This window comes from Dermacentor variabilis, chromosome 6 (assembly GCF_050947875.1).
Source record: "Dermacentor variabilis isolate Ectoservices chromosome 6, ASM5094787v1, whole genome shotgun sequence".
Lineage (NCBI taxonomy): Eukaryota > Metazoa > Arthropoda > Arachnida > Ixodida > Ixodidae > Dermacentor > Dermacentor variabilis.
In genome coordinates, this window is record NC_134573.1 from 90,287,871 (window position 1) to 90,359,959 (window position 72,089).

A 72,089-nucleotide genomic window follows, 5' to 3' on the forward strand; every position below is an offset into this window, starting at 1 on the left:
TCCTGCAGTGGCGAATCACGTCAGACACGGAATCCAAGCTTTCCTTGCCGATCAAAAAATTGTAGACGTCTTCGGCTATTCCTTTCAACAAGTGTCCAACTTTGTCATCTTCAGACATTTGAGAGTTGACTATTTTACACAGTTTCAGCACTTCTTCGATATAAGTCGTACAGGTCTCGCCGGGAATCTGAGCTCTTTGCGAAAGCGTTTGTTCAGCGCGTTTCTTTTTTGTGCTAGAGTCTCCAAAACACGCTCTGAGCTCCTGGACGAAAAGCACCCATGAAGTGAGCGTGTCTTCGTGATTCTCATACCAGACGAGCGCTGTGTCGGTAAGGGAAAACACAACATTGGACAATTGTGCGGTCGAGTTCCAACCGTTAGACCGGCTCACCCTTCTGTAGTTCGTGAGCCACTCGTCGACATCTTCTCCGGCTTTTCCTCCGAAAGTGAGTGGCACCTGGTAGTATTGCCGTGGAACGCCAGGTGCTGGCCGTGAAGCCGCGTCAGATCCTTCGGGAATCTGGCAGGCGTATTCAGGCACGTCAGGTGAGGGTGGCGGAAGTCCGGCAAGTCGACGGCTTCGGCGAAGTTGTAGCAGCGTAGGCTCCGTGGTTACCAGGTGTACCAAGCACCGTCCACCAATTTGTTACAAGCACGGGGAAAAGGGGTTTATTTAGGCGTGCGAGAGCAGGAACGGCAGGCTACGAGCAACAGGAATGGGCGTTCTCCTCTTCCCTTCTCTTCTTGATCCCCGCGTCCCTTTTACGCGTTTGGACGTAACAATACATATAAATATGGATGTTTGAAAATCATTGCTTTAGGGGGATAATAATATTATAACTGTTGTCACCCTAGAAAGTATTCAATATTTATGTTTATGCTCCCGTCTGAGCGCATCAAACATCAGACCACCGTTTCTTCTTGAAACAGTGCAAGTTAAATCGAAAAGCAATTCATAGCCTTCAAATGCCTCGACTCGCAGCATTCCTAACTAAATATGAAAAAAAAAATGAAGGCCGAGGTCATTCGTGATTGCAGTTAGTTTCGATGACAACCTGTTTGGCGATGTTGACAGGGGATGATGGTGGATCGGAAACAATTTGACTACTATATTCAACAGCCCCAGCCATCAGCGCTGTCAGAGCGCGATGAAATTGACGTCTCTTGTTAGTCAGGGATCCCCACTGTCTTACTTGTCCGTTTTCTTTGTTTGGACATTCGGCATTGTTTTGATTACGTACGAGCCTTCCACCAAAATGAAAGGGAGCACGCAAATTGTTTCTAAGGGGACCAAGTCGAAAATAGCATACATGCCAATGTGTTCAAAGGGAAAGCTGCTTTCTGCATATCCGAGTATCAGGACACGGTTTCACACACAAAAAAAAGTTCTTATGATAGAATTGCTCGTGCGAGCAAATTCCCGCCCATTAGCGTATACCATTAGCGGAGGCGGCCAGCCAACGACAAAGATCACTTGCGAACGAGCAGCTTTGTGAAATCGGCCCCAGATTCGAATCGATGTACTACGAGATATAATGCCTGCCTAAGAGCAAATTTGGAGTTCCTCTGCTATTACGCACGAGTGTACTGGCTGCATAGAATCATTGTAGACTGGGTGTACATTTTAAAATGAAATAAATTGTGCGCACCGTGACCACTGAATTTTGTTCATATACTTTGCAAGATTGCTTTTGCCGAATAGCTTAACAACAACAATATGAAAACGAGCTACCGGCGCATCGGCTGGTAACAACAACGACTGAAAACATGCTGCTATAGCCCACCGTTCCTCACAAGGAAATGTTGTACTGCGCAAATTTGCCAGATCAACTACAAATAAGTGTCGAAAACTGCGAACGTACAAATGCGTAGGACAATTTTTGCGGTAGTGCCGCGATGTACCCTATGCTTATCCGAAAAATGAATATTCTCTGTGCCACAACTTCTTTTTTTGGTTATACGCATTACATGTAATTATGGTGTTGCTTAGACTCTATAAGTAACTGAAATCACGGCGATACCTTGAGCCACTTTTCATGTCATCTCGTACGCATAAATGCTATGAAAGCGTGTTCTTTCCAATAACATGCTTGTCTTCCAATCATGATATGCACGACAATTGACCTACCTTGATTAGGCATCGACAATGAGGCTGTAAACAAAATACAGGTGCATAGTTTATTGCCAGGTATAATCTACCACTGCACGCATCTGAACGAAGCACAAAGAGTGACAAAAGCATGATACACACAAAATCATACGGCAATCTCTATGGAAGATACTGTGCAACGTAGAAAACGCCTGCTCGAAAAACGATTATTCTGAGCATTATATATTTCTTTTGTGAAAACTATTCTTTGATGTGAGGTTGCTTACAAGTGCTTTAGGAAACTGAAATCGCAGTGATGTCTTAAGCCTCCTGTTGTAAGTTATATTGCCAATTCATAGACAGGATGTTTACGAAAGCCTGTAGCTCCGCAAGACGGGCTTGTCTTCAAATCATGCACGAGAATTGAACGAGAATTGGCTTATTTAGCTTATGCCTTGGCGGTGAGGCTGTAAACAAATTACGAACAGATCGCCTATTACAAGGCAATCTACCACTACTAATACCTGCTAAAATAATTGCAAAGACCAGCACAGTAACCGGGTGCATACAAAAGCGTAGGGTAATTTCTGCAGTAGATTGTGCGGGAAGGTGACAGACGCCTAATCGAAAGGTAATTGTCTGAGCAACATTTATTCTTTAATAAGATGTATTCTTCGTTGTGATGTTGATTATATCACGAAGCTGATATGAGGACGATGTCCTAACCATGCGTAAATTAAGTATATAGTGTACCCCCAGGCATGAAGCATATTGCTGCTCGAAGTAATGAACTTTTCATGTCATGATGGCCAAGAGAATCGCCTTACCTGGAGCAGGCATTCTCGATGATGCTGTAAACAGTACATCGCTCATTACAAGGTACTCTGCCACTGCATGTATCTCTTAAATGAAGCACAAAGAAGCGATGAAAACTGTGTGCATACAATAGTTTTGGGACATTTCTGCAGAAAGTTGTGTGGCAGGGTGACAGTTGCCTAATCAAAATAGGAACTTCCTCAGCACCACTATTTTATTTTGTTAGATACATATTTTGCTGGGGAGTTGCTTAAGCGCTTTTCGAAAAATTGAATTCACGGTGACGTCTGAGGTCTCCTTTTTTTAGTAATACAGCGTAGCAATAAGCGTTCAAGTAAATATAGCCGGTTGTTAAAAATACCGGTTTGCTTTGAAAACATGACGTCAGCGAGAATTGGCTTACATCGCTTATTCTTTGGCCTTGGGTCTGCAAACAAATTGCCAGTACTACAGATATATATAAATTAACTACACAGAAACGAAGAAAAATGTGCGCATGCAAAATTTTGGGGACATTTCTCTGGGAGATTGTGTGGCAAAGTGACAGATGCCTAACTGAAATGGGGATCTTCTGAGCAACACTACCTTATTTTGTCAGTATATTTTTGCTGTGGAGTCGCTTAAGCGCTTTTCGGAGAATTGAATTCACGATGACGTCTTTAAGTAATACAGCGTAACCACCAGCATTCAAGTTAAGATAGCATGTTCAAAATACTGGGTTTGCGTTGAAAACATGTGATCGAGAAGTGGCTTACATCGCTTAGTCTTTGGCCGTGGGTCTGTAAACAAATTGCCAGTACATTGTTAGAAGGCAGTGTAACACTACGCTTCTCTACTAAATGAACCACACAGAAACTAAGAAAAATGTATAGATACAAAATCGTAAGGCAATGTTTTACTGTAAATTATGTGGTAAGGTAACAAATCTCTACTGATACAGCGGATCCTCGCATCCTCACTACTCTTTTGTTAGATATATTCTTCATTGTGATGTTGCTTACGGACACAGAGAAGCTGAAATGACGGCAATGTCCTCAGCCCCCGCTGATAACTTCGTTGGCCTAGACAGAAGCATGACTGTTACGAAAGCCTCTTGCTCGAATTAGCATTCATGTCTTCAAATCGTGATGTGCACGAGAATTGACTTAGTCATTGGCGACAAGGCTGTAAACAAATTACGGGTACCATCCCTTCCTGCAAGGCAATATACCACTGCCACATATATACTTAATGAACCACAAAGAAGCAATGGAATTTGTAGGTACAAGCAAAATGGTCAGGCAATTTCTGCAGAGAATGCGGGACAAGGTTGCAGATGCCTGTACGAAAAGCGAATCTTCTGTTCATCTATTCTTTATTTTGTAAGATATGTCCTTCTTTGTAGTGTAGATTGCAAGCTCTTCGTGAAACCGTTAACACGGCGATGTTCTAAGATCCCGCCATTAAATACATGAAAGCCTGTTGTTACGAAACAAAAACGAAAAGTTACGAAATCCTGTTCCTCGATGTAATATGCTTCTCTTCAAATAATGATGTGCACATGAATTGGCTTACCTCTCCCAGGCAGTGGCAAGGAGACTGAAACCGTACATCGCTCATTACTAGTCAGTCAGCCGCTGCATGTATCTAATAAATGAACCACTAGAAAAAAACTGTTCACACAAAAATTATTGAAACATTTCTGCGGAAGGTTGGGGCAAGTTCATTGATGCCTACGCGAATAGGGAACCTTCTCTGGACAACTACCTTATTTCGTAAGATACATACTTTTGTTGTAATGTTGCCGTACAGGAGACACAGGTAGCAAACATCCTCCTTCCTCAACACTAGAATCGGAGGCAGCACTAACGTAGAAAAATCTGGGCAGCCATGTCTTCGGTCATGGTTATTCACATTTAGTGCCGTGAAACCCGGGACGGCGACTGCGGTTTGGACTGAAACCGAGACTGCTAGCCTATAAACGCATGCGGCGGCAGGCGTTGTCTGGAGAAGAATCTTGGAATATGCTAGTTGGTTCATGGTAGATGAAAATTTTCAGCGCGAATTAGACAAGGACAAAATAGAGGCACACTGAAACAGAACAAGCGCTCACTTTCAACTGAATGCAGCTCAACGTTAGCGCTGGTCCTGCTTTCATGCGCCTTTATTTCGTCCGTGTTTACTTTGCGCTGGAAATTTTCGTTGTATGGAAGTTGGCGAGGCGCGAGCACTTCCTGTTTGCTTTTATCCTGTAGTGCCTTGCCCTTCAGTGCGATGACCCGAGCTGCCCAAGGCCAGAATGTTCGTGGAGGACGCGAAGCAAACCTTGTCAGCCCAGCTTTCGAACCAGCCAATTGTTCTGGCTGCCCACTAAGTAAATTTTCACTTTGGTGGCAAGTTGTAGGTTCGCAAGGCCAGGACGACGAACTTATGCAGCGACACCCTTCCTGTACGCTTACTCCTCGAAGCGATCAGACCATCGAATGCGGACGCCTCTCGTCACTGCAATGACGAAGGCTTCGAGGTTCACAAGGCCGGGACACCAAGTTTTATCTGGAAGCCTGATCCTGCTGGCTTAGTCATCTAAGCCATTGGCTGTGTGCCTGTTGATCAGCTGCGCCTTCGTTACGATATCCACTCCGAGGTACACGAAGCTGGACTGTTGAAGTCGTTCAATGGGAGTTGTTCCGGCTGCCTTGCCCATGGCGCCGCCAACGGCGGGGAAGCATATCGCAAATGATGAGAACCACACGCATCGCCCATGTTGTCTAGCAAGGACTGTGTGGAAATCCGCGGATAGATCTTGGACAGGCTGATAGCTTTACAGAATACCTCATGCTTGAGAATTGAAGAGATCATGTAGAAAAGCGAACACCTCCTCTTGGATACGTCTGAAAGAGTTCGTAAGCTTAAAGAAATTAACTTGTTTCTAGAATGAAGAAAAAAGACCCTGAACGGCGTAAAAAGCACGTAGCCTCATACAGATGGACGAAATAATGAGAGGCATCCACGCATGTGAGGAATTAGGATTTGAAAACTGCCTTAGAAAGTCTTTAGGTCAGAATTGAAGATTTATAAAGAAGGCCAGGGAGCAAACCTGAAATTTTACCAGCCGACCTAACACAGCGTAGTCTCGACTCACACGGCAAGTAGAAGCCTGTATACAAGTACACAGCCAGTACTATCACTGTGAAGAACGCTACAACAAAACCGGAAATCCATTTAGTAGGTGGAAAAGCAAATTTGAATGCACACATGCCTGGCTCAATTCTTAAAGGTGCGCAAGCAACGCACTATTGAAATTGCTCTAAGACCGTGCGGAGGAAATCGTTGATTAATGTGAAGAAAGAGCTTGTGCTTGCGTTGAAATATTCCAAGATAGTTACCGTGATCCAGCGACTGTGACTACTAATAGGACTTACCCATGCATTCGGAATATTAAAAGAGGTCATCCTCAAAGTTCAACCTTGAAAAAAGCGACCATTGTGAATGAAGCACACATGTCTGACGCTGTGGAGTCGTCCGAATTCATCCATTCTGGTGATTTGACACCAGGTGGTTAGATAAGGAAACTTTCAAGCAATACGTGCTGAACGGCTGTCGGAGTGAAGCAACTTCGAAGGGAAAACAGAAGGCAGTGACAGGTCGCTTTGCCGAAGGACATGCCAAGATTATGAAAGAAGCGATTTTCCACCCTGCTGCGAAAAACACATGGCGACAAAGTTAACGCAGAACTATGCAGAATAAGAAGCCGAAGAGAACATTGAAGTACCAGGGTCGATGAAAAAAAGAGACATCGTATGGAAATTTCGGCTCTACTTTCACAGCTCAGACTGGTACCTAGGTGCACGAATTAATCAAGAAGCACAAGTCTTGCGCTGGAGTTCGAGTAATGGTCACTTCCCGGGAACCCACAAAATGTAAGAGTAAATCCCGTGCTCGTCCACGCATTCGCATGTTATGGCGTCAGCAAGAACTGTACTACCCGTGGTACAGGTTCGGGCAGCAGGGTGTTGTATTCAGACGGTTGAATCTCTCGTCTATCATCAACATTAAGATGGAGAATTCTACTCAAAAAAGGAAGATCTTGGCAGCCATTATGTCGGACTCGCTTATTTAAAGGTATAACCTAAAGACACTTCAAACAATTGAAATCACAGCGAGGTCCTGAGCATCCCTATAGCATTGTTGTAAGGCGCACCTATGGGCACGAAGGTTAGGAAATCCTGTTGCTTGAAATGCCGAACTTGTCTTCAAATCATTATGGGCACAAGAATCTGATTACCTGGCTGAGGCATGGGCGATGACGCTGTAAACAGTACATCGCACATTACTTGGAAATCTACCACTGCACTTATCTACTAAATAAATTACAAAAAGAGTTATGAAATCTAGGCACATAAAGAATCACAGGACAAATTCTGCAGTAGAATGTGTGGCAAGGTGACAGGTTCTTAATCGAAAAGCGAATCTTCTGAGTAGCAGTTCTTTATTTTGTAAGATATATTCTTAGTTGTGTTGTTGCTTGCGAGCTCTTTATGAAACTGAAATCACGTCGATGTATTAAACCTCCTTCCATTAAATACATAGCGTATCCATACGCATGAAAATTACGAAAGGCTGTTGCTCTAACTAACAGACTTGTCTTCAAATATTGAAGTGCACGAGTATTAGCTTACTTGGCTGAGTCATTGGCCACGAAGCTGTAAACAAATTATAAGTACAAACCTCATCACAAAGAAAATTGTCACGGCAAATATGTGCCAAGTGAGCTGCAAAACTCTGTACACACAAAACCGTATGAAAACCTATGTGGTAGCTTTTGTGGCAAGGTAACAAATGCCTCCTTGACAAGCGAGTTTTTCTAGCCCTACTACATATCTTTAAAGATGTAGTTTTTGTTGTGGTCTTGCTTACGAGTACAAAGAAACTGAAATAACGGCGATGTCGTCAGCCTCGTTCCAAAAGTTGTGTAGGGTATCCTTAGGCATGAATGCTACGTAAGGCTCTTGCTCTAAATAACGCGCTTGCGATCAAACTATGATGTGCACAAGAACTGGCTTACTTGGCTCAGTCATTGGCAGTGGGTCTCTAAGCAGATTGCAGGTACATTGCTAAGCAGATTGCAGGTACATACAAGGCCAATATACTGCTTGAAGGACCTACGAAGAAGCGTCAAGAACTGTGCACATTCGAAGCTCTTTAGTAGATTCTGGAGTGGGGTAATAATTGCTTACTAGAAAAGCGAACGTTCGCACCAGTACTACTCTTTTGTATATTGTATTTTACGTTACGATGTTGCTTATGGGTACAAAGAAACAAAAATGACGGCGATGTCATCGGCCTCATGTCCACAAGGTGTATAATCTATTCGTAGTCATGAAAGTTACGAAAGCGTTTTGCTCGAAATACCTAACTTATTTCTAGATCATGAAGTGCACAAATAATGACTTACTTTGTTCACTCATGGGCCCTGGGTCTGTAAACAAATTGCCGGCACATCGTTAATTACTAAGGAAAACGAGCACTGCGCACACCTACTAAATGAAAAATCTATAAGCGTCGAACACTGTGCACATATAACATCGAATGGCGGTTTCTGCAGTAGTTTGTGTGACAAGGCAGTAAATGTTTATTCGATAACAGCATATTCTTCTCCCTACTGCTTTCTTTGTAAGATGTATTTCTCGTTGTGGTATTGTATTCAGGCATTTAAAAGCAACAAATTACTGCAACGTTTCCAGTCTCTCCACAGGTTTTATAGGAATTTCTATAGGTATGAACATACCGAAAACCTGTTGGTCGAAATATTGGGCTTATCTTTAAATCGTGGCGCTCCACGATTGACTTACTTGGCTCAGGCATTGGCGGCGGTTCTGTAAACAAATTGAACGTACATTATTCACTACAAGCCAATCTTAGAATGTTCGTATCTACTAAATAAACTGAAAGGAAGCATCGAAAATCTTGTATATACAAAATCGTAAGATAACTACTGGGTAGTAGATTGTGCGTCGAGGTCACTGATGCTATTTCAAAGGAGATGTCCAGGGCACAGCCTGTTTCATACATAAAATGTGCTCTTCGTTGTGGTGTTGCTCGCAAGCCATTCATGAAAGTGAAATCACGGCGATGTCCCCAGCCTCCTTCCATTAAATGCATATGCAGCGTATCCCTAAACATGAAAGTTACGAAAAGCTGTTGCTGCAAATAATTGGATGGCATCAAGTAATGGTGTGCAAGAGAATTGGCTTACTTGGCACAGTCATTGGAAATGGGTCTGTAAACAAATTGCAGTACATCGTTAATAACAAAGCCAATGTAGTGCTTCAAGTATCTACATAGAAGCGCCAAAAGTGTGTACGTTCGAAGCTCATGGAGATTCTCCAGCAGGGTAACAAATGCCTACCAGAAAAGCGAATATTCTCAGGCGTACTATTTTTTTTTTGTGAAAGGTATTCTTCGTTGCGGTGTTGCTTACGGGCACAAAGTAACTGAACTCATGATGATGCCCTCATCCTCCCTTCATAAGATTGACAACGTATCGATAAGCCTGAAAGATACGAAGACATCTCGCCCAATAAAACGAGCTTGTTTTTAGATTAGGATGTGCACAAAAATGGCTTACCTGGCTCGCTCATGGGCCGTGGGTCTGTAAACACATTTCCGGTACATCGATTATTACAAGCCAGACTAGCACTAGACATATCTACTAGATGAACAACCTAGAAGCGTCGAAAACAGTGCGCAGATAAAATCGCATGATGGTTTCTGCAGGATATTATGTGACTAGCTAAAAAATGCGTGTTCGAAAAGAGAATCCTCCCTTCTTTACTGCTTTTCTTGCAAGGTAAATTCCTTGTTGTGGTCTTGTTTACAGACGCGCTAATTAAGCTAATTAGCGCAACGCCCCCAGTCTCTTTCCACAATTTGTGTAGCCATCACCGTAGGTATATGAACATACCGTAAACGTTTTTATCAAAATACCGGCCTTATCGACAATTGACTTACGTGGCTCGGGCATTGGCCAAGGTTCTGTAAACGAAATTATGGTATATTATTAACTACAAGGCAACCTAACACTGCTTGCTTCTAATAAATAAACTGAAACAAAGCATCGGAAATAGCGTATATATAAAATCGTATGACAATTTCTGTGCACTAGATTGTGTGTCGAGATGGCTGCGGCCTACTCGATGGGCAATAGATTCTCACTACAGCTTGTTTCTTACGTAAAATATATTCTACGTTATGGTAAAACTTGTAACCTCTTTATGAAACTTAAATGACGGCGATGTGCTAAGCCTCCTTCCATTACATACGTAGCGTATCAACAGGCGTGAAAGTTACAGAAGCATGGGGGGGGGGTGCCTATGCCTAGTGGAGATGTCTATTTCGTCTGCTGCTGATGTACTGATTGGTAGGAGGCGCCTGTCTCCTTCGGATGAGTGCCCCAGCCAAGTCAATTAGAACTTCAGCAACGGAAAAATGAGCATGTCTATTACGTGGACACGTACAGAGTACTCCTCCCCCCCACTCTGTTATCTTAAATAACAAGCTTTTCTTCAACTCACGATGTACACGTGTATTGGCATACTTGGCTCAGTCATCGGCCACGGAGCTGTAAACGAATTACAGGTAAAATCCTCATTACCAAGGAAACCGTCACTCCAGATATGTGCTTAATGAGCTACATGTACACACAAAATCATATGGCAATGTATGCAGTAGTTTGCGTGGTAAGATAACAAATGTCTACACAGAAAACGAATATTCGTAGCCGTACTGCATTTTTTTCAAAGATATAACTTCCTTGTGGTGCTGCGTACGGGCAAATAAACTGAAATCACGGCGTGGACTTCGGCCTCCCCCCGAAGGTTATATAGGGTACTCCTAGGCATGAATGCTACGCCAGGCTGTTGCTGCAAATAACGGGCTTGTCTTCAAATCATACTGTGTCCGACAATTGGCTTACCTGGATCAGTCACTGTCCACGGGTCTGTAAACAAATCGCAAGCACATCGTTAATTACAAGGAAATCAAGTGTTTAAAGTATCTACAACGAAGCAACAAAACTTTGTACACTCGAAACTGCAGCAGATTGTGGAGCAGGGTAGCGCCTACGAGAAATGCGAATGTTCACAGCCGTACTGTCTTACTTTTTTTTTTTCGAAAGAGGTGTTCTTTGTTGCGATGTTGCTTACGGGCACAAAAACAAAACTGAAATCACGGCGACGCCCTGAGCTTGCCTCTATAGGATTGATGACGTGTCTGTAGTCAATAAAATACGAAAGCGTCTTGCTCAATATAACAGGCTTGTTTTTAGATTATGATGTGTACAAAAATTGCCTTACCTGGCTCGCTGTCGGACCCTGGGTCTGTAAACGAATTTCCGATACATCTATTATTGCAAGGCAGACTAGCATTAGAAATATGTACTAATTGATCAATCTAGAAGTGTCGAAAACTGTTCGCATACAAAATTCCATGGCGGTTTCTACAGTAGATATTGTGACAGGCTAATGAATGCATATACTAAAAAAAATGTTCTCTTCCCTACTGCTTTTTTTGCAACATATACTTCTTATTCTGGTGTTGTTTACAGACACGCTAATGAAACTAATTAGTGCAACACCCTCAGTTTCTTTCAGTAATTTCTATAGCGATCACTATATGTATGAACATATCGAAAAAATTCTCGAAATAGAGGGCTTATCTTTAGATCATGCTACGCACGATTGGCTTACTTGGCTCAGGCATTGGCCGTGGTTCTGTAAACGAATTGATGGTACATTATTAACTACAAGGCAATCTAACGCCTGCTCGTATCTACTATATAAACCACAAAGAAACATCGAAAATGGTGTATATGCAAAATCGTGTGCCAATTTTTGTGTAGTAGATTGCGTGCCGAGGTTACTGATGCCTACTTGAAAAGAGATATGCTTAGCACAGCTTGTTTCCAACGTAAAATATGTTCTTTGTTGTGGTGCTGCCTACAGGCACATAAAGAAACTGAAATCCTGGCGACGTCCTCTGCCTCATAGGAAATGCACAGCCATGTAAGTTACGAAAGCCTCCTGCTGAAAATAACAAGCTCATCGACAGATCATGACGTACAAGAGAATTGGCTTGCTTGTCTCACTCGATGGCCACGGGTCAGTAAACATATCGCCGTTACATCGGTCATTACAATGCAAATTAACACAGCCCATGTCTATGGAGTGAACAAGAAAGAACCGTCATCGACTGTATACATGCCAAATTGAACGACAATTTCGTCATTAAATTGTGAGACACGGTAACGAATGCCAAGTCAGAAAGCGTATCTTATCAACTTTAATAATTTTTTTGCGAGATACACTTTTCGTGTATCTGTAGAGGCGTTCTGCTTCTGTTTATCGTATCTGTTTTCGTGTACCTGTACCTTTTCGTGTATCGTGTAGAGGCGGAAATCACTGCGATTTCCTTATACTGCCTCAGTAAGTTTTACAGCAATCGCTATAAGGATTCTTTTCGAAAGCGTTTGATCCTGTTGCACATTGCCGCCTCATATCGAAATTATCTGCGTTGAAGTTAGACTCCTGTATATTGTCATGGCTACGTAACTTCCTATCTAATCGAGAGCAATTTACATTTGTTAATGACTTCAGTTTCCCCAAATCTAACGTTATTTCAGGTGTGCCACAAGGAAGCGCCCTTGGGTCTCTGTTGTTTCTAATCTATATAAATGATCTGCGTAACAACATACCGTCTTGCATACGAATATTCGCCGACGATTGCATAATGTACCATCCAGTAACCAACAGCGATGATCATATAGCGCTCCAACAAGACCTAGAGATAGGGAACCAGTGGTTGACTATATGGCCGATGACACTAAACGTGTCAAAATGTCAAACAATGTCTTTCACTCGTAAAGCTGTTAATTTGCAGTTTATCTACCCCATTAACAATAGTATTATATCCCCGACTACACAATATAAGTATCTTCGGGTGCACCTTACACCTAACGTATCATGGTCTGAGCACGTTACGTGTGTCTCTGCCAATGCATCCACATCATTAGGTATTTTTTTTTTGCGCAGGAACTTGCGCAGTGTTCCACCTGTCTTGCGCAAAATGGCTTAACGTTCGTGCGACCCCAGCTTCAGCACGCGTCTCGCATTTGGTCTCCACACCTGTATTACCTAATCGAAGCGTCGGAAATCATTCAGAATAGGACAGTCGTTTTATTACTCATAATTACAGCGCCCAGTCTAGCGTAACGCAGATCAAGGCCGAAATATCGTTGCAGTCGTTGAGTACTCGCCTGGATATGGCATTGCTGCCATTATTCCGTAAATTCATTCACTCTGACAGATTAGCCATACCATGCTTGAAACACCGGTTCACAACGCACAGATTGCACGATAATTTCAGCTATGCCCGCATATATGGAGCGACACAAGCATTTAACATTTCACCCCTGCCTCGCGCTATCCGTATCTGGAACAGCCTTCCGCATAGCATTGCTTCGCTCAGAAATCATGGTGCCTTTTGCAGTAATGTATAGGCACACGTTATGCAATGTTTGTTTTTTGGTTTTTTAAAACATTACGCTTTGTATAACGTCTCAACGCAAAGTATCTCGCTGCTTTTATGTAATACTTCTTGCTGTTCTTGCTGTCATTATGCAATGCTTATCTGTTTGTTCCGGTTTCTTTTTTTCCTTTTTTTGTCATGTTTCAGTACATACGTAAATTTCATCGTTTTGTGCCAATGTTTGTATCCCTTTATGCATCGATATGTTTTTACCGATTGTATCTTGTGATAAACTGTACCATATGCCGCCCTCACGCTATGTCTCCTCGTAGGTCTGTGATGTCTTTCTAAATTGATTCAATAATTAATTAATTAAAAATTTGCTCCAAATAACGGGGTTGTGTTCAGATAATTATCCGCACGAGAGCAGGCTTACTTGGTCCCGGCATTGGCCAAGGATCTGTAAAGTAATTGCCGGTAAATTACTAATCACAAGACAATCGATAGATGTACCTATATTTTAAATTAATTAAAAGGACGCGTCGAAAACTTTTTTAAAATACGAAATCGTATGGTATCGTTATTTTTTTCGGTAGATTGAGAGTCAAGGTAATCGATATCTGCTTGAAGAGGGAATATTTTGAGTACGTGCTATTTCTTAAGAAAATATATTCTTCGTTGTGGTGTTGCTTACAGGCATCTAAAATAAAATTTTAGGAATGTGTTCACCCTTATAGCGTATCTAGAAACATGAAAGTTACAAAAGACTACTGCTCAAAATAAGGGGCTTGTCCTCAGGTCATCATGTGAACAATAATGTGCTTACTTGGTTCAGGCAGTGGCCATGGGCCTGAAACAAATGAAAGCTACATAATTACTAGGTGAACTGGGGCTTCAGATATTTCCTAACTAGATTTTGAGGTAACGTAAAAACTGGTTTCCATCTACTCAATGAACAACAAGGTAGCATCGGAAACTTTGCAGCTAATGAATTGCAGTTCAATTTCTGCAGTCGGTTCTATGACAAGATAACAAATACCTAATCATAAAGCGAATATGTTCAGGGTCAAATTTTAGTTGGTAAGGTATAGCGTTCGTGGTAGTGTTACTGAAAGACCTCTAAACAACTGAAATTAGGGTGCTTCTCTAAGCTTCTTTCTACAAACTTTATAGCGTACCCGCACATGAAAAGTTAAGAAGGCCTGCTGCTCGAAATAATCAGCTTGAATTCATGATATGCTCAGATTTGACTTACCTGGTTCAGGCATTGGCCATGGCGCTGTAAATAAATTGCCGATACACTGCTCATTACAAGGCGAGCTGTCACTGCATATATCTGGTAAATGGACAACGAGAAAAATTCGTTAACTATGTACACAAAAAATCGCATTGTAATTTCTGGACTACTTGCGACAAGGCAAGAAATGTCGAAAGGAAAAGCGGATCCTCTAGCACCACTTCATTGCTTTGTAAGACATATTATTTGATGTTATGCTGCCTTACTGGCACTAAAAAAACTGAAATGAGAGCGATGTTCGCTGTCTCTCGGCTAATGCTGCCAACTTGCGAAGAAAGTTTTCCCTAAACTCGGATAAAATTGCCTAGGTTTTCCTAGATTATTAAGAAATGTTGTTTAAGCGTAGATTTGGCTTCTGTAATGGTAAACGTGTTTGTTTCATGCAAACAGACTGCAAATTTTAACGTTCGAATTTATTTCTAACGACGTTTCTAAATATTCAAGTAATGAAGTCACTGGACTCAAGTGGAAGTAATATGCAGAGCAACTTCATACGCTAACACAGTCTCCTGCATGCTTGGAGCCATATATATATATATATATATATATAATATATATATATATATATATATATATATATATATATATATATATATATATATATATATATATATATGCAGAAAAAGACGTCACCATGACTAAGTAGCCAAGATTATAGAAACCTTGTTCGCAATGTAGGGAAGATGGGCGCCGGACCTTCCTTGCAAAATGCAGCAGTGTAAAGACGCCACCAATGCAAAATATATTAATAATTGTGAATGCTGTGTACTGACGTATCACCATCATACTTTTACGCTTCTCACATGGGAAGATTTAATGTCATTCTAATCGAATGGCATTCGCACATAATCCCACTAATCGGGATTTACACGGGAAAATTTAATGTCATTTGAATGGAATGACATTTGCTATCGAATGAGTTAGGGGAACTCCTTCGCATTCGATTTTGTACCAAATGTATACTCTTGACCCCAGCTAGACAACTGCAACACGCAACGCGAAAAAATAATGTGGGTATCAGCAAAGTCAGAATATATTTTTTTAGACTTATAAAAAGGAATAATTAGTTTTGCCGGGATGATATTTTCACCACGGGCTGTGCTCAAGGGCTATTACTCTTTGCATCAGGAGTCTGTTGCGTCAGTCGGCCATATTGGATGTGTTGATCGATGTGCTTTTAGCTGTGAATAATTGGCGTCAAAATGTTTTCGTCCGGTTTAAAAGTACTCGCAAAAGTTCTTAAACGCGCCTAATAGGGTCAAAATTTATTTGAATTTCACAAATTTTTGTTCCAGATCATCACTGCTATCATTTGCGAATGGCATTATATTTTACTGTGTAGCGCGGCAAGAGACCGAATGGCATTCGATGCATCGAATGCCAATCGATTAGAGATTCGAATGACATTAAATCTTCCCGTGTGACAGGAGTATTACTCGCTTACGCCTCATTTGCAGCAAAGCACGAATACACGCGGCTGATTATTATATTTCCTCCAAAGCAAAAAGCACCCGAATGCGAGGCCGCTGGGACTCTGTCCACGGTTGCTCTGCCTATGGGCGATACGCGTGCGTAGTCGGCAGTGCCACGACCGCGTTGTCCGGCTTGGCGCTAAATGTGTCCGCTTGCGCCCAGATTTGTCCGTTCTGCTCTTTGGTTTTGTGTTGCAGCGTACGTTTATTTCACCGGTTACAGATAAACATTTCGTTGCGAGTGCGTATGCATCGACAGTGAAGCTAGAGGTAAGAACAGCAAAATTGAGGTAGCAGTACTTCACTGAAAGGTCCATGTGAGATAGGCTCGCTGTGCAGCAATATTATCGAAAGTCATGCTTAGCATGTTATTGCGTAGGTAATTTGCAGTGAGTAAAATCGGAACAGGCCTTCACGTCAGCAGTTTCGCCGTTTTAATATCCTAGCGCGAAATTGTCCAAGGTTTGGGCTAATTTCCCCATTTACACAAACAAAGCGTAAGTTCTTTAGATATGGAGACTGCTCCCTAGAATTGGCAGCACTGCAAAGGCATTACAACACATGCAAAGGCGTTAAAGTAGCGAATACTGATTGATTAAAATAACGAGTTTGTATTCAAATTATGATGTGGACGAGAATTCGCTTACCACGCTTAGGGAAAGGCCACATAACTGTAAACAAATTGAGAGCACACGCAGATTAAAAGGCAGTCTGGCGCTGCAAGTACCTACAAAGTGAAGTACGAAGAAGCGTCGAAAACTGTAGATACAAAATTCTGCAGTGGATCGTTTGGCAAGATGACAAAGTATACTTGCCGAAAACCGAGTCTATTCAAGACGTTTACATTCTTTTAAGACATATACCTCGTTTTCGTGGTGCTTAGCGACAATTTAAAAAGTCACCGCGATGTCTTCAGCCTCCCATCACACGTTCTATGGGGTGTATGCACGAACTGCGATGACCGGGCAGCGCGCCATGTTGATGAACTCCGTAGCGAAAAGTATACGCGTACTGCCGCAAGTGCGCGTCGAATAAATGGTGTCATGCCCTGTCGTGGGTTGTAGCAACCGGTAAAGGAAGTTAACTAAAGATGGAGTTATGAAAAATGTGTGTTTCGCTAGCATTCTCCGATTTGTGCGCACGCGTTTGCGATAAAAACAGAGAATGTTTCCAACAGCGACGACGCGATGGATATCGTGTGTCAACATGCGCGGATAACATCGCTCGCTGTGAATTCTTACAGATACAGGGTTTGTTCTCGGCACTTTTTAGCAGGCACATGAACCATCCGCTTCTTTAGACTATGCGTATGTGTCACGTGCAAGCGATTCCGATCTCGGTCATGCACATTTTTACAGCGAAGCTGTATACCTCTACGTTCCAAGGAAATTTTCGTGTCATAAGCAAAAAACTCCCCAAGCGTGGGCCGATCCCGGAGATAGTGCAATGCCGGGCCGACCCGCGGTGGATGTGTCATTAAGGGGCCCACATACACAGCTTATATGGTCATGCTTCTTCACAGAGTGGAAGGGCACTGAGTTTTTTTCATTGGGGTTTTCCAAGCGGGGCCGTATGCGTAGATGTAACGCCTTGTTTACATGCAATCGGCGCTAATATCAGGTCTATCTTGCGCGCGTTACTGCATGAGTCTTCAATTTGGGAACGCGACATACGTAAACGTTGCTCCTACTTGACTACCGTTTCGTGCTGTAGGCCACCGGTCGGAATTGCAACACTCACTGGGCTCCATTGCAATGCAGTATGTCGACAGCGCTGGCTTACGCGAATCCTACTATGTCTACAGATCCTTCCAATTACGCGACAATATACACATCATCATCATCATCATCATCCTGGTTACGCCCACTGCAGGGCAAAGGCCTCTCCCATACTTCTCCAACAACCCCGGTGATGTACTAATTGTGGCCATGCCATGCCTACAAACTTCTTAATCTCATCCGCCGACCTAACTTTCTGCCGCCCCCTGTTACGCTTCCCTTCCCTTGGGATCCAGTCCGTAACCCTTAATGACCATCGGTTATCTTCCCTCCTCATTACATGTCCTGCCCATGCCCATTTCTTTTTCTTGATTTCAACTAAGATGTCATTAACTCGCGTTTGTTCCCTCACCCAATCTGCTGTTTTCTTATCCCTTAACGTTACACCTATCATACTTCTTTTCATAGCTCGTTGCGTCGTCCTCAATTTGAGTAGAACCCTTTTCGTAAGCCTCCAGGTTTCTGCGCCGTAGGTGAGTACTGGTAAGACACAGCTATTATATACTTTTCTCTTGAGGGATAATGGCAACCTGCTGTTCATGATCTGAGAATGCCTGCCAAACGCACCCCAGCCCATTCTTATTCTTCTGATTATTTCCGTCTCATGATCCGGATCCGCCGTCACTACCTGCCATAAGTAGATGTATTCCCTTACGACTTCCAGTGCCTCGCTGCCTATTGTAAATTGCTGTTCTCTTCCGAGACTGTTAAGCATTACTTTAGTTTTCTGCAGATTAATTTTTAGACCCACTCTTCTGCTTTGCCTCTCCAGGTCAGTGAGCATGCATTGCAATTGGTCCCCTGCGTTACTAAGCAAGGCAATATCATCAGCGAATCGCAAGTTACTAAGGTATTCTCCATTAACTTTTATCCCCAATTCTTCCCAATCCAAGTCTCTGAATACCTCCTGTAAACACGCTGTGAATAGGATTGGAGATATCGTATCTCCCTGCCTGACGTCTTTCTTTATTGGGATTTTGTTGCTTGCTTTATGGAGGACTACGGTGGCTGTGGAGCCGCTATAGATATCTTTCAGTATTTTTACATACGGCTCGTCTACACCCTGATTCCGTAATGCCTCTATGACTGCTGAGGTTTCGACAGAATCAAACGCTTTTTCGTAATCAATGAAAGCTATATATAAGGGTTGGTTATATTCCGCACATTTCTCTATCACCTGATTGATAGTGTGAATATGATCTATTGTTGAGTAGCCGTCACGGAATCCTGCCTGGTCCTTTGCTTGACAGAAGTCCATATGACATATGAGAGAATATATATATATACATATATATATATATATATTTCAATTTAGGTTAAGCACTCCGAAACATTAGTTGAGCTTTTCATGGCGGATGCATTTAGCTTATACTCCATGTGTTGTGACGGAGTCCAGTAGGGGCTTGAACTCATCGAAGAGTTTCGACAGGAGGATTACAACGCGGAAACGTAGAAATTAGAGTCTGCAACGACACGTACAATCTAGCAGTGATATCAACGCCGATATTATGTAAACAAGGTGCTACACGCGTATACGGTTCCGCTTGGAAAACCACAATGAAAAAAATGCGCATGACCGCGATCCAAACCGCTTGCACGTGACACATACGCATAGTCTAGCAATCGATGGCTCACGTAGCTACTAAAATGCGCCGATAGCTAACCCTGCATTTGTAAAGGTTCTCAGCGATTTGACCCGCGCATGCTGATACGGGAGAGCCATCCCGTCGTCGCTGTTCGGAAAGTTCCCTGTTTTTATCGCAAACGCCTGTGCGCACTTTGGAAAATTGTATAAGCACACCTCCATATCTCCGTACTTAGTTTATCTTCTTTTATTTTGGAGCGGTTGCTGCAACGCAAGAACAGCGCTTTCACGCCATTTACTCGACGCTCACTTGCTGGAACACGCGCGCACCCCGTTACGAAATACGCCAACATGGCGTGCTGTCCGATAGCTGCCATTTGTGCATACACCCTATATCGTATTTATATGCACTATTAATGCGTGTTACATCGCTCTGAAGCGAAGTGGGTTCACGTATTTATAGCGGAAAGGCGCTTATCTAAAGAAGCAGTTGTGCCATGCTTCGAATGCCCTAAATAGGAAACTGTCTTCTCATCCCCGCACCGCGACGAAAACATAACCTAACATTCCGAGAAACAAAACTTCATAGTCACGACTTCAGAAACAAACTAAGAACAAATAAGTGTTTTCGAAAAGAAGAGCAGCTGGCATCGATGCATCTGCTGGATGATGTCGTTTAACGGTAGCGCAGATATTTTGCTTATTAAAAAGGACAATTTCATGAAAGATCATGAAATAATATTGCCATACGCGTAAAGTGCGTGAACGATGTGAAGTAGGATATCACTGTGGTTACTTTCTGCTTTATTGCGAAACCTTATTTTCGCATAGCTTTGCTTTCTATATATATGTAGCATAAATTGAAAGCCAGAAAGGAAAACAGACGTAATATTTCGTCTCTGCTGCAGTCGCGATGTTCGCAGTCGATCCGGCCTCGAGCGGCCAGTCGCGCGGCAATTTTGCGCGTATTCGCGGGCTTCTTTCACGCTTGCAAAAACTTTTATGTAGCACGTATTGTACAGAAGAAAGCCGTATCGGGGGTTTTTCATGTCGCTCCACAGTTTTCTCCTTGACACTTTTTATCTAATTATAATATTTGAGAGGTTGAATAATTATTTAAAACGAATTATATAATTAAGCGTAATGCAAGAATATAAGCTGATTATGTCCAAGTGACGGCATACAACATTACCTTGGTTCTGTACAGCTACGTGGTATTTTCATATATTTTTAAATCTTGGTGCATGCTACTTGGGACACCCTGAATTGTACGTAACTAAATATCCGGCACGCAAGTTCTTCTAAAAGTTCAAATGAACTACATCATCAGAAAAAAAAATATGTGCAATAAATGGACGTTAACTGCACAACAGCCTAGGCTACGCAAAAGAAGCAGAGTGGAGGGAAACTTTGAAAACAGGAATGATAAAAGTGGGTAGCTCACCAGCGCTAGGTGTCGTTGCTGTCGTGGTCATTGGTGTCGGTGTGGCGTTGTGCACAGCCTTCACATCTTTGGTCGCCGGAGTCAACGAGTACCCCACGGTCGAAGTCTGGTTCTCAGGAGGATATGCTGCTCGAACTCCAGAAGCCGGGTAGAGCAAACCGATCGTTTTGTTGGCGAATAAATCTGCAGAAATTCGAGTTTTGCGTAAGAAGGTGGTTTGGCTGTCGGATTTACCCGCAAATTCAAATGTACAGCAGTACGCGTCTTAACAATTATCACGAACGCAGTTCGTGATAAATGACCATCATGAAATGCATAAATTTACCACCATAAAATACATATATACAATAAAAAAACAAGAAATTGCAATTACATCCAAAGGGTATACAAACTTGAACAACTTCTTTCAGCAAGCACTATTGTGCCCTAATATTGGAGGTTATGTAAGCATGTGAAAACAAGATAATCACAAACATTTGTTAATAACTCATCACTAATCCTCAGTGACAATATAAATAATAAGCGATCCTCATTTGGAATATACACCGTAAGGGAATCAAAATACCTTAAATTGCAGTCCACTACAATGACAAAGTTCGAGACATCAAGCACCTCAGATTTGATATCTGGAGGCCAGATAAACCCTAAGTAGTAAAACTAACACTAGTTTTATTGTAGCAGTGAACAAGCGAACACTAATGAACGAGGTGTCACAGGGAACATTGCCTCCATCCTTTGGTTTTAGCTCGCAGAAGGAAGAAAGGCTTTCTCCACCGTCGTTAATACTCCCAGCTTCTTTCCTATATATTGACCTCTAAACAAACGCAAAACGCGTTCCGAAACAATCTGGATCGCTAAAAATAAATGGTGACATGCTGTACGTGAGAGTCTATAACGACGGAAAAATAGTTCTGCGGAAGCCCGCAAAGTGAAGGAAGGTACACGAAAGAAACTGGTCATCCATCCCAATATAACACGAAACTACAGAGGAAACCCTTGCGAGTTTGTCAGAAGGATCTCAGAAAGTCTATAACCATACTACGGACACACGAGGCCTGCATTTGCTTAGTAACTTTTGGCAAAACATATGGAGCAGCAATAAACACAATGATTAGACGAATTTCAACGCCGACTTTGCAGCCAGACAAAGCTCTAGCACTTCTTTGTAACAAACGCCTTCCGGAGCTACGTTTTCCTCTGTAACGAGGCATTTTGGTCTAAGGGACGCCGCAAGCAGCCGGCGGTGTCCCTCGTGTCTTTCGGCTGGTCACTAAATTCATGTATACTTACTAATTGGGCTATTTCTCTCTTTAAATGTTAACTGCGACATGGTACTTTTCAGTGTATCTCCTTGTTGTCCCCGTCTCACTTTCGTGCTTCAACTGACCTAACAACATAATAATAACAATAAAAATAAACCCTGGGCTTTACGTGGCAAAACCACGAACTGATTATGAGTTTGACAAACAACGAAACCGAGCCTTCGAAGACGCGTACATAAGAGGAGAGAAAAGACAACCACATAAGGTGGAGTTTTGTATGGCGCATGCGCGTGTTGGTTTTCTTCTCTTTTCGACCCAACCAAGTGTTTCACTAAACTCTGTTGCTAGTCCTACCGTGTGTGGTTCTATTTTCTCTCGTCTTTTGTATGAGTCTTCTAAGGCTGGGTTCCTTTGTTTGTCAAGCTGTGTACCAACAGGCCCAGCACCAGACTGTTGTGATTATGAGGTAGTACGTTCTAGTGGGGGAATATTGAGCTCGGTGCAGTTCGGGTTAACCTTGACCACCTGTGATTATCTACCGTGCACCAAAGTAATTTCATCCCCCTCGAAACGTGGCTGTCATTGCTGAGATATGGAACCCGTGGCCTCAAGGTCAGCAGCGCAACGCCGTAGCCTCTGAGCTACGGCGTGGGGTTGTGTGCTAACCATCCAGGAAGTTTCGAACCGAACAAGCGTAAAAGCATGGGACATGGCAAGAAGACGGATCCCACAGTTTCGGACAAAAATGACTAGAGCGAACTCTGGCGCTGTGATCATTGAGCTACAATAGAAATAATGGTTAGGACACGGATTTAGCCATTGTGCTTTAGGTTTCAAACTTAGTTTAGCCGTTAGTTATTGGCTTTTTTTTCTACCTCAGTGTTCAAGCACTCATAGTGCCGTAAGCCCAGTAAGGCAATACACCTCTGTACACATCCATAGTCATTTCGATTAATCAATTCTAACGGAATGGACTGTTGAAAAAAAAAATCTGCCCTTCCACTCTGTGAAGAACGATGACCAGCCAAACTGTGTATGAGGGCCTCTTAACGCCTGCTTCACCTCCGCCGCAGGTCCGCCCGGCATTGCACTATCTTCGGGGTCGGCCCACGTATGGGGAGTTTTGTGTCTACACACGGACACAATCCTGGAGCAACTAGCCCTCAGCAGTTTCGGTGTAAAAATCAGGCAGAACCGATCCCACAACGAATGTCGATACTAATGCGATTAGCTCTGAATCAATGCCGTGACACCGTATTGCCAACACCAAAACACGTCTTGTCGTCTGTATGCAGCGCGTATGCAGCCGGGATTCTTTCTCGCACTTCCCATTGAACACGCTGCGTCATCTCGCGCAGCGTAAGCGTTGCGCTATCATTGAAGAGTGGAGCATACCCTGTGACACATACGTAGTGGTCCAAGTTTGCGTGAAAGAGGTTCATTAAAGAGTGGTACATGCCCACTGACATCAGTCACCGTGGCAGTATTAGTGGCGAGAATTAGGAGTGGCGTTCTCTCGCGAGTGACGTCACGGCCAGGACGCCGCTCGCTCCGGCTCGCTCGGCTCCCGCGCGCGCTCGTTCCCTTCGTGTATGCTTGGGGTATGGGTGGCTCGAGCCGTACGTATTGAAGAATACGTCGGCTTCTTTCAGCTGACCCGCCGTGGTTGCTCAGTGGCTATGGTGTTGGGCTGCTGAGCTCGAGGTCGCGGGATCGAATCCCGGCCACGGCGGCCGCATTTCGATGGGGGCGAAATGCGAAAACACCCGTGTGCTTAGATTTAGGTGCACGTTAAAGAACCCCAGGTGGTCAAAATTTCCGGAGTCCTCCACTACGGCGTGCCTCATAATCAGAAAGTGGTTTTGGCACGTAAAACCCCAAATATTATTATTATTATTCTTTCAGCTGTCATGCCTTAACCATAGTTTCTTCTTTAAAAACGCGTGAGTCGAGAAACTTTTCTGCTTGAATATCGCAAGCTGTGTAGCGTTAAAGAGGTCTACTGGTTTTGCAATGCACATATGCGCCGTGTCTATCCGTAAATTTTGCCTAAAAAGAATGTCTGCAAATTCAACACGCGAAGTTGTGTATGATGCCTCGCCAGACATTTAACATTCCCTCAGTATTTAGCTATGAGACACAGTGCATTTTACACGGAAGAAAAATCTTGGTAATTGGCGTCAGCATGTTATCCGATGTTAGGAAGACACTGCACAGCCGAAGCAGTCATAATGATTCTTATTACTCTGGTGCGTTGTACTATTCAAATATGGCCATTCATTAATGCTTACAAAATAGGCGCGCATTTCTCATGAAAAATTTTGCTGCTACTTTCATCCTCCTCTGAAACAGGCCTCCAAAAATGGAATTGCTCATGGCTGCTAACACGACGGCGCGTCGCGTAGAGTATTTACATAGTTAATTCACAAACACCATAGTAGCAATCACCTGAGAGAAAAGTTTCTTTGCTAAGATCGAGAGCCAATCAATTGAAAGTGATGAAATGTTTCATAGTGGCCCTCAGTAGCCTTTATCGACAATATGGTACACCCCTGATCACGTAACGGTAGCAATCGACTGTCGGTATGGCGAGGCACGCTATGTTCGCGAAACCCATCAGTTCACTACAACTTCGAATTGAAACCATAAAGCATTTTTTTACAGCGCCAACTTGAATGGCTAAAGTATTCTCGAGCTACTACAACGCAGCTTAGATTGCCTATAGAAAAGGAAAATTCAAGCACCTTCTGTCTCACCATGTCTCGATCCAGCGTTCTTTAATTATAGAAACGGATAACTATTCGCTTCGTAGGTACATAAAAGAGAACCTTGACCAACTGCAGGCTAAATAAAGTTTGCTCCAATCCAATCGCAAACATTCATAAAGAAAGCACCACAAGCCTTGCATATACTTTCACTTGATTTCTCACCCTCCACCGGGGGGGGGGGGCGAATTTCGATATCTTCAATATGTCCCATACTACTAATGATTGACGCTTCGACTTCTTTCTGGATGCAGCCATGCGGTCCAACAGGCATACTTCACTAAAAAAAGTGGGCCGAGCAGCCTGTGTCAGTTCGCCAAACAGATTCGTCATGTATATTGCTCAAGCAAAAAGCACCAGTAAATTTCTCAAGTGAGTTGAACGTGTATCACGGAAAAGGAAATATTTACTGGTACATTCCCATGTGTATTCTGTAAAAAGCTGTAAGCCTTCATTAACTTTACTTCAAATTTCCCTTAAAGTAAACACGGGAAGAACCATCTAATGTTGACAATCACTTAAAGAAGCAATTGGTGCTTGTAGAATGTAAACTCCAGGATTAGTTAAGTCCCAGTGTTACTGCCGAGCGTTTCTGTGAAGAAATGCAAAAATTCGATATTATACCATGAACTACTCGTCGTGAGCAAACCTGTTTTAGCGGATTAAAATCAACGCAACTGTTGTAAAAGTCATATATAACCAGCGTTTGTGACATACTTGTTGCACCGCAGCAGGTATGGTATCATAACTGGATTCCTGTATGCTATGTTTTTACGATTGTCCATCCGCGCATGAAAAACCCGCAATGGGCTCTTTTGCGCTCCTTCGGCTGGCACTGTAGCGTTGCCTTTGAAAGCTGCATTGTTGTCTAAGAAATTAGCTCTCTGAATAAATGTTCGCAAAGGAAGACGTCGTAAAAATATATTTGAGACGACCACCATAAGTATACAAGCAGAGAGAACGAGGGCGAACAAATGAAAACACCGCAGAAAGCGCCCGGACAACGTCCTAACTGTAGCAGACGACAGGCGCGAGTCCTTGCCCTGACGTCACGCGAGCGGCGCTCGCAGCGCCCCTGTAGTTCGTTCTCGGGGCTAATCTCTATGAAACGGGCCTGCGTACTTATATTTTGTTTTGCACTGACGTTATGCCGCGTGGAAACTCAAGCGAAAAAATTAATACATACTCAGTCAGACATGCCCAGTGACCCAAGATGGTCAGACGGTTCGTTTCGAATCCTGTCCCTCAGGACAAGAGCGCGATGCTGTATCTATTAAAACACGGACGACCCAGTGACCCAAGCTAGCAAGAAATCACTAGAGACATGGATAGATAGTCGGTCTATCTCCTGAAAGTGCCTGAATTTCCCGAGAGTGCTAATCGCAACATAAACCAATTTACTGGATCACAAAGCCACCCAAAGTTAAAAACACAAAGTTTAGGCAAATCCACGTACTACCCATAATTCTAACAATGGCTGAACCGCCATGCCTGCAGCTCCAGGAGACACTGGGGTCGTTGTTTCTTCTAGTAATTTTTGTAGGCAAATGTAACGTGGAAGCCAACGCTCTGTTTCAACTCCGACGCGTACAAGCTAGGCCGCGTTCCTGCCCTCGCGCAGTAAGAAGTTCAGCAGCCTAACACATTGTGCAGCTCCAAGAAGCGCGAAAATGTTTCGTGCATGCTCCTTCTCAAAGTCACGACTCACCGGCATCGAAGGCAAACGTGAGGACGACGAACACCACCAGGGCCATAAGCAGCAGCACCACCACAGGGATCATCGCGCGCAAGGTCTTGTTGTCTACAAATAAAAAAGATACAGTGCCTAAAGGATTCGGAGTAACCAAGCTTGGAAATACTGCTTTTCAGAATTAAAGAACAAGCACTGTTTCTGGTGCAGTTTAATTTGTGCTGTCTCACGTCCACAAACTGCACCGATGTTCATCAAGGACGCTGTAGTAGAAGCCTCCCGAATAATGTTGACTGATTAATGTACTTTTAAATGGATCTATGTATACTCGAAAGCAACAGCGCTGATGTTAAACGAGAACGCGGCAACAGAGATTTTCCGTCCCATTTCCTCAGTAGGGGTAAACTTATACGGGTGAGGCAGAAGATAAGAAGAGTGGTGGGAAGTCGTATGCTAGTATACGCTGAGCAAGAACGTAGAAAACTCGAAGCCGTAATGTTAAAAAGTGAGCTACGGTCCAGAAATATACAGCACAGGGACGCATGTAACAGCCAAATGCGCAAAGAATATACAGAAAAGAAGAAAGAAATTACGGCAGAATTCACCTCACTATGACTGTCGACTGCAAGGCTACTGCATTCAAGCCATTGTAGTTACACGCCGTATTTCATGTTTCAAGTCATGTTTATTTAATATATGTAGAGGCCATTGTAAGACTTCCGTTGCTTTGGCTGTATGCGACAAACTACGGTCACAAGACGGCAAGTTGGGCCAGTTGGTTCGGATTCAGAGTAAGGTTCATTGCAGCGCAACTCAAGACGAGGACAAAAGAAGGTATAACACGACGACATGGCACCGTGTCGTCGTGTTATACCTTCTTTTGTCGCCGTCTAGTGTTGCCCTGTAACGAACCGTAATATGAAACTACGGAAACGTCCCACTTCGCTAGATCACTTTGCTCGTCAATATCGCCCATGTGCAAGAAGACATGGCGAAGAATATATGATGCCGACGTAGTGACGATGGAAGGAAGAAGGAGTGACGTCGATGAAACGATGATGGCGGTATGACGACGACGGCATGACAAAAAGGTCGCAGTTGCGCCCGAAAGGCGAAGCATAGATTACGATTGCAAATTAGTACACAGCTATACCAAGTAAAGATGGTAGTTTTATCGGCCGTATAAACTTGGAAACATTTGCTTACTAACTGAATTAACAAGCATGGTGTCAGCGCCCACAAGAAAACACGAACACATGACTCGTGAGCGCGGACACTCGCTGTCGAAACGCTGGTGTGAGCAAGCACGGCATCAGCAGCGAGCTAAGTGACCTTCGAACGGCAACGCAAGAGCGGTGAGAACACAGCGCGCACAAAGGTATGAGCCGCCTGCAGTTCCCTTTCAAGATACGGCGCGGGCAACCGCGCGAGGCCGTGCAAACTACGCGCTTATTGGGAAAGCCGAAGGCGCCGCCCCCCATCGCCCGGGTTGCCTCCCCGTTTTAATTCATATACGGCGCGCGAGATTGAGCCGCGATCGTCAGTTCCCCTTGCACTCGGCCGTGAAATGCGCAGTTGGTGCTGGAGCACAACGCCGCCCCCCTACCTACCTCCCTCCCTCCCATCCCTGCCATGCCTTTTCACGCAACGGTAGACGGCGCGTTTCCTCTTCGCTTGCTTTCTTCGCGCACGCCAGATTGAGCCACGAACTCCGGCTCACCCTTGCAAGGTTTCGCTCGCACATACGCCACACGGCACACGGCGACGCTTTATTTTTGGCCTTGGATTTTTTCGCGGAACCTCACGGCGACGCCGACGGTATAAATGCGACTGGAGTGCCCATATAATTGCTATCGCAATAAAATGAGATGATGATTCTTAAATGATTACGATAGTATAACGACGACAGCGTCAAGACATCAGAACTTTGAGATGACGAAGAGTGTATGACGACTACGGCGCGATGACCACCGGAATTCCAAGCTGGAATGACGGCGATAGCATGACCACGACGGCATGACGACGACGGTATTACAAGGACGCATGATAGTGACTGTCTGCCGACGACGCAAGTGACGTCGGTGGCATGAAAACGGTGCATAATCACGGTGGAATGACGACAGCGCAATTAGAATCGAATGACGAAGGGATGACATTGACGCGTCGACGAAGGCGGTATTATGTTGACGGCAGGACGACAACGGAGTGACGTTAGTGAAGTGGTGACAATGGTAAAATGTCAGCGCGAGAATGACGGCACGGCGACAATGATACGACGACGACAGTGTGACGACGATCACATGACGAGAGTCCGATGACGAAGTTATAGTGACGACGATGGTGCGTTCGGATGGCATCACTACGACGGTATGCATACGACGCTGTGGACGACGCAGTGACGACGATGGAATAACAACGGTATATGAGGACAATTGGTTGACGATGAGTGTAGAGCGACAATGGCGTGAAGACGATGGCGTGACGACGACGGAATGACGAGTCGTACGACGAAGCTGAAGTGACGAAGATCGTACGACCACGATGGCACGACAACGGCGCTATCACAACCAATGCGTGATAGCGTTTGTTCTCTAACCCGCCATGCGCGGGATACGCATGCGCCATCAATGCGGCAGCGGGACAACGGCGGCGGTGCCGACGGCCTGATTGCGTTTCGAGCGCCCATATAATTGCTATGGGAATAAAAGCGAGCAGAAAACTTAAGAATTCTTGTGCTTACGTCTTTCTTCCTATCGCTTTTTTGTGATCGTTTCGTTCTATTACATCAAATTCAAACATACTGTTCGGCTAATACAATCGACGAAATGCTTTGTAAGACCTTCGTGCTTTGTAAACAATGCACGAATGAAAAGTTGCGTGTATGTGTTTACAGTACGTGCACCTCGAACAGTTACACGCAACCCATTGATTCCGAGGAGGAAATGCATGCCTATTGAATCTTCGCCGGTCTTTGAAAGCTTTACTCCAAGGCCGCAATTTGTTCGCATAAATGCTTTATTGCCGGAAATAGGCTTACGCTGGTTTTCTTTATCTAGTGTAATCCGTGTAAAATTGCAAATATAAAGCCAAAATTGAAGCTATAAAAGTAAGGAACTGACTGCATATACATATATATACATATATGTAGCCATTTGAGAAGAAGCCAACAAGCATTGACACCAAGAACAACGTAGGGGAAATTACTTGCGCTTAATAAATGAAATAAATAAAGGATAAATTATTGGAAATTAAAGTGGATGAAAAAACAACTTGCCGCAGGTGGGAACCGAACCAACAACCTTCGCATTTCGCGTGCGATCTCTACCAATTGAGCTACAGCGGCGCCGTTTCCCCATCCACTTTCTTGGGTATTTATGTGCCCCAGCACAACCCTGGGAGTGTTAGCCAGCGCCACCACTCACAGACCTTGACGGCGGACGTGGAACGTCCTTTTTTGCAGCAGGCGTCACGAGAACGTGATCTTTTTGGGTGAAGGCAACTGGTCAATAAACCCACACATGCTACCTGAAAGCATCAATGTTGCCGGATTCGAGACCCTCGGCTCTACTAGGGCACATAAATACCCAAGAAAGTGGATGGGGGAACGGCGCCGCTGTAGCTCAATTGGTAGAGCATCGCACGCGAAATGCGAAGGTTGTGGGTTCGGTTCCCACCTGCGGCAAGTTGTTTTTTCATCCACTTTAATTTCCATCAATTTATGCTTTCTTTATTTCATTTATTAAGCACAAGTAATTTCCCCTATGTTGTCCTTGGTGTCAATGTTTGTTGGCTTCTTATCATATGACTAATAAACATCGGGCCCCTAGGTTAACCCCCCTTCTTCTCGTTTATATAAATATATATATATAGCTTATTTTTTTCACTCGCGCAATGAAGGGCGTAGTGAGTGCATGCAGGTTGCGTAAAAGTCCTCTACCCTTTCTTAGCCACTGACGATGTGTGGAGAAAAATGGTTTCTAAAGATAGTGACATGCTACAGTGCGGTCGTAAAATTTATGGTAAAATATGAGGCGCTGGCATCCCCAATTCGTAAAATTTAGCGTACTTCTAGTGGATAAAAAAAGCTCTCGCCTTGATCTCCTGATGGGATAAGTGTGGAGATGAGGACGAGAGAGAGGATCAGCAACACGAAAGCTCCCGAGACGATCAGGAGGATGCCGTAGGTAGTCAGCTGCCTGCGAACAGAAGAGCCACTGGCTAAAACAAGGAAGGACAGGTCATGTTAGTCATGTTATGTAGAGCTGCTTGGTCAAAGCAGCTCTACATAATACGCTCGGTCAGTAGACGTTATAACAAAACATGAAGTCACGGTTGACATGTATTTACCTTTTCATGCACTTATTAGAACAATGCTAGCGAGGGAAACGGCTACCGAAAACGTGCAGCAATACGTTCAATAATATAACCAGAGCCCAATGAAAGGACAATTTTCTCAAATAACTACCGCGAATACCGATTACAGGCCGCGAACTCATGAATACTGCTAAAGAAATCTCGCATTCTATTTGGAAAAAACCAGGTGGTGCAGAAGAGTACGCATTTGGGCTGGTTGGTTCATGATTACGAGCAATAAAAACAGCGCTAAACGACAGGACAAGTGAAGGGACACAGACAACAGCGCTGACTAACAACCACTAACTAACAACTAACAAAGGTTGTTAGTCAGCGCTGTTGTCTGTGTCCCTTCACTCGTCCTGTGGCTTAGCGCTGTTTTTATTGCTCGTAACCCGGTGGTGTTCGTGGAAATTACTAAGAATTTCTGAGTTACCGCAAGAACACTTAGAAACTTGAGAAAGCAGAGATTACATTGCAATCTGAAAACGCATGAAGCTTGCATGTAGCAATGACCGCGTGCTGCAGCCAGCGCCAGACATTGTTAAGGAGCATGCGCAAAACACGGTCGGTTAGCGAGCGGTTCCTGACACGCACTGCATACCGAGTAAAATGCCCTTCTCGGCCATTATACTATAATGGGTATTGCCACTCCTTGAAGGAAGTCATGTCGCCGTTATAGGTATTCGCCTCTTCTGTTAGTTTTAATATGTACATTTTTTTAGGTCTCAAAAAAAAAAACGCATACATGGCTCATGGGATGCTGTGTACGCGAATGTACCCGCGCACTCGCCTTAACATAGCGGCAGTATTAAGGTGGGGCCAGAACAGCATCGTCGTGGTCGCGTTCGGGGAGCTCTATGCGCATGCGCGGAGATTTGTTGCTTCACTTGTGCCGAAAGTAACCTTGGCCGACAAAACAAAAAGCGCAGTATGTGAGAGAACGAATTGGAGCGAGAACTGTCATGTGTCGTGCTCTTGTACCACAGTATAAATGGATTTGGATAATAAACAAAAAAGAAGTATAAATAGATTTGGACGTTTTGATTTTGCCGGAAATGCTTAGCATTGCACATGCCGTGGTATCTTAGCGGCTATGACCCTGCGCTGCTGAGATCGAAGTGTCGCGCTCGTTTCTTGTTGCTGCTGCCAAATTTCAGTGGCCGCCAAATGCAAGAGCGCTCGTATGCTTAGATTTCGGTACGCGTTAAAACCCCAGATGATCAAAACGAATCCTGAATGCGTCCCTACGTCGTGTCTCTTAATCGGATCGTGGTTATGGCACGGAAAATTCCAGAATATATATATATATATATATATATATATATATATATATATATATATATATATATATATATATATATATATATATATATATATATATATATATTCGCGCTGGCGATTTTGCTGGTAACTTACGAGCTCATTTTCACAGCATCTGAAAGAGACGAGAGTAAATGTTTCTCCAGTCTTGGGTAGCATGAAGTATCGCGGCAAATAATGAAAAAAAAGGAAACGTACCCTCCAACGCTTCCTCGAAATCATCTGGAACGTTACATAAAGAAGCAACAACTGATTACGAATCTGTAAGCAAGCTGGAATCAAATTGTGGGCAATTGGAATGTGCATTAATTGTTAAATTGCAAAATATATTGCGCGAGAAATGCGTTTTGTTTGCCAAGCTTTCAGATATATGGACTGATTATTTTTTTTTAATGTTATGAAATCGTTTAAGATCGCCTTTCGCAGATAGCACAATTCTTGTCCCTGAGCTGGCTTATTCGAAAAGGCCTACATTACCAGCACGAGAAATCGAAACACATATTAACCTATTTAAAAGAATTTAGAATTAACTTCTTAATTAACTGCACTGTGGCACATACAGCAATTTACCAATTTTAGCCTATGAGTTTGCAACACGTATACACTTGAAAGGAATGTCCAGCATGACACCAGTTTCGGGACAGTATTTCCCAAAGTGCGGGACGAAATAGCTGGGCCTTCCAGTTGCTCTTGCGCTTCAACGCATGAAAGGGCGTTTTGCTAAAAATATTAGCTGGAATAACAGTGCGTTTTTAAGGCCAGTTTGATGGTGCAAATATCCTAACTGGTGTCATTCTCGAAATTCATTCGAGAGTGCATATGCGTCGCAAACTCACCGGCTACAACTAGTAAATTATGTGCCGTGAAGTGAATGATTAAGAAGTTTATTTGAGAACTTTTGTTAATCAGTTGAACACGAGTTTCGGTTTCTCGTGCAAGGAACGGCCACCTCTCAAAATATTCCAGCTCAAAGACTACATTTATGCTATTGGCAAGAGGCGATGTTTTGATATTCCGTTCTTAAACGCGCACCATGAATTCTTAAACGCGCACCATGAATTTTAAGGCAGTGTTGATTGGACTTCCAGTTGAAGATTGGCGGATATGTGTCAAGACCCGTTGATGGAGAAAGAGAGTTGCAATACGAAAGCGCTCGCTCTTGCTACAATGCCAGTGTTTCGTGATGTGTTGGGCTAGTTTCTTTCGTTGTCTATGACAATAACGATCTCAAATGTGCAAATTTGTGAAGTGGCTCGCTTATCCCGCCGCGACATCTTGGCTGATAGGATAGGCCAGAAAAGCGTTACGGCAAGGCGAACGGGAGACCCTTTGCCGCAAGAATTCAACCCAGGCTCGCATGAGCCGGTGTACGGGGGGGAGGGGGGGTAAGGGGGGGGGGCTAGCTGGATTTCGGATGTCCACATGCAGACCACCGCGGTTGCGATTAATGAGGAAAACTGTCTTCTACTTTCATACTTCAGGCTCTTTTGCATTGCTCGGTAAAATTTTCCTTCCTGTCGACATTTGTTAATGAACAACGCTTTCTAGGAAATATATTTCAGACACGTGCTCTCGTGGAGATGCTGCGTGTTTATAAGTGTCACGCAACTTAGTTGTATTCCAGGAATATCGACTAAGCAAAGAAGAAACGCAGATCACATGGGCCACTTCAACGTGGCATCTTCATTTCGGGAACAGAAAGCGTGGCCAAAATAGTAATCGTGCTTGTTGCTCAGCCACATGTCTTGCTTATCCCGAGGGCCCTGACAGCGTAATGTAGTTTCAAAGCAATCAACTGAAAAGGCGACGCTTGAATCTGCTTTAAGGGAACCGGCACGCGAAAGCTGCCTGGTATTTTCACAAAGCTTTTTATTCAACCCTTTAACTGCGGCTGAAGAGGTAACTCGTCGTCACAATGAGCGTCTTCTGCTGCAGATGATATGGGTTAACCCGCAGTGAATTTTCCGTAATGGTCGCATAGGTGTCTGTGCCGTTTGTTGTGACAAATAATTTTGAAAAAGAAATACTACGCAATTACTTTTGCTGTTTTTTATCGACGATACGAGTAACAAGTAATAGGCAGCTCTGGTATTATGATTTTTCAGAAGAAAAGGCGGTTCGAAATATGCAGATCTAAAAAAAATTCCACTCTAAATTTTTTTTTTCGAAATTCGTGATAGCAATTAAGGGGTTGCAGAAAAGAACATCTGGTACCGCGGTTTCACAATGCTTTTGCGGTGTACTGTTTGTTACTGCTAATAATTCACTTTGTCGCTGAGTTCTCATAGCAAAATTATCAGTTAGCAATGCGTATGCTAATAACACACTCACGATACTCGACAAATAATGACAGAAACCCATATTAAAATTAAAAGCGTTTTGAGGAGTAGTACGAAATGCTTTCTGCTTATCGATGCCGCGTGCTGAAATCATTCCTATAAGTATATCATGTTTGGGCGTTACAAATTTCGTGTTACAAGTGTCATCGTCGTCCAATGGAGTCAAATTCAACATTGACATGCGGAGGAACAATATACGAAAACAAACTAATTTATCCCTTTTACTTGAACTGTCCGAACCGCATATCTATACTTATATAAAAATGATCGCACATGTCTAATTTAACGTCTTAACGTGCGAAGCTACGCACCAGTATCGTTATCCGTTAGCGTTATCTTTCAGGAAAAAGAAAACGAAAGCCTGGCGAGGTTTATTAAGACACACAAACATCAGCAGTTAAATGAGCCAGTCACCAAAAAAATGTTTTGGTGACAAATACTCGTGCTTCACATTACGATATTACAATAATTAGCATAACAACAGCGAGATATTTCACTTCCATAAACAGCTGTTGCAGTTAAATGTAAATATCTTAGTTGCTTATTAGAGGCTGTTTTGTTCGCATAAGATCAGTCTTGTGTGCACCGAAATGCGCGTGCTTTCGAGAAAGGATAGACCTAACCCCGAACCCACAATCATGCACACCGCTAGCAATAATATGCGGGTTTGCATCTGCCACCTTGGTGCGTTTACAGACACAAAAATGAACAATTCATGATTTGTAGCAACGGTCGCCACTCACTCGCTCCGGAGAGTAAATGCGTTTGGTCTGGGAGCGCCATGGTAGAACAGACAGAATCCTTCTTCTTTTCTTTCTTCTTCTAAACATGCTGCGCAGCCCGTCATCTGGCGTTCTAGGCTTTTCTTTTTTTTATTTCGAGGAGGTTTGCCTTACGGCATAGTAACAAAAAACATACTATGGAAACTTTAACTATAAATGCTAGCCGGCATTGTGCAGTAAGACTCTGTACGTAATGACGGTCATTTCCACTCCAGAGTATGTTCACTAAGCACAAACCCAGGGGCGCCACGAATACTTTTTTTGTTATCAGCAAAATTATATATGAAGTGGGAAAATGTCTCTGTACAAAGGAATCAACCTTTGTTTTTCGAGACGCAGCGTGGATGTTGAGATAAACAAAAATGCAATTCACTTAAGTTGGAGAAGAAAGTTTTTGAGGCTCGCAGATTTTACAGGCCTGAGGACATGGCTTCTTTATTTTTAATTCGGAGACTTTACATGCCAAAACCCGATTTTGATTATGGGCCATATTCTACTGGTGGACTCCGGAAAAATTCTGACCACTAGGGTATCTCTAACGTGCCCCAAAAGCACGGGGCATTTGCATTTTTGCATTTCGCCCCCATTGAAATGCGGCAGTAAGGGCTGGGATTTCATCCTGCGACCAAGCTCCAGGACCCATCTCTCCAAAACTAAAGCATTGTACACAGCAAAATGTTTTTTTTGTTTACTTTAAGCTCTTAGAACTACTGGCAGAAGGAAAATCTGGCCTATGCCACTAATTACACTTTTTTAAAAGCGAAGCTTTCTTTGCCTCTTCCTTCGACTTTCGCACTGCTGCTGCTGTGGCTGCTGCTGTTCGGCAGACCACGTCGGGGGATGGTTCAGAGCGTGTATATAGATGAGAGGAGCGAGTAAAAGAGGAAAGGAGACGCGAGAAACGCGTTTTCACCCCACCGTGTCGAATGTGCACAATGCCCGCTGGAGCTTCCTGGGCGTCGCCACTCTGGCCTCTTGACAGCTGTAATTATCCGTGACTCCCATCAGAAGCATTGCAGAAACTGTAGCGCTTCCCTTTCTACTAACGTGCGAGTCTAGAGGGTACGTAGATAGAACTGTAGAGATGAGGGAGGAGAAGATGCAGTTCCCATACAAGGGAGGGGCGGGGGGAAGGTGACCTGAGAAGGCAAGAAAACCTTAATACTATATGACAGCGGCTTCGGGGAAACTGGATAAGCCTAAGTTCAAGGTACGGTACAGTACGTTGCCGCTGTTTCTGAAAAATAAACACCGTGTAAATATGTCAAGCGGACAAACTACGCAGGGCGTGCAGAAGCAGAGCCGCATTAATTAAAGCGCACCGCATGGTCCTGGCGACACTGTGGAAGCGGTCGACCGTCAAATCAACACTTCTGTGCCCGCTCCAGTAGCTTTGCACCTGTGGCATTGCTAGTGGTCGCTTATTTGATCGTAACCGCGGCAGCCGCATTTCCACGGGGGCGAAATAGAAAACGCACGTGCACTTAGATTTTGGGACACGTTAAAGAACATCACCGGGTTAAAATTAATCCGGAGTTCACCACTATGGCGTACCTCATAATCTGAGTGTTGTTTTGGCATGTAAAGCCCCATAATTCAATGCCAATTAAATACTTCTGCCACAATGCGATGTGCCATGTGAGGAAATGACAACACTCAAGCCTCTCAGAGGTTATAAAATATCCCACACAACAAGGCCTCGAGCAAACACCTCTCCTTGTGTTTTCCGTGTACTACACCGACAAGCAGCAGTGCTGCACGCAAGATAACGTTTAACGTCACCTCACCACTCTCGTGCTAGACTGAACGTTAAATAAATTAAGCTTTAGCCATCAATATCCCCATTAATTGTCGTCAATAAAAGCATCCAGCATGGAAAGCTTCGCTTACGTCGATTGCCACAGTGTGGGATCTGCATAATGTTTTAAAAATATTTTAGAAAGGTTGCTTTTTCAGCAAGCGCCTCTCTCTGACTCCAATATCAATGGCTTTGTGCGGTGATTTTAGCTTACACGATAAGCTGAAGCAATTTTGACAGATCTTCAAATATTTTCTTGCGAGCTAGCACAAGAATGTGCAGCTACATTACGTATTAATTTGTAATAGAATTTCAAAAACGCCAATATTTCAAAAGTAGCAAGAATTGGCGAATTTTAAGCGTTTAAAGAAAAAGAAACATTATTCACCGATATTTATTGAAATTTTACACAATACCGTCGCATGAGTGATAAATCTAGCACTACAAAAGCATGTATCATTATGTTTACTTTGATGGCAAAATTGAGCCTATACTTAGAACACTATATCATCATCCCTATGAACCGTACAGATCTAATAATAAAATCGAAATCACATTCATATTGCATTTGGAGCTCGCTTTTGTGGTAGTAAACAAGAGAGACAGAGATTGTACGTTTTTTGCATCTGATCAGCCACGAGATGAGTTGAGCATGGGTTATCAGGGCTCCTGTATGCGTATTTTATCTACGGCACGTTAAGGTAGCAAGTGCGCGAGAGAGCACACAGCGAGTTGTTTAAGGCTGATCTGAGCAAACTACCTTTGACACTACTCTCTAATTACGCCTGTTATCTGATATGCTGTCCGTTTATATGACCGACGCACCACACTAGTTGGGACTCGCGATAATGCCACTGCAGTGTAGGAGCCTGCTGGGTGCGTTCAGATAAGGACAGCCGCAAAAGGGTTGCCAAATGTTTTTGTTTTAATGGAATTTTATGTTAGGCAATACAACTCATCCACAATAGAATACAAGCCTACGTTTTTCGTTTGAAATAAAATATAGGGACAGGTTCAAGCAGTACTATATTTAGTGGTCGTGCGAGGACATTCTGGAAAATTTTAGTGAAAATAGGCGACGTATTTTTTCCTTAACGTCCTTAAAGTTTGGTAATTCCGGCTACCAGGGCAAATTTGCCTTTTCGGGATTTCAATACTGAATAAATACGTAATTTAGCTGCCAATTTTTTTGTGCAAATTTGTAAGAAACTGAAGATTTGTCATGAAAAGTTTTCATCGTCGTCGCCTTAGCTAAAACGGCCCAACGAACTCACCGATTTCAGGGTCATCGAGAGAAGCTTGCTCAAGAGACAGAGTTTGGGAATATTAAAAAGAAGTGCTGTCGGGGTTTCCTTGGGCCAATAGTTCTAAAAGTACAAAATCTCCAAAGAAGAAAAAGTTGGCATTTCCGCTCAAAAGGCGAAGCACCGATTGCGATAGCAAATTAGTAGGCAGTTGTATGAAGTAAGAAAGTAAGGATAGTAGCTTTATCGGCCGTGTAATCTTGTAAACATTCGCTTACTAACTAAATCAACAATTAAAGAATGTGTACGCGTGACTCAAAGAGGACGTAGGAAGAAATTGACACACAGAGAAAACGCTGTCTTTATGTGTGGGCTTCTTTCTACGTCCTTGTTCAGTCGCGCTTACATATTCTATGATGGATTCAAACCAACTAGCCCGCCAACGTGTTTTAACTAAATTGACAAACATGGGGTCACGCGTGCACAGGTAAACGTGTACACGTCTCGCTCGATGAGTGCAGAAACTCGCTGTGAAAATTCTGGAGTTAGGAATCGCGGCAGGAGCAAGCGAATTGACCTTCATGCATGTCTCGCTTCAGAGCGAACGAAACGTCGAAAGCGCAGCGCGTACAAAGTTACCGGCAGTAAGCGCACTCTGCAAACATCGCAGATCGCTTTGAAGATAAGGCCCGCGCCGGCGCGCACTTTAGCCACGTCGCAGATAGCTTTCAATAAAGTTACCATATATTCCAGGTATCGGCTGCTCAGCCGATACCTGGAAGTGACAAGTTCCCTGCATTAGAGTGGGAAGTTCGTGGCGTGGTAACAAGCAACGTCAGTGAGCGATCTGACCCTAGCAAGACGGCAACGTCTTCTGTGGGTGAGTCGGTTGTTCGATCTGCTTCAGCCAAAAGTGTCCAAGTTCTTCAGCAAGGAGGACAAGGAGGACATTCCCTTGCCTCAAAAGCGACGCAGAAACCAGCTGCAGTGGCCAAGAGGTGGTCCCTGTCCGCATCTTTTGTTGAAGTCGTGAGGCAGTGCGTCTAGCAAAATAAGGAGCTCAAAAATCAGGATCTGTCTGACCTTCTGCGAGTTTTGAAGTCCTCCGTTCATATGTTCAAGCGATGCAGACTGGCACCCTGAAGAACTTTCAAGAGCTCGTTCTTTCCTTTGAGTCCATGATTACCGCCTTCGCAGCGAACTTTGACTTATAATATGGCTAGTTTTTTTCAACCTCGTGCAACTAAATGTCACCGAAAAGGGCCGTTTATTATGCAATGGAGCTGCGCTGGGATTATAAGTCGATTAGCAGGACTGAAATTATTTTTGAAAGAAACTTGTGTTCCAGTATTGGCGCTCTCGTAGGCTGACCTACCAAGGAGGAGATCTTTGACTGGATTTGTCGCATACAAGAATTGCAGCATAAAGTCATTACCCGCAGGATGTGCTGCCCTTTACATACGAAGAGAGATTCCTCATGTGGCTTTGAATGTCACCAATATTTGCACCGAGCGGCTGTGAGGATACGGCTCGGCTTCCGAACTCTTTCTGTTGCATCCGTATAGGTGTCTCCGCGGAAGAAGGTAGCAATGGATTTGTTTCTCTAGCAGCTTTGTGACCGTTGCCCAGCGCCCCGAATTATCAGCGGTGACTTCAACGCCCATCACTCTGCCTGAGGTGACAGGAACACAGACACCCGCGGACGCAAACTTGTAGAAGTTATCGACAGTTTGGACCTGTGCGTGGCCAGTGACGGAAGTCCGACTTTCTTCCGGCCTCCAGCCTCAGCCACATCCATAGACCTAACCTTGCATTCACCTGACGTCCGTGTGAAGTGGTCAACTGCACCTGACCGCATGGGAAGTGATCACTATCCAATTTTAGTGTTTGCTGCCGACTTCCATATGCGCGGCGCTAAAATAAGCCATGTTGTTAATTGGGACAAATACAGGGAGCAACTTGCAAGTGTTTCTGGTGATGTGATAGACAAAATGATTTATGGTAAGATGGCTGCTACCACGGCGCTCAAGTTGCCTAATCATTTTGTGACTCCGGATTTAAAACTCAGAACCTTTGCGCAGTGCGCAGAAGGGCGGAGCGACAACTGATGCGGAAGAAGGACGACAGATCCTTGAAGACGACCTTCAACAGGCTTAACTCTGCTATTCGACGCCATACGAACAAGCTCTGTAGGTCGCAGTGGGCGTCCTTCTGCGCTAGCTTGACTGTTTTTTCATCGATGACGAGAATTTGGCGAGTCATTGGTAGCCTTGCTGGTGATTCTCGTCCTGGTAAGCCTTTCGAAGCGCTTGCACTGCGCAAGCAGAAACCTCTTGCGTGCTTGGAAGAGGAATTTGCAGATGCATTTGTACGTGCAAGTTCAGAAATTCATCCATGTGCTCTGCTTGCAACATCTACGTCTTTTATGGACGCCCCGTTCACACATCTAGAGCTACAGACAGCGCTCAGCAGCCTGCGGCGTCGATGTGCACAAGGTCCTGACGGCATTACCAACCAGATGATGCAGAACCTACCCCTAGAACACCGGAAGATGCTCCTAAGCTTTCTCAATCGAGTGTGGGAGACTGGCGACGTTCCTCGTTCATGGAAGGTGGCTTGTGTTGTCCCAGCGCTGAAGCCCGGCAAAGAAATGACAGACTTGGCCTCGTATCGTCCTGCGTCACTGACGTCATGTGTGGCTAAGCTCATGGAGAAGCTGGCAAGTAAGCGTTTATCATGGTGGCTCGAAGATAGAAGGGCTCTGCCAACATGCATGACTGGATTCCGCACAGGTTTAAGCACGCAAGATAGCGTCTTGGACTTGATAAGCCACATTGAACATCAGAGAGCTTTCGGCCTCTCAGCACTAGCTATTTTCCTAGACGTATCAAAGGCTTATGATAGCGTCGTTCAGAGCTCAATACTAAATAGCTTGCAGGCCATAGGCGTACAAGGCTATCTTCTGCGATTCATTCACTCACTTATCAGTGATCGTAAAATTCAAGTGCAGTTAGGTAGTACCATAAGCACCAAAAGGGCGGTATCGCGAGGTGTACCTCATGGAAGTGTTCTTTCCCCGACACTGTTTAATGTTGTAATGGCTGGTCTTCCCGCTGAAGTGCAAAAACATTGCAGGCATATCCATATGTCGATATATGCGGACGACATTTGTATTTGGTTAAGCGGATATCAACATAAGCGTTTAGCTCTGATAGCTCGACAAGCATTACTTTCAGTTGAAAATTACCTTCAAGGTGTTGGGTTGACTCTCTCGCTGGAAAAATCTGGCTTCATCATGTTTCCAGGTAGAGGAAGACGGTATGCGCGGCTGAAGATACACCTTTATCAATCTTGCCTTCGTCAATTGAAGCAAAAGCGCTTTTTGGGCGTCATTATTGACTGCCACGAGCTGTGGACTCTATTGTGACATCACTGCCTCCGCGTCTCAATGTGATCCGAAGAGTTGCAAGTGAGCAATGGGGAAATCACCCTTCTTCAATGATCAGGTTGCACGATGCACTAGTGACGAGTCGAATAATGTATCAGCTCCCTTTAATTTCCCCATCGATATCACAGCTGGAACGACTTGAGGTTTTGCACAGAAAGGGCCTAAGGAGGGCTCTTGGCGTTCCGCAGACTGCTCCTAACAATGCACTACTTTATGAGTCTCTATCGAGACCTCTTAGCCTAGTCGCTTCACAAAGGTTATTGATGCAAATTGGCCGCCTCAAACAGACGATAGCCGGGCGAGCCCTTCTACAGAGCCTTCGAAAGAGATCTGAGTCCCGAGCGTACTTGGCCCTTAATACTCTTGGTTACCTGGGTCTTGACGCTAGAGGTCGAACTGAGGTTGAAACCACCTTGGTCTTTCGCGAGCATCGATTGCTTGTTGACAATTCCTCAAGTTAGTGCTAAGCGGAGTTCTCCTTTGGCCACAACGCGTTCGCTCGTACTGGAACATCTTGAGACTGAATATGCACGCAATCTTCAAATTTTTACTGATGGCTCTGTGGACAAGGTCAGAGGATCTAGTGCAGCTGCTTTTCACATTGCCTCTTTGAGGTAGGATTGGTCGGTTCGCTTCACTGCAGTCGTGTCCTCCACAATGGCCGAAAGCGTTGCCATTGAGGCAGCTCTGAAGAAGCTACGGTTTTGTACGCCTCAACCTGTTGTCATTCTTACAGATTTGAAATCCGCCCTTCAAAGGTTAAAGCACGGGTTCCCTTCTGATGCCTTATGTCTAAGCTCCGTACGCTCGGTGCGCAATCTCCATATCAAAGGCTTCTCCATACGATTCCAATGGGTGCCCTCGCACATAGGTATCATAGGCAACGAGATGGCGGACAGCCTCGCCCATAGAACGCTGTCTGGAAAGCCATTGAGAAAAGTGCCTCAAGAGGACAAGAGACTCTTCAGAGAAGCGGTGTCGTGCCACTTCAGTTCTTTGTAGAGCTCACCTCACAAGCCATGTGTGACCAAGGGTCTCAAAAGAAACCAAGCCACTTTACTGCTCCGCATTCGCACGGGCTCTGCTCGTACCCCTGCGTGGATGTGTAAGACTGGCCTGGCGCTGTCTCCATTTTGTTCAACGTGTGGTGTGTGTGATGACATAGAACATTACCTTATGTGCTGTATTCTGTATAACGCGGAAAGTAGTGTGTTATTCGGGTTCCTCAAGAAGACAGGAATTCCTCACAGTTATCTTCAGGACATTGTTTTCCCGCGCGGGAACCAGTTAGATAGGAAGGAGGTTTCTCGCCTTTTAAATTACCTGCAGGACACGGATTTCGCCTCCACATGGTGACCTTAGCAGTGACTATGTGTAGTTGTGAGGTCTGTGTCTGATTTATATGATTCATGTATTTGAAGTGTCGCTACGGTGGAGCAATTGCCGGCAGCAACTGCAAGGCTAATCCCACCAGTAGCCTACAACCACGCAACAAAGGGAGCCACGTATGCAGTAACTCTAGCTTTCAAGACACACGAGCGCCGGCAACGCGTCCCTACGGCTTCTGCGACTCGCGTTATTATTATTATTATTATTATTATTATTATACATGCAGGGCACAGATAATCTGTAAGAAAGGCAAACGAATACGCGCTGGTGTTCGACCCGTTATACTTGATTTCCGCGTTATGTTAGTAATAAAACAATCAATAAATTTCAAAGAGGGGAAAAGTAGGATTATAGGTTTTTAGGCACAAGGCTTCTGCTCGTAAAAACTGTCCTTGTACTATCTGTAATTTCGTATAGCGTTTAGTAGAAGACGCGATGTACTCTTCGCAACCGGTGCCACATGTAGGGCCTCTTGGAGTAGGCTGTCGTCCCGATGGGCTACACTTCATACTTACCTGGTGCCGGGTTCCTGATGATCATTGAGGTCGGGGCTCCGTGCCGAGGCTAACCATTGCACTGCGGTTGGCTGAAGCACGCCACTATCCCAAACCGGGACAGATGGGGCATGTAATTTTTGGTAGTGGGGCTTGGCGTGCGCGCCAGCCCCGCCATGTTAAAATCCAAAATAAGAAAGTGGCTCATACTGTCTGCAAGCGGTGACCACGTAAAAGTTAGGAACAAATAATGATGTGTGGGGACCAGTCGAGGTGGGCGGGAAGTAGTGCGAAGCCGCACGCACGAGTGCCGGCAACGCGGCGTTCGCGATTCCCGTGGTCCGTGCCGTAGTAGATGCCGCGCTTGTCCAACACCCTTTATAGCACTTAAGGCCATCTGGCTGTACCCTCTCCCCTTGAGCTACGTCACGCAAAAGAGTCCCATATAGAAGTTCCGTGCAGCGAATCTACGAGCGGCGCACCTGTTTTGAAAACGAGACGTGGAAGACTGAGTGGGCGACGACGGCGATAACAATTTGATTAGTTCCGGCAACCCTACCGCTCCTTGGATAGCTTCGGGGTTAGAAAAATCCTGGCATGCTGCGACATGCTTCCGAGCGCACTTTTTTTCTGGACGTGAACCGTGCATGGTAGTCTCTGCGCTTGTGCTGCGATTGCGGTTGTGTGTCTGTCAAGCCTTCATTGACGCGGATAGTGGATTACGTCCATGCCAGGATATGCCTGATAAGTGCTGCGTGCCCAATTGATGGAGTAATTACATATCAGAGCTGAAAAATCATGCTTTCATGTTTCCGCAAGATCAATAACAGAATCTTGGGTGCCAATGCTAATGCAAAGAAGAGAAAAGCTGGAATTCTGCGGAATAAGGCAGCTGTTTCTTTGTAAATAGTTGAACGAATGTTTTTTATCTCCATTGCTGATCTCATTTGAGGTGTTGTAAATATGTGGACTGAGGTAATGTATGTAATAATGCCTCGAAAGGGAAATTATTCCTTTACAGCCTAATCTAGACTGGAATAAATACATGTGTCCCGAATGTGAAGAATGGCACACCAGTGAAGTTGTCGTGATATATGTGTAATGGTGCAGTGCTAACATTTTGTTGGAGAACTTTTATGGTCGCCTGAACGGCAAACTCTCTGACACTGACGATAAATCAAGGCAATGAAGCTACTCCAAAGAAGAGGGCAACACTGTGACTTTTCAATTTAAGCCATGCTCCCTGTCATGATTTACCTGAAATTCGTTTTCAATCCTAAGGTTGAACCATTTCATTTTTTATGGACGGGCGTTTTAATAATGCAGCGCATAAATATCTTTGCATAAATAAAATAATCTTGGAACACCCTCTGTTCTCCGCGGGCCATCTGCTCAACTATGCCTAAAAGAAAGAAACAATAGCTGCGTTCTGGTTAACGTTGCCCATAAGGGCATGATCCCTTCATTCAACCCGTATCCCCGAGCCCGCAGCCGGACTCTTGTCTATGACGTCACTCGCCGAGCGCTCAGGCCTTCTTTTGTCTAGGTGATGTTGGTTCTTCTCCGGCGGCTGCTACGGTGGCTCGATGTCCTTCTGGTCCGCCGCTCAGTACAGAATGGAGACAATCGCGGCGTCTACTACGGCGTAGGTCACGCGAATCACTGACGCCGTAGGGACACGTTGCCGGCGCTCGTGTGTCTTGAAAGCTAGAGTTATTGTACATGGCTCTCTCGGGGAGCCATATCTATTTTTTATTTTTATTTATTTTATTTCACAATACTGCAGGCCAGATTGGCCCAAGTAGCAGGAACATGAAAACACAAATCATAACAGCACGTACATGCAAAAAAGAGGGAAACTTACATTGCATGTGACATACAACATAATAGAAAATTATACAGCATATGTGGTTGCCTGCGGGAGCCATATGTAGTAAAAGTAAGGACGTCTTGTTGGGCGAGTTGGTCACAATTTACCTTGGCTACTAGGCGCGAACACACACAGAAACAAGAAAGGCGCTCTGTCCCGTCTCTTTTCTTGTTTCTGTTTGTTCGCGCCTAGTACCCAACATATATAGCAACTCTATTGAAAGCGATCTGCGATGTTTGCAGAGTGCGCGTAGGGCCGGTAGCTTCGTATGCACTGTGCTTTCGACGTGTCGTTCGCGCTGAAACGAGACATGCATGAAGATCAATTCGCTAGCTCCTGCCGCGATTCCTCGCTCCAGAATTTTCACAGCGAGTTTCCGCGCTCATCGAGCGAGATGTGTTCATGTTTACCTGTGAACGAGATACGCCGTGCTAGTTAATTTAGTTAAAACACGTTGACGGGCTAGTTGGTTTGAATCCATAATAGAATATGTAAGCGTGACTGAACAAGGACGTAGAAAGAAGCAGACACACGAAGACAGTGCTTTCTCTGTGTGTCTGTTTCTTTCTACGTCCTCGTTGAGTGACGCTTAGATATTCTATCATTGTTAATTTATTTTGTAAGCCAATGTTTACAAGTTTGTACAGCCGATAAAACTACTATCCTTACATCGTACATCTACTAATTTACTATCGCAATCGGGGCTACGCCTTTAGGGTGGAACTGCGAATTTTTTACCTTTCACAGTATAAGCCTCCAATTCAGCTGTCCAAGCACGAATTCTAAGACCAACACCAACATTTTGGTAAACACAGTGCCTGAATGCTCGGTGTTCCGCTTGAGGCTAGAAGGTATAGCTGCACAGTCGGTGAGCAGTCGATAAACATAATTTGCGTCTGCAGCTTGCATGGGCTCAAATACGCATATATAAGTCTGGAGGTGGTGGTCAACCCAACTCCGTCGGGTGTCTAGACGCGTAAGGATGTTAGACAACTGAAAGGTTGACATCTGCACATCAAAGGAAACGCATCATACAACCTAAATATGAAAATGACGTTGAAGGCCTTAGGGAAGGGCGTACATAAAGTTTCGAAATAGCAATTAAGCATAGAGGATGAGGTGCAAACGAGGGCAACATATCTTATTTAACAGGGGTTCCCAAGAAAAACAAGCGAGAAGACAGGGGAACACAATAATGGTTATTGCACAGTTAAAAAACGAAACAAAACAGGAAGCGAAATAAGAAAGAAAGAAAGGCTGTTTGCGTGCAGCCTGTATGATGATAAGTTCGAGGTGGTGAACGAAGGAATAATAGTGTGCGAGATACGAAATAAATAAGCGCATTCGCATTACCCTGACGCTGTTTTCGATGTGGCGTTCCACCTTCCTAGATGGCCGGCCGACATCATTACGTCGGCAGAAAATGGCGGGGCACAGTAGCATAATCGTGTCAGGAAGACGCCGATCCGTGTCGCTTATTTTCTGTTGCTCGCCAACGATGTCCATATGGCACCGGAATTGCCACGGGCACCGTTAAGACTCCGGGCCTCTGAATTAAAATAGATGCGCTACCTTCCAGCGCCAGCCAAGGCTACACTGAGACAATGAAAGTCCGCAGCAAGCGCGGTGCTGTTCTTCGTGGGCCGTGAAGGGAAACTCAGCCGGTGACGCCAAAATATTACCAGTCATTTGGTAGTGTGGCTGCTGGTAATTCTTGCGATACACACGCTGGCGTCATTGGTTGTTTCTATATCGTTTGTTTACTCATGTTTATGGCATTGGGGGAAGCCAGCTCAAATAAGAGGGCGATTCGCGAGGGACTTCCTAAATCTCTAAGTAATGTCTTACAGATATTTTGATGCATCGCGCTTTGGAAGTGAGGTAGCCTTACTTTAGTAGTGTGGCTTGCTGGGCCAGTTGGTGCATGGTGAACGTACAAGGGGTTCCAGCGACTACAGACGCGAGCACAAGTAAAAAGAAACGGACAGGACAACGCTGGACCGAGACTTACAATTTCAAACCGCTGTGGCACTAACACAAGTGCTGGCGGGATCCGTAGAGCAGGAAACACGTAGAAAGGACGCGTTGGGCTCCTTTCTATGTGTTTCCTGTTCTAGATTACGACTAGTCAACTAAAGATCTTTTAGTTTCTCACTACACATTTTTCCCATATCATAGCGTATATCATACACTGGAACAGCAGAGGCCTGATACGCGACCTAGGCGACATTAAGGACATTGTAAGCAACTTCTCTCTTGTGGCTTTATGACTGCAGGAAACCAATTTAGTTCCGAAAAACACAAAAATATTAAAAGGCTATACGGTAATAAGTCGCGACCGCAACCAGGCTAACCGACTATCGGGCGGTGTTGCAAACGTTGTTCGTTGTAGTATCGTTGCCAGAGAAGTAACAAATAATAGTTTTTAGAAGTCGCTACTTTCACCATTCTGTCCCAAAAAAAGAACTATCACCGTATGCTCGATATATATTTCACCACATACACAGTTCACGGTAAAAGATCTAGAGCTCATTGTGAAACAGCTGCCCGAAGCCTTTGCAATAATAGGGGATATGAAAACACATAATGCACTGTGGGGAATCAGAAAAATTGATCCTCAAGGACAGGTACTCGAAGATTTTATTCTAACAAGGTATGGCCTTTTAAACACTAGCACTGCCACGTACTGCTCCCCAAGCATAGGGACTATGAGTTGTCTAGACTTAGCGTTGTGTTCTATCTGTTTGTCGTTTGTTTGTCGTGGGAAGTAATAAACATTCCTTATATATATATATGGTAGCTATCATATATCTGTCGTCGTGAAACTAACCTCTCCACTTCTAGTCGTACCCTCTCGACCGCCCCGTCGGAAATTACATCTAGCTGACTGGTCTCTTTTCACAGAGAAAGCTACCCTCGAGAATGAGCTTTCTGACCAGCTAACAATAGACAAAATAAATGAAAGGCTTATTTTTTTGAATACTTTCTTCGGAAGAGTAAGCTATTCCTCAGTCCACGGGACTACTAGGAAAAAAAAGCCTGAACCATGGTGGACTAGCGAATGCACAATAGCTAAAGAAAAAAACAAGGCATGCTGTATCTTCAGGAGGTACCTAACGCAAGCTACCCTTTTCGCCTTCAAACAAACTAAAGCTAAAGCAAGGTATATCCGTAGGCAAGCAGTAAAAGCATCCTGGCAGCAGCACATAACAGCAATAAACAGCTCGACCACGTCGAAAAAAATGTGGGATCAGGTTCGGAAGTTCAGCGGTGACTATTCCCTATACACAGTTCCTATACTCTCAGATCCAGGCACCCGCACATCCCTACGAGAACAGGCTGACATATTAGGACACCGTTTTTGCGTGTCCAGCTCGGACAATTACACGCAGTCCTTTTTAAAGTACAAACGGACGACAGAAAAACAAAGACTACCGATGACCAGATGCTCAGATGAACCATACAATCTTCCTTTAACACTCCACGAGGTAAATAGAGTACTTTCAGCGGGAAAGAAGACAGCGGTTGGTCCGGACAGAATCTATTACACAATACTCGCCCACCTATAACAGGCCGCCGGAGAAGCATTGCTTTTTATTGTTTAATAGGATTTAGGGAACAGAAAGAATGCCCGCCAAATGGAAGACAGCTATTACAGTTCCCTTTCTATAAGCTGGAAAACCGCCAACGTTACCAAGCAGCTATAGGCCTATAGCACTTACGATCTGCATGGCAAAATCATTCGAGAGCGTAATGAACATTACGTTAACACACATTCTAGAAGCAGAGAACTTACTAGACGTTCCCCACTGCGGTTATAGGAAAGGTCGCTCAACAGCAGATCATCTCGTGCGTCTTGAGGACACGATGCACGAACCATTCTTACACAGACAACACTGCCTAGTGATATTTTTTGACTTAGAGAAAGCCTAAGACACCACTTATCCAACCAACTCGCCCAACCAATTCAACCAACCAACTCGCCCACCAACAAGTTCTACTAAGGCACCACATGGAGCCATGGTACATTGAGAGACTTGGCAAACCTGGGAATCCGCGGCAGGATGATTAACTGTTCGTCGCATTTTGTGTCAAGGCGAAGTTTTCAGGTACGTTTGGGCTCCGTACTCTCGCGTGTATTCATGCAAGAAAATGGCGTGCCACAGGGTTGCATTTTAAGCACAACGCTTTTCGTGGTGAAAATGAATTCAGTAAGCACAGTAATTCCGCCTTCCACCATGCAGTCATTGCATGTTGACGACCTTCATATTGCACGCCGAGCCTCAAGTGTACACACGTGTGAAGGGCAGCTCCAGTTAACGAATAACAAACTGACAAAATGGGCAGATCAAAATGATTTTCGTTTTTCTACTAAAAAATCCGTCACCCTCTGTTTTCGGAAAAGCGCGGCTTGTACTCGGACCTTGTTATGAAATTAAATGAAAGCTCGCTATTACTTCAACGAGAATATAAGTTTCTGGGACTGGTTTGTGACTGTAAATTAAGCTTTCTTGCCCGCATCAACATAAAAAAGAAGGCGTACAAGGCGATTAACATTCCGAAAGTTCTATCATGGAAACATTGGGGCGCCTACCGCATGTGCTTTTTACGTATTTACCTCTCTGTCGTGTGTAGTATACTTGACTACGTCTGCATAGTTTACGGGTCAGCAAGGTACTTCTATATCAAACGTCTCGATCCCGTACATAATCACGGACTACGCTTGGCAGCTAGTGCGTACCGAACTTCACCCGCGAAAAAAGTTATGTGCTGAGAACAATTAACCTTGCCTGGAATACCGAAGATCCTTGCTCACAGTCTCCTACGTCCTATAAACTAGAGTTAAACTGAATCATATATGCCGCAGCATTGTTTCTCATAGCACGAACAGAATACACCATGCATATAAACTGCACACCATAACACTTTTTCTCCGGTTTGCCAAATATGCCAAGAATATAACGTACCAAACGAGGCTCTCAACGTTGCCCAAACACCGAACAGATTAGCTCCATGGTGGGATTTCGCATATTTCTGTGACTTTGCCTTGACACATCACAATAAGAAAGAAACACTGCGCGAGCAGATTATGCAGGATTTCCTAGCACTGCGCGAAAAATATAATGACCATATTGAATTCTACACGGATGGCTAAAAAACACAAAAACATACTGGAAGCGCCGTAGTATCCAAACGCTTGGAATATTGCATTAGACTACCACAGCTTGTCTCCGTTTTGACAGCTGACGTATATGCTTTGTGTACAGCCATAAAAGACATAGTACCAGGCAAATAAGGAAAAGCACTTATAAAAATAGATTTCTTAAGTGCATTAAAGGCCCTACATCTAAAACATGAATGTGAACCTTTTCTAGGAGGCATCTTGCGGATGCTGCGAAGAGCAGAGGAACACGGCAAAATAATACGTTTGGCGTTGCTGCCAAGCCATAGCGCTATCCTAGGAAACGAAACAGCTGATAAATTAGCACTAATGGCGACACACAAAACATGAGCAAGTGGGAAGGTACCGGATAAGCCAGCTGCCAAGGGCTTTTCCCAGTCGTCAAACATGTGTATGAGTGGGCCACGCCCAATATCAGCCACCATATCTATAGGCTGCGCGTATAGGCTGAACACACGAACCATTTCACTTTGTTCTCTAAAGCGGGGGCATATCGTGGACAACCTGTTCGCCATGGAAGCTGATTTGAGCTTGTTGGACAAGGCTGTACAACCACCAAGGTTGCAGGTGTTGTCGTGTGCTTCTCTTCGCGCATATTGCAGGGCCAGCTCTGCGGAGCGCCTTGCTCTGCTCTCGTTAGGTGCCACTTGTGCGTTCCACCGCACGTTTCGCTTCGTGCTCCACTGCGTACTCGTCGAGCCCGCCGTGACACCTAAGTCGCCTTCGATAAGCACACAGTAGACATTACAAAGGATACGTAAGTGAATAACCCAGTTATAGGGAAGCAAACGACACACTTAGAATTATGTGGTGTCATACGGGGTCATAGGAACGAGCCCAGGCATGCGATTATCAATATGCTTCGCACGGAGATTTTTACAAAGGTTCTCCCGCAACCTGAACATATCAGAGTGAACCTTTTATTTGTGCTCCTAAGTAAACAATGCATCCATTTTAACAGTTTATTTCTTTAAAGAAACTTCCCCACAGTTAAAACTAAAATGTTTTGGATATCTGCGTTCTAAGTGCGGGTGGGCGATGCAAGAGGGCACTATCAATGCGCTCACGAGAAAATGACTTTGTTTTTCTAATATTAGAGACGCATATTTTAAGTATTTATGAATGATTTTTACATGGTTTTATGCTGATGAATTCGCCTTTATCATGTCATTCTTGCATTTACTTCAACGATTGGTTTCTGAGCGAGGAATACAATTTTTTGATTAATAGTGTGTTGCAAATGCTTCGCTTGCACGCCCATGCTCATTTGCACAATTACTCTGTTGCTACCGATTCCAATTCCGCACTAGACGTATTGTAAAGAAAAGCGAATTTTTCGATAAAATAAAATCCGAGTCGCGTAACTGTGGATACTCAGGATTGTGCGATGCATGCGTGCGCAAAATGCTTAGGCATTAAAACGTTTCAACTTTGAATCCTGCTGTTTTCTGTTGCTTTTAGTGTGCCTGATTTTGATATAAAACAACGCACACAAAATGCAGGATAGTTTCAGTCTACCCAAGGTCGGGAATAATCTGGTCGTCGCCGCACGAGAGCTATTGCTTATGAACTTCCCATTTTGCATTCGCCACTGAAAATGTCGCCATCTCTTTACGATGAACGTTATCAGCTCAATAAAAAAAAGTGGCCTGCTAGACCCATTACAAAGAGGACATACATATCCCCCTCTATTCAGAAGATCTGCGATGAAAGACGCGAGAGATCAAAAGAATCCTTTAACCATAAAGTGATATGTGGCAGTACTTTCGCTGAATGCTATTGCGTTGGAATCTGTGCGGTTCTTGCGACAAGCAGACAAAAAATGACCCTATCGATGCCGGACGCTCATCACTAATACGTGCCAGTCTTTCTGCCTTGATGAATGATGGTTGCTGCAGTTGATGCATTTTTGCTTGCAGCGTGAGCTGTCGCGCGTAATGAATTGCTCGAAGGTACCGAAGGCGATATGAGAATCTACAAGCACCGGAAGTAAGATATGGTGCTGTGGCTGCTGTGCTGCATGATAAATGTGCCTCAGCATCTGATTCCTGAAAGGTGTATATAGAGGCTGACTCAGGCTTCCCCGAGGACCATCACATCGACATGCTAGAGGAGTAATGGGATCCCAACGCTGAGGGTAAAGCGAAAACTTGCATCATGAAGCGTGAAAAAAAATTATATCTTCTACGATGCTTTTCAAGTGCAAGCACGCACCTCGTAAATACCGTGAGAAAAGGAGGAATTGGGATCTCTTCGATTGCATTACGCACCACACCTATCGAAAACCCTGCTCCGCGTTTTGTCGTAATTTATTGCTTCCTTTAACTTTGTCCTACATTGATTCATCAATTTATTCTTGCACTATAGAAACCGAGAAAGGAACCTTAAATGAAAGTCCTTTTTTTTACATTCTGCGGCGTTGGTCGACAAGGCACTGCAGGTCCCGACTAATAAGCCTGTTTGGTAGGAGACTTCCAATGGTCCCTTGCCTAAGTTGTAGCCATAACTTTGGCACACAGGTGAGATACTGCCGAAATCTGCAGATAATATGGTGTCATATGCCTTAATTACGGTCAAATATAGTTCTTAACATCTGCCAGAGCAGCGTCAAACAGAAATGTGGAGCCACTGGCAGCATCTGATGTAACTCATTTTTTTTTTTGCATTGCTGCTGCATAATAAAATTCTTAAGCACAAATGGGAATGTGACTTTTGCTGCAGGCTTAAGACTGCGCGAGTTACTTCATGTTCATTGTGAATGAACAGCGCGGTGAAGATGCGCGACTTTTGGCTGTAGGGTTTGCATATATGAAATGGCGTTGTTTATTCACAATATGCGAATTATAGCACATAAAAGATTAATTTGCTGCAGACACGTTCTTGTGTCTTTTAAGTCTTTGCAGGTGATGTTACACATGACTTACCTTATAAGGCAAGTTTATTGACTTCGATGACGTGAGAATTTAGTGAGTTTGTGCAAATGAGTAAATACTAGGTGAGTTATCACATACATCGTTTTCAAATATGTTTTGGGGATTCCGTTGTGCTAGCCGTGTATTGACGACCGTTAGTGCCGGGCTGGTGCTTTTGTCTCTGTACGGATAATCGCGCCGACGCATTGAACGATGCCTTCGCGGCCGAGCCGCATAGTTGAGGTGTCTGGGAGATCAAGACATATCAACGCCGCAAAGATGCACTGGAATTCTTTAACATGCGCAGTTAAAGACCGGACGAAAATAAGCGTGACAACGAAGAGCGCACATTTATTTTATTTATTTAAGGAAATGCTGCCAGTCTGAATGCCGGACTTTAGGCAGGGATGAGCGATACACTGGAACTAACATAATACAGAAAATACAGAACAGATTAAAATATAGAGCTAATCTTACTGCAGTAAAAAAGAAAGAAAAGAAGAAAAGTAACAATAGTATAGAATGAAAGCCCGAATGATGCACAAATCAAAGCAAAGTTATGTAATACTATAGCAATATCAACTAACCTCACTTAAGCACCATAAGAGTAGCAACTACCAATTTCATAACATAATAAAATGGCCGAACTGATACACAAATGGCACGAAAACATAATATCCAATAACAAGTCAAACAGCTTCGTACAACCCCGCAGACAAAACTGATGCACAGATGCCACGCACAGTGCAGCAAATAATGTCGAAAGCAATAATATAAGTAAACGCGAGCATATGTATTACGAAAGTGACAAGTTAACTATGAATTAAAGCAGTCACTGTGAGTGCGTGGGGGTTATAACAAAGTGAACTGTAGAAATAAACCAAAGTAGAATTGTGAGTAAGACGGTGCAGGCAACGCACGAACGAATGATTTCAGATCGGCGCTTTCGAGATCCTCGGGTAGTAAATTATTCCAGTCGTTAGTCGTACGAGGAAAGAAGGAATACCTGTATATATTGGTATGGCGGAGGTGTTCAGTAACTCCCTCAGGGTGAGACAAACGCTTTTCGCGGTACAAGATTGGTTTGATGTAATTACTTTTTTTCCATTGCCAACTTGTTATAATATATAAGATACTACTGCCAGTATCTTATAAGATAAGATACTGCCTCAGTTCTAAAGTTTCCAATTTCGCGCTTTCCAAAAGAGCTGTTGGCGATGAGTCACGTAGGTAGGCATTAAATATAAACCTTACGGCTTTCCTATGTACTGATTAAAGTTTATCTATGTTAACCTGTGTGTGCTGGTCCCAGAGAGCCGACGCGTACTCTAGTACTGGTATTACGCATGTTTTAGAAGCAGGTAGTTTAATTTCGTGGGTTGCCTTAGCTAGTGCCCATCTTAAGTATCCTAGTTTTCTTAAAGCCTTTCTTTCAACCTATGATACATGTTCATTCCATCTTAAATCAGATGTAATGACGTGGCCAAGGTACGTATATACTGACGCAAAAGACAAGCAATGATTGCCCAGGCTGCATTGGAATTTTAAAGGGTCTTTCTTGCCGGTTGTAGTCAACACTACACTTTTTTCCGGGTTAATATTCGTTTGCCATGTTGAGCACCAATTTTGAATTTAGCTAAGCAGTTATTCAGAAGAACTTGGTCACTGTAGGCGCTAACTTCCTCATAAAGCGCACAGTGGTCAGCAAGAAGCCGTATGTTGACGGGAATATCGTGGATGATATCATCCACGATATTCCCAAACCTAAAAGAAGAGAGGCCCGATGATAGATACCGGTGGTATGCCAGAGAGAGAGAGAGAGACAGAATGAACATTTTTATTGGGTGAATGCAGCTTTGGAGGGGCGTCCTCATTCCAGAATGCCTTGACCTCGGGCCGCGTCCTGGGCCCTCGCAATCAGCCGTTGCTGATCCTCGAGCTCTGAGCTGGCCAAGGCTCTCCCCCAATGTCGTTCATGTGATAAGGGTTCGGAGGATTTAATGGTGCCCCCACTCTGCAGCCCCCTACTATATATGTGCCTCAGTGACCCGGGCTCTGCGCAGAAGAGGCACTGCGGACATAATTTTGTAGGGGCTGTGCGGTGATTTGTGGTTGGGTGGGGGAATTTATTAACCTGTAGAGCTCGGAGGAATCGCTCCTGCTCTCTAGGTAGTGACCTGTGTGGGGGTGCATATGTTCTGCGGGTTAGCTTGTAGTGTTGTGTGATGTCTTGGTACGAGACTAGAGGGTGCATGCCCTCGGGTTCGGATTCATCAGCGTCGGCCCGATGGGTCAAATCTCGAGCCACGTGGTTGAAGACCTCGTTGCGAGGAATGCCGTGATGAGCTGGCGCCCAGATGATCATGACTGATCTCGTTGGCGGCTTTTGACTGATGATCTGGAGCGTAGTGGTATGAATTCTGCCGCAAGCAAAGTTGCAGCACGCCTGTTGGGAGTCGGTTATATGACTTCAACCTCTGTTTGGGAGAGTGCAAGGGCTATGGCCGCTTCCTCGGCTCGGAGGGGATTGTTTCGGGTGAGCGAAATGCTGCTCCGGTGTTCTTTGTTGACGACTACGGTGGCTGTTGTGGCTGCGCGTCTGGGGTAAGACCCCGCATCCGTGTAGGCTGTATAGGGTAAAGACGAATTGCCGCCATTAAGTGTGGCGCACTGATGCCTGCAGTTTAGATATGCTTCGATCGAAGCTAACAAAGATTAGTTTTTCAGAAATGGTTTTAGTTTGAGAAGAAGCTTACGGCGTGAAAGCGGTCAACTGCTTTTTCGAAAACGAAGAATAGGATATCAATTTGGCTCTGTTTGTTTGCGCCAATGGCAAGGTCATGAGCCATTTCGAGCAACTCTGTGACTGTCGACAAACCGCATGGGAAACCATGCTGACGAAAATCTATTAAACCATAACGTTCTATGAAAACAGAAATGTGCTTGAATATTATGCGCTCCAGAACTCTAACACATGCGCATAACAGCAACATAGGTCTGTACGCGGATGGCATGGACTGGTTTGCCTTTTTTGGTATGGGAGTTATTTTGGCATGACGCCAGTCATGGGGAAATTATGCTCGAGCAAGAGATTTGTAAAATATTAGATTCGGATACTTAGAACACTATTCACCTAAATCCGAGCAAACCTATACGGTTGTAACGGTTGTCTACAATGTTGATAGCGCTCGTTCTAGTCGCTCTTCTCATGCTCCAGAGGCCGTCTTCGACTGCGCAGTTTTCAAGAAAAGAATCATGCCAACATCCCCAGCTGTCTGTACTTTTGATGCACTGTCGAATTCTCTGCAGCTAAACACTTGCGGCCTCTCTTGGCTCTAGAAATAATGGTTTGCCGTCGTGATGCGAAGTATCACGCAGCCGCATCGCCTAGTTAACGGGTGATGTGATCATCAGGTAGCGGGCTTTTCATTCGGCGAAGAAGATGTCTCCCTCACGCGAATAGCTCTGTATATTGGTGACACGCACTGACTGCGCTTCCCCTGGGCGTGCGCCATGTTTATCGACCACTCCTGGAGTGCGCGTCCGTCGGGTTGTGAGAATAACGTCACTGATCGCCCCTCTTCCGGCGCCACCGGTTAGCACTTCCAGCAAAGGCAATCCAGAAGGGCACCGCAGTTATTAAGCAAAACTTCCTTGATTTCTCGACAACACTATATAGATTGCAGTTAGGGTAGCCCCGAAGCAGAGCTCTAAAGTACCAATAAATGGCCTGGTGGAACGGCAGCAAAGACGAAACACTTCAAATGATTCCAGATCGTCTTTTTACCGAAAGGCGGAAGCTTCAGACGTCTTTGTATCGGCCACAGTAGGCAAATTTTTCTGTAGCTTTCTCCGACTGTACTCCGCCAGCTTCGTCCAAACACTTCCAAGCACTCAAAATTTGCGCCCTTGACAGGGCCGCTGCCAAATTTTATTTTTATGCAAAGCGAGCATTTCGGAAAAGTCGACAAAACATGCAATGGCCTCGCGTTGCGAGTGCTAATTTCTAACTGGGTTATTGCAAGGGGGAAATTGTGGGCGCTATAGCGTAAAACTCTTCCAATCACTTTCTTTTCTGTTTCAGCCACTAAACATTTTTGGGCCAGCCCCCGTTAGCATATCTGTCGTGCGACGTCGCGAAAATCGCAAAAACTAACTTTGCCATGACGTCTACACACTCATTATGTATTATTCAGAAGAACTCCAGTTTGGCCTAGTTGGTTTTTACTCCATATCATATTGACCGCAAATAAAGAAGGGGACAGTGGAAGAGAACATATAAACATTACACATTACCGCCCGTGTTGTTTATGTGTTCTCGCCCGCTTTCCCCGTCTTTATTTACGGTCAATATGATATGATTATATATGATTGGGCGGAACCAAAGAAATAGAAAACTTTTTGATTGTACGAGTTTTTTCGCCACTAGACCTCCGCTAATGGTCAAAATTGTTAGTACTGCGCCCACATCGCCTGTCACAAAACTATGAAAACTCATCACGTGAAATGGCCTATATATATATATATATATATATATATATATATACATATATATATATGCATGATAAGACGAAACCAAAGAAAGATTTTTTTTCAATTTTACACCTTTCTCACCATTAGCCTACGGCGATTGTTCAAGAGGTTTTCGGGCTGCGTCCACTTGGCCTTTCTGCCCCGCGACGTCACAAAACTGCGAAAGCGCACCATATGAAATTGACGTGCACGCATTAAAGATGCAATGATATGCCGAATAAAATGTGACTTTTTTTGCAATATTCATAGACGGAGGCTCCATTACGATAGAAATAAAAGTTGGCTACTGGCGAACTCTTGCAGTCGCTACTCGGAGCGGACGGGGGGAATAGCTTTCTCTGCGTATAGTAAGCAATTTTTCACGGTAGTATAATGTTGCCGACCCATTTCGGAACCCGTACGACATCAGTTTTTCATCCACTTTTTGCTGAGAATCTGTATAAGCGACATTTTTACGTTTCCTTTGCGCCCCGCCGCGATTTTTGCCCAGCCACCACAAGCTAAGGGGAAGCAGACAAACCGCAGACGCCGGCACCACCCTCCTTATTCGGTTAGCTACTTTCACTGGGCTAGCTCGGGCCCACCAAAACTCCCTGCACTTCTGCGCGCTTTTCGCCTCTTGTCAGCCAAGTAGGTGTAAAAAACCTGCTGAATCAGGCAATGATATTTGCTTCCAAGGCAAACAAAGACGACTTTTTATAAACGAGGCGAGCGTTTGATTGGGTTCTTGAAACACCACCCGATGCTTGCGCCAGCGGTTACGTAACTTGGACATCAGGAGAGAGGAATAGGATCTGAAGAGAGTAGTTTTACGTCGTAGGACCCTAGCATTCTTCACGCAATGCTTCGGTGCGCGTAAAATGCGTATGTCCAGCTTGCCCACTTCAGCATTATGCGTGGTTCTACTAGAGAAGGCGACAAGCAAGAGCTCAATGCACAATTTATTGCGCTGCCTAAAATTGGATCTCCGCGGAGGCATCCGACGCGTAAAGTGCACGAAGCAGAGAGAAATGCATATCCAGTTCAAGCGTTGTTCATACGGAGTTCCAGAGGCAGTCCCACGAAGACATCGCCATGAACAGGTTTGTGCTCCAGTTAGAGAATTATTCCTTTCCTGGACTGCTATATTCTAATAATTGTTCTTTCTTGGTTTATACTTTCTTATCCACCACTTACGATAGGCTGATAATTGTATAAACGCAAAGCGGGCTCCACTCGGACAGAAAGAAAAGTAGTAGGATTGGAACAGACCCATTATATTACTCCGGTACTGCTAATCATATCATGATAAACCAACAAAGGCACCAAGAAAAAGGTAGGGGAAGTTACTTGTACTTAATAATTGAATTAAAGAATTGATAAATAATTGCAATGAAACTGGATGAAAAACAACTTGCTGCAGGTGGGGAACGATCCCATGTCTTCGCATTACGCGTGCAATGCTCTAACCAATTGATGTACCGCGGCGCGGTCTCCCCAGCCACTTTCTTGGGTATTTATATGCTACTGCTAGAACCTAACCTTGGGAGTGTTAGCCAGCGCCACCCCTCACAAACCCTGGCGGCGGATGTAGAACATCCTTTCTGCCGCAGGCGTCACGAGTATGTGATCTTTCTGGGTGAAGGCAACTGGTCAATAAACCCCCACATGCTAAGTGAAAGCATCAATGTTGCCGGATTCGAGACCCTCGTTATGTAAGAACGAGAAGAAAGGAGGTTAACGCAGGGGCCCGATATTTATTAATCATATTATGAGAAGCCAACGAACAAAGACACCAAGCAAAAAAAAAAACATAGGTGAAATTACTTGTACTGACTAATTGAATTAAAGAAATGATCAGTTAATTGCAATTAGAGTGGATGAGAAAACAACTTGCCGCCGGTGGGGAACAATCCCAGGTCTTCGCATCAGAGCTGTTCAAAAATAATCTAACTATAACTAGGGACTTCGACGCCTACCGCGGCGACTTGTGATCTGCCGTCGCGACGATTCAATCGCTTTTCCTTTATTCTAAAGTCTTTGACGTTTCAATATCATTATTTCTCAAGTTGTGTCGGACTGTTTGTTTATGCATCTCCTAAGCGAGCACTTACCCACTGATTCTTTTTCTTAAACTAGTTCATTTCATTGTTTGGCACTACACAAGCATGAGCATTGTCATGCATTTTTGAACGTGCTTTTTACCATTCCATTTCCATTCCAGTGATCTTAATTGCCAGTATCTAGCGTCAACAAGTTGATAGACTAAAGGTTCATGACATTAGCCTGACAGCGCGCGCGGGCGAGTGTCTCAGTGCGCGCTTTCTTCAACTCACCGAACATCGCAACCCCGACGCCTTATTAGAAATGTTCCCCGTGGAAGTGATTGCTACACACCCGAGTTGTAGCCGATGACTGCTCGCCAGTTCTAAGTTTCGTGATTCAAGCTTCACGCAGCTTCTTGTCCTGCGGGTACGCAGGAAGGCTGACACCGGGCTCCGTTCTGTACGTCCGGCACGGCACCAATCAGTAGCCTACCATGCTGGACGCCTTCAAAGGCAGCCAATACCTATTACAGGGCTTTCCGGTGTTGTCAAGCGCACACCCGAAGTGGCAAAACCTCCATACTTAATCAAAACAGCAGCGCAGGTGTAACTTTAAGCTTTAGTTCTCAGCTTGCGTCGGTGCTTCCGAAGCAGCCGACGCGGCCGCAGTGTCCGCGTTATCCCTCATAGCACGTCACGTCGACGGCGGTGCCAGCGCTTCCAGTGGTGGAGCTCACCCCAATATGCCGTATACAATGTCTTCGGTATCGGCCCTCTTCACTGTGACATACGTTTGCCAAGGTCGCCCATGATAATGGCAGTATGACAACGGCCTTATGGGGACACTAGAATGACGAAGAAGGAACGGCGTCGATGGAACGACAACGACGACATGACGACAATGAGATGACGGTTCTGAAACGATAACCGTGGCATAACGACGACAGCTTGACGACGACGACATGAGGACAATGGGATGACAGCGAATCTGACGACGATGGCGTGACCATGACGGTACGACGACGACCGGATCATGAAGTTTAAATGACGATGATGGCCCGACGACGACGGTGCGACAACGGATGCATGACAGCGACTGTCTGACACAGACACGATACGAGGACGGCATGACAAAGGTGGCGTGATCGCGGTTGAATTACGACAGCATGATAACGATATAATAGTGAAAAGGAATGAAGTCGATGAAACGAAGTAGGCGGTATCACGTCAGCGGCCTAATGACAATGGGATGACAACATTGAAGGGATGACGATGGTAAAACGACAGTGTGAGAACGGCGGCATGATGAGAGTGGAATGACGAAGTTAGAACAACAGTGACGGCATAATGACAGCTTTATGAAAAGAAATGTATCACGACAACGCAGTGACGACGATACCATGATGAGGGTATGAGAACAATGGATGAAAAACGAGTGTAAGACGACGATGGCGTGACGACGCCTGCATCATGAAGACTGTATCCTAACGACGGCGTGACGACGACAGCGCGACGAGAGTCGGATGATGAAAATTCAGTGATGATGCAACGACCATGATAGCATCCTGACTACGAGCCAGTCACATAGTGGCCAGCGAGCTAGTGGCATAAGCTATAGGACAACTTGTGCCACTGGATAGGCGCAAAAGACTTGACGACGACGGTATGACGATAATCTCAGATAGCCTGATACGTCCATTAGATGTGCATAATATGGTGCACATTGGACATTCAGTACGTCCATTAGATATCCAGATTTATCCTGAAAACATTCTATGGATGTACTAGGGATCATCGCAAGTACATCCAGAACATGTAAGTGGGACGTTGTGGGGATGTCAGAGCTGGATATATGCAACATCTAATAGACGTCCACAACATCCACAGGACATCCATTGTACTACATATGGCGATATCTGCAACATCTAATATATATCCACTGGATGTGCCTTGTACTATTTTTGGATGTTTCTTTTATTCATCATGCATGCATGCACTGGGCCTCTTCAATTTGTTGTCCCAGACTGCCCCAGCCTGCTCGAGACGCTACTACAGCGAGTTATTATTGGCCTACGCAGCATTTGTTGTCCCAAACAGTCCAGGACTGTTTGGGACAACAAATCAAAGTGTCACTGTTAATAAGCGAAGAAAAACTTCGTTGTCACCACCAGCATTTTCATGGTGAAACTTCTTACTGGTATCAACCGTTTGAGAAGTACGTAATGATGTACACAATATTTGCAGGGAAATACAATGGCAGACCGCAGCTGTCTCATGAAAATAAAGTGAACAGTAAAAATACAACATAACGCCATCTCTTGGTTTCTGAAAGGCACAATGACCACTTAACGCACGAACCAATACAAGAATACCACATATGCATAACAGCTAAGCATAAACACACTAAAGGATAAATAAAACAAGACATCAAAAGCAATGCTTGCAAACGAACACTTCTCACAGTGCAGTGTTAGTTGCATTATAACCAGTAAAACACAACACAAATGGCACATTATCAGACTTAATTCTCATGAACAAAAACAATATTCACATATGGAAACGTCAAAGCCCTATTTCACTAGCCTTGAAGTCAGCAAAAAAAAATAGAAACAATGTAGGGAAACATAAAGGAGATCAAGAGCTGAAGGCCCAGAAGAGCAATATATCCTCTAGAAAAAAAACAATCTGAAAACCACCAACACGTTAGCCCAACGATAAATTCTGTAAGAGAAGCAGGCAACCCCCTGCAGCAAAAGGGTGGCAAATTAGCTTCTCCATAAAAGAGAAAAATTTGGAACACAGCTGCTGCATAAAAAAAATTGTTTTAACATATTGTTCTCACTCTTAGAAATCAAGACTGTTATAACGAGGAAGTCATTTTCTTCGAATAAGTAAGCATGCAGTATAAGTACAAAAATTGCATGTTCTATAAATTATTCGAGTAGAATAACTTTACCATATTTTTGTGCAAGTGAGACTACAGCCAATTTTTGTGTAGATCCATGGATCATAAGTAACGTGAATCTAGTCGCAGTTAGTGGTCACTTGGTACCATAGCACACTTGGCATGCCCTAGTCAACCATGCAGTCGTACCAGGCCACACCATGCCGCTGAGAGTGCTGAGCCACTTGTAGCCGTATCAAATCAGCCCTTTGCTTTTAAACTGTCTCACTGCTTTCCGTACACCCGGCGTCCTCCCCCCCCCCCCCCCCCTGACATAACGTAATAGTATGCTATATAAGTCACATTTTTTAAAACACACAGCACTACTTAAAACGCAGTCAGGTGCCACTAAAGACCAAAGCATTGATTCAGCTCATGCTGGAGATGAGCTGCTACAATTACATCTCTGTAGCGTTATCTGGTTGGTGTTCATACATTGGGCTCAACATAGCAGCAGTGGTTAATTGCATTGGCCCTCGCAGCAGTACTACCAAGGAAACTTGTTGCAGTGAGTGCTCATCTTAAGGTTGCCACTTCAAATGAAATATTATTTTTGGGCGCGGATGAGAGTGAGGTTCAGCCTTGTAGTCATTACCGTGACTACAAGTTAGACCGCTACCAGATTGAAAAGAGGGAGAAAATTTGTCAGCGCTCCTAAAGGAACACGGTATGATGCTATGTGGGACAGGAGGGCAAACCGTACTTGAAAAATCGCTCTCTTGCTGGCTGGCTTGAGCATTTTAAACCTGGAAAAGGTGACAGAATATTTACAACTATGCAAACGCATTGATTATTACTTACCCCGCATTTCGATATTCACCCTTACCCGAAGCCCATGCTTGACTGTCAATATAACGACAGTTGCGAACTTGTCCAAGACACTCACTGTGTCTCCTTGGGCGCGTTCACGTCGGGCTTTATCTCGACCAAATCAAGCATGGGCTTCAAGTTAAGTGCACATTTCTGAATGCGTGGCTCAGACATACTAGGTAGCTTAAGACGCCCAAAGTAACCGGTTTTCAGCTTCTCTAAATTCAGGGATTAGGTTAAAATCCCAGAGTATAAATCCACACCTATAGCATCGTTATTATGGAGGAAGATCTAAGGCATCTGCTTGAATAGTACCATTGGCAATAAAATTATCCTTGCAAGCCGTAGAGCACAGCAAAGCCTTATATAATGTGCAAGGTCGACTGTTCAAGAACACGTGAAAGTACATGACTCGTGCCTACAAATGATACAAGCACGTAATACTGCACGCTATACACAGGAGCTATGTAAACGTACAGAGGACCAACAAAGCGTGCAAAATATCACTAAGCTCTACAGACAGCCCTTACTACAAAAGACCGCCAAAGCTATGTATGAACGGTGACTGCCTCACAACATCGAGCACCACTATCGAAAGCGTGTGCCAGAACCACTGAAACCATCGCGCCGTTGTGCACAAAATTTGCGGACAGCGAGAAGCAAGTACAGTACAAGAAAGACTAGGACGAGTAGGAGAAGATGAACTGAAACACGGGAAAAAGGACGACAAACAAGAACGTCGCTTCTCTATCGCCATTCGTTTCGGGTTGCATTTCAGCTGTTCAAACTAGTCTTAGCTATGCATCGACTGGCTCAGTTTAATACTATTCCGCGAAGAAACACCCCCGACATGCCTTGAAAGGTACTGCCGAAACCGCTGGGCGTTTGCGTTGTGCATCAGCTCTTCCGGCCCATGCTAAGCACTCATTACTGGCATAAAAGAGAAGATAGTACAAAAACAAACCACCGACATACCTTAAAAACCATGTGCCTGCTGACTACCGGACACCACTGCAGGCATGGCGATAATAAGAAATGAAGTGTCACAGCATCAGCACCGCAACTTAAATAGTGGTTCGTTCTGAGAACGGAAAGGTCAGTGCTATCTTCTGCAGTCCTTCAGGGTGCACAGCATAGAGCGGCACGGCTCAGCCATATAGAGAAAGCTCAGCGCCAGCATTTAAACACAAGCTCACACATGCCCGCATACGCTTGCTTGCTGCGCCGATTGCCTGCGCTTATGGTGACGTATGACAGGCACGCGACTGTTAGAATAATTGATAATTGGGAAATATTGCTGCGTAAAATCTCTTTAAATCATTTAACTTTTCTGACTTCTTTAAACACCATTTTTCCTTTAGTACAAAATTTGTGGCATGCTTCCGGCTCCTTGCTTTCGAGCATGCTTTCGACGCACATGGCCTCCGAGATGGAGTGTCAAGTGTCTGAGGCCACGCAATCACTTCCGCACGGGAAGTTTGCCACAGCTTAAGAAAGTTTGGTGGTGCTGAACAAAAGTAGAGTGCCGTGATACAATTTTCATGCAGTTTTTTTTATATATATATCAGTTCATTTCCGAACATATTGTCCCTTGTTTTTTTCAATTACTTTTCCAAAGTCGGAAATAAAAATGTCATTAATTGCAAAAAAAGGACGTCCGTGGACATCCATTACATGACCACTGATGACACCGCGCGATCGTCGCACGAAATTATAGACTGCAACTGCGCAGCATCATCCACCTCAAAATCATAGAAGCGCGCGTAGACACTGCAAAAAAAGGAAACAGCTTTGGGAGGCCTACAATGCCCGTCTAAAGTACACACTTTGTGGACGTTACATGGACATCCAAAATGTTGTCTGCTGTACATCCGATGAACGAACTAAATGGCTGTTCATCGGACATCCAAAACTTTGATACAATTGTACGTCCCTTAGATGTATGTGCATGCAAGGGGTGTCCATAGGCATCCCATTTTTTGCTGGATGTTTGGATCAATCTGGTACATCTATCGGATGGTTGTGGCTATCTGGGAGGGTATGATGAATACCCTGTGCCGATGATGGCGTGACGAGAGCAAGATGCCGAAGTCAGAATTAAGATGATAGAGCGACCGCCACGACATCACGACGGTTTAGACAACAAATGTATGACGACGATTGGATGACGATGACGCAATGACGATGCTAGCACGGCAATGACATGATGACAATGGGATGAAGAGGAGTACATGAGGACGATTGTGTGATGACTGTATAAAGACGACAGCGTGACGTCGGCAGCATTTGACAATCGGATACTGAAGCTGTATTGAGGACGATATAGCGACTACTACAGGGTCACGACGACGTCATGAGAACGAATGCATGAGCACTGTATGTCGACGAGGGGGTGGCAGGGAAGGCGTACTGACAACCAGATGTCAAAGCTTGAACCATTACGATGCAACATACACCACGGCATCATGTCTATGAGCATCTGCCTAGTGGCTCAGCTGTGAAACAAGTGGAGCCGCTGGGTCAGCGCTGAAGGCGTGACGACGACGATATGACGAGTGTCAAATCACGAAGCGCGAATGACTACGATAGAATCAGCACGATGGCATCATGACCAAGAGCACATACCTAGTGGTCCAAGCTAGTAGACAACTTGGGCCATTGGGTTTTGCAAGAGGATATATACATAGATAAATAGATAGATAAACAGATAGACATATAGATAGATAGGCTCTAAACATCTGAAGTAGACAAATAATACTAATAAAATTCAAAAATCCACCCTTGAGCAACACTGAAGCGTTTTCCTGACGAAGAAATGACTCGAATTTGAGGCATATGTCTTATTCGACCACTGTTGATGTTTCTTCGTTTGTTATTCAAGATTGGAACAGAAAGCAGGTATTGTTATTGTCTTTAATGAATCCTGTAGTTGAAGCTTTATTTTATTTTATTGCACTTATTACATATTATTAGAGAAGCTATTAGCCTCGAGCGCCACCACTGGAGAAAGCGGCGCTACTATCGCAATCACGTAGGAAGTTACATCGCGTAACTCGCTTTTGCGACAGGAAACTAATTTCCGCCAGCTTTGCCGGGATTTGACAACAAATTGGGATGTTACATGGATATCTCGATACTTATAACTCATAACTATTTCTTATTTTGATGGGTGTGAAATGAAGAAAAAGAAAAAAAAAACGCACTTATGCCGTTCATTGGGTGCAAGTTAAAGAACCCCAGGTGGTCAAACATAATCATAAGTGCCTCACTATGGTACGCCTCATAATTAGGTCGTGGTTTTGGCCCGTAGAACCTTATGCTTTTTCCATAACTTCTTACCCCGTAGAAGGGAAACCGAAACCTCCGGGGGATGATCGTCCATGCCAAGCGACAGCTTTGGGGCGGAAAGCTGCTATTATTTCCGTTTGTGTGTGACGCGAGTGTGTGTGCAACAAACAGCGACAATATGTCAAAAGCACGACGACGGTGTGGCGACTACCGCATGACTGCAACGTAAGGACGACAGCACGATGACAGCGCGACGACGATGCTAGACGACAGTAACCTGAGGACGACGTCGGAACAATGGCGGCACGATGAATACGGTGTAGCGAGACCGAAATGACAACAGCTTGGCGACGATGGCGTTGACGTGCTGACAGTGGCGTGACGAAGATGGTGTGATGGTGAAAGAACGACGACATCGTCATGACGACGACGGAACGACGACGACGACGCGACGACCACACCATAACCAAGATGACGTGACGACAATGGGTGTTGCAATGAACCGTCATCTTACAGGCAGCCGTGATGTTACAAGGAACCGCGATGTTATATGAAGCAGTGTGTGTGCGTATGAAAACTTTAATTGTAATGAGGTCCAGAGGCAGTGATTTTACAAGAAAACGCGATACTTCATGCCTAGCGCGTAATTAGCGTTGCAAAACTTACCCTAACGTAGAGGCTCCCATGTCATGAAAAAGGCACAGCAAAATATCATCATAATTATGAAAAATTACATTATCTACTATTGAACAAAGCTATCGTACAAACCCCCTCCAAAACCATCTTAATCAGTTGTTTTGTGTTTTTGAGATACCGAAATCAATGACTGGCTATGTTTTCTGGTGAAGAATATAGTATTGTGCTTTCTAGATAATCAACGTGGGTATTGAAACGAGAGGTTACTTAAGAAAGTACGTGCTGCAGCCTCTTAGCCGTAAGCATCTATTTCGCACATTCGTTTTAACTCATTTCAGGTACAAACGCCGCAGGGTATAAATTCAGCCTGCGCGCGCATCAATCTCGGGAGTCAGTTTTGTTATTTGATGATTTTAATGCCTACTATACACCAGATGAAAAAGTACCGAACGCGTAAACTAAATACTGTCTTGCTATTAACTCTCCAGATATCAAACATGACATGTTTATTACAGTCTTTTATGTCCAGTTGATGTTATAAAGTACTTTCTTTGACCTGTTTGTTATTTTAATACCCCGCTTAGCATGTCTTATACATGTGAGGCACAATCAAAAAGCGTAGACGTCACTTTACTTTTCACTGAGGGCTTATGCTGTCCTATCTTCTTTACGTCCGCAGACTTCCTTCTTTCTCTATTGCCTAAGACACACACCCGGTTACGGCAGGGGAGGCGGGTAGGACCACTAAAAAAACAGTGAAACAGCTTAATCAGTCCGACCAACCGACCAACGGAAAAGTTTCTTCAGCCGATCTTTTAATAAAACCAAAGTGATTCTTGTCATTTTTTGCGGAGCCACATAGGAAGCCATTCATGTGAGGCTACTTAACTACATTGAAACATAGTACGTGCTTTGCTCCTTGCATAAAGCGCTACTCGCAAGCACGCTTGCAACACTCTCAAAGGGCTAACAGAAGCTGACAATGGCTGAGTAGCTCGAACAATAGGGGGCGCTCAGCGGAAGGAAATTGTAGCGAGAAGGTGGACAATGGAAGGAGGCACAAAGCGGACAACGTGGACACCAAACGCAATTATTTAGAACTGCAGCTGGTACCAGGCAAACCTTTTCTCCACTCATAAAGACTGGGCTCTCGTTCTCCGTGTTCGCTCTCACGGTCCGAGTGCTCGGTAACACGATAATATCGGCCGGTGCGTTTAATTACGCGGCAGTTAGGAGCTTGCCACACCGTTGCGCCTGAAGCGGAAGTCGATGCCATTATCTCTGAAACGGGCGCTAGTTGGCAGTGCTGGTCGCGAGATGCTTCTATTAGCGATAAGCACTAGCTACAGATAAGCCGGCGCGTAACGTCACAGAAAACTAAATGTCGTTCGGTCCATTTTCCTTTTCCTTACGCGGGCATCCCCGAACCCTAGTGAACATGTCCAAGAAGAAACTTTTATGGCACGAGCGTGTGCTTTCCAATCAAGTTTCGTCCAATGTTGCTCGCTTATTCGACTTGGAGACAACTCTACTCAAGCCGACTCGACAAAGGCAGAAGTCTATAAAGAAAAAAGTCGACTTCGAAACGAGTCGACAGAGAGGCAACGACTACGAAGCAAGTCCGCTATGTCGACTCCAGCGACCACAGTACGACTGCGTGGTACGACCGTAAGACATGGGTTGTAGCACCACTTAAGAAGTTTACGTGCGCTATTCCCCGTCGGCGAATATGACAGTAACAAAAGTGTAAATGGGGGCGAGTTAAGCCAGCAGAGAGCAAAAACGATCATATGCGCACCATTGGGATACGCATTAAGGATGCCCTTGGTCGCTGAAATCAATCTTACAACTTCCACTCCAGCATCTTCCATAGTCTCTGTGTTCCTTTGTAACGGTAAGCCCCGTAAATATCACCCACGCCCTAATGCGATGCGAAATATGTTTGGTAGCATGACGACGACCGGGCCACGGTAATGACTACGAATAAAAAGAGTTTGGGGTGACTACAGCGACAGTAAATCTTGTTTTTTCACAATAGCAAACGAATTTCTTTACAGATGCTCACACTATCCCTTTCTTCAACTAATCACGCAGTCAGCAAGAATAAAGGAACCTGTTAAAAATACACTCGATATTTTTCTGACAGGCATTGATCTTCTTTCGTTCATAATTTATTTAGCAGGTTTTTGTCGCCATTGTCTTTTTTCATTTGATACTAAATTATTACGACATATAGCACATAATCTGAGTAATACCATTCAAATCAAACAAAATCAAATGTTTATTTTCACCATGTACATTACAGGTCGAGGACAGCGGAAAAAATGCTGCCAATAGGCGGTTTCACAAGTCTGAAGCCCCGTCGTATTCGTCCGATAATTTCTATACCATTAACAATGACCTAAGCACATCCCTTGAAAATTTCCTTCATAATTTCTAACGAAGTCCGTGCAGTTCAATATAACTGGAGATTGTTTTTGGATAAAGTTAACAATTTAACTAAAGAAAACATTCATACTCGCACAGTTATCGCTAATCAGAAGGCCTCATGGTACAATCGTAACATGAAACGTTTATCGGAAAAAAATAAACGTGAACTGCGAAGTTTTTTTCGAATAGCGCTCAATAGAGGGCATACAAACATGCCTCGGTCGAATGTGTTACTGCCACTAAGAAAGGCCAAACATAACTTCCTAGATCACATGCTTCAATCCATGCTAACAACTGACTTAAGAAAGTTTTGGCCTGTCATAACCACAAAGAAAATGATACAGTACGCGTGCACCTGGTTTACAGATCAGGAAATCTCATCGTTTCCTCCTCTTTTTATTCCCTTTTCCCCATCCCCACTGTAGGGTAGTAAACCGGGTGCTCATCTGGTTCACCTCCCTGCCTCTCTTGTCATTGCTCTCTCTCTCTCTCATCGCTTTTAACGAGTGCTCAACAGTACTTAAGTTTTTGTGTCTAATTGTGGTACCGATTTCAACACTTCACCACCGGCAGCGCGGTGGTATGAATGTTTTTGAATGTCGCGTGAAGGAATCGTCTGTGGAGCCTGGCACTTCACCGGTATTGCTTTCTCCGCTAGACTGTCCCCGTCGTAATGTCAAGACATCGTGTTCGTCACCATGAGTTTCATCGACTTTGTTTGAATACATTCCATCTTGAACCGACCATCAATCGTTATTATTAGAACCCTGGTGTGCTATGAATTCGGAAACGCATTTTGTTAGAATGTTCAGCTTACGCAGACGAATCTAGTAGAGTGAGCTCTGACTCCCAAGAACCGTTAGAGCATGAAAGTGTACTAGGCTCTATGCCTTCTTTGTATAAGACACACAAGACTGCACAAACGAACCCTTCGCAGCAGCTTCAACCTCCACCCGGACTGCACCGACGTGAGACATTTTTTGTGTCGGTTGTCGTTCGTAGTCGTAGTCGTCGTCATCATCATCATAATAATAACCATCATCATAATCATCACCATCATCATAATCATAATCATCACCATCATCCTAGCTACACCTACTGCAGGGCAAAGGCCTCTCCAATACTTCTCCAACTACCCCGGTTAATTCTGGCCATGTTGTCCCTGCAAACTTATTAACCTCATCCGCCCACCTAACTTTCTGCCACCTCTTGCTACGCTTCCCTTCTCTTTAAATCCAGTCCTTAAACCTTAAAGACCGTCGGTTATCTTCCCTCCTCAATACATGCTCTGCCCATGCCCCCCATTTCTTTTTCTTGATTTCAACTAAGATGTCATTACCTGTTTGTTCCCTCAACCAATCTGCTTCTTCTTATCCCGTTAACGTTACACCCATCATTCTTCTTTCCATAGCTCGTTGCGCCGTCCTCAGTTTAAGTAGAACCCTCTTCGTAAGCCTCCAGGTTTCTGCCCCTTAGGTGAGTACAGCTAAGACACAGCTGTTATACACTTTTCTCTTGAGGGGTAATGGCAACCTGCTGTTCATGATCTGAGAATGCCTGCCAAACGCACCCCAGTCCATTCTTATTCT

General features: G+C 44.3%; 1 protein-coding gene, 1 long non-coding RNA gene and 1 other non-coding gene across 3 annotated transcripts; 1 reads left to right on the plus strand and 2 right to left on the minus strand.

Annotated features, from left to right (window-relative positions):
* Window positions 1-8,736: 8,736 nt before the first annotated feature.
* LOC142584261 (uncharacterized) lies at window positions 8,737-10,886 on the minus strand. The gene is made up of 5 exons (XR_012828744.1): window positions 10,860-10,886; window positions 9,896-9,919; window positions 9,513-9,536; window positions 9,141-9,164; window positions 8,737-8,760 (listed from the first exon to the last, which is right to left on the minus strand). It is a non-coding gene; the product is annotated as an uncharacterized LOC142584261 (long non-coding RNA).
* Window positions 10,887-14,202: 3,316 nt separating this feature from the next.
* LOC142586213 (uncharacterized) lies at window positions 14,203-26,801 on the minus strand. The gene is made up of 5 exons (XM_075697464.1): window positions 26,720-26,801; window positions 20,985-21,167; window positions 16,825-16,848; window positions 14,664-14,687; window positions 14,203-14,258 (listed from the first exon to the last, which is right to left on the minus strand). The coding sequence occupies exons 1-5, from the start codon at window positions 26,790-26,792 to the stop codon at window positions 14,203-14,205; spliced, it is 360 nt and encodes a 119-aa protein (XP_075553579.1). The 5' UTR covers window positions 26,793-26,801.
* Window positions 26,802-43,884: 17,083 nt separating this feature from the next.
* Window positions 43,885-44,046, plus strand: LOC142586429 (U1 spliceosomal RNA). The gene has a single exon (XR_012829217.1). It is a non-coding gene; the product is annotated as a U1 spliceosomal RNA (small nuclear RNA).
* Window positions 44,047-72,089: the final 28,043 nt, after the last annotated feature.

Coding starts and splice junctions, on each gene's coding strand:
- LOC142586213 (XM_075697464.1), bottom strand. CDS start 26,792: ATGATCCCTGTGGTGGTGCTGCTGCTTATGGCCCTGGTGGTGTTCGTC. Junction 16,849..20,984: donor AGCAACGACACCTAGCGCTG/GTGAGCTACCCA, acceptor ATTTGTTTACAG/TTATGTGGCCTTTCCCTAAG. Junction 14,688..16,824: donor GTGGCCTTTCCCTAAGCGTG/GTAAGCGAATTC, acceptor ATTTATTTACAG/CGCCATGGCCAATGCCTGAA.